The sequence below is a fragment of the Doryrhamphus excisus genome, chromosome 8 (assembly GCF_030265055.1).
Source record: "Doryrhamphus excisus isolate RoL2022-K1 chromosome 8, RoL_Dexc_1.0, whole genome shotgun sequence".
Lineage (NCBI taxonomy): Eukaryota > Metazoa > Chordata > Actinopteri > Syngnathiformes > Syngnathidae > Doryrhamphus > Doryrhamphus excisus.
Window position 1 is genome coordinate 7,838,286 of NC_080473.1, and position 56,033 is coordinate 7,894,318.

Genomic DNA, 56,033 nt, shown 5'->3' on the forward strand with positions numbered 1-56,033 from the left:
AAGATCTCTGCATATTTTGGCGATAGCTAGTTTCTCTTATGTTGACAACCACGATGTGTCGACTTAAACGCCTTCCACTGGATTGCGATGTAGGAAAGCGGTACACATGACTGCTCAGTACACTGAAAAACTTTAGTTTCATGGCGTAATGAAACAAAGACTCGCCTTACACACTTTCCTCTGTCACTCATCCCCCAAGCATCCTCACAGGTAAAGATAACTATTATATTTTCCGGACTATAAGTCACACTTTTTTTTCATAGGTTGGCTGTTCCTGCGACTTATACTCCAGAGCGACTTATAAATGAAAAAAACTGTTTATGTTACATAAACACTGGACATCTTTTCTGTTCATGTTTATTTTTTGTGTAGCTGAATAAGCATTGTGTTAGCATAGCTTACACCTATTCAGCCTGTTCTCTATCCTTTTATTAATGTTAGAACTTGCCTTCCAAGATGACGTAATGTCTGTTTTGGTCAAGTAGTTTGTAAAATAAATTATCCGCAAAAAATGCGACTTATACTCCAGTGTGACTTATGTATGTTTTTTTCTGCCTAATTATGCATTTTTGGCATTGTGCAACTTATACTCCAGTGCGACTTATGTATGTTTTTTTTCTGCCTAATTATGCATTTTTGGCATTGTGCGATTTATACTCCGGAGCGACTAATAGTCCAGAAAATACGGTACATGTCGAGTTGTTGAAGCATTTCCATCCATCCATTCATTCATTTTCTATGCTGCTTATTCTCACCAGGGTCGCGGGGGTTGCTTGAGCCTACGCCAGCTGACATGGGAAGAGAGGACGGGTACACCCCGGACCAGTCCAGCTTCATCTCGTGTGAGATGAGTTTGAGTCCTATTATACAGCGGTTAACTTGAGGAATGTGAAATTTGCTTCGCATATGGACACTTGCAACATTTTGATGTGGAAAGTGGGAGCAGATGCTTGAGTAAGTGTCTCCTATTGTGATGAATGACACCGTGCGAGCTGTATTCCGCTCCTTGTGTTTACATGGAAAACTGCCGCTAATGGATCGTGACCTTCAGAGACTGAAGTGTGTGCTCCTCTTTCTCGTGTACACACTTCTCAGTTGGGTTTTAAATATCTTCACTGAGTGCCGCTCTTCTACAACACACACATATCGTGTGTGTTATGTTGACATAAAATTCCAAAGAGATGGCATCCGCTGAAGGAAAAGCTCATGAAGTGAGTCCATGGTTACCACATTTTATTTTGTCAAGTGTTTGTGTGTCGGTTATCAACATGAAAACTGATGCTCTCATTTAGGAGATATTGGATGTGCTAGATCCAGGACTTGTGTACCAACATGTACACAGTGAGGTACTATGGGGTTATATTGGAAAATGGTAAATTTACGACGGCTATGACCTTTGGCCTTGGGTATGTGGAGGGGGCGGTGTTAGGGTTAATGCAGAACTGAGAAGAGCTAAACATGCTAATCCGTTTGTGCTCGACTATTCTGTTTTGCTGCCACGTTACAAATAAAAGCTTGGTTTCCTTCCTTCCTAAAGAGCTATGCTTTATTCTCCTTCTGACACGTAATTTTACGACTTTTTTCTGGAAATCTCAGAAATTTCATGTAGTTGGTTATCAGGGTTGTACGCATCTTGGAGATTTTGTTGCACTCCACTTTACAGATCTTCAAAACTGCAAAGTTTTGAGGCAGTCGCTCGGCAATTCCAAAGATTTTCTATGACACTCCAGCTTGTTTTTTAAGCCACTCCCTCATTGCTCATGAGGTTCTCATCCAAGATTCTACTCTAAATCTAGTGTGGAATATGTGCTATATTTTTATTTGTTGTCTTTTTTTAGCTAGCATTGTCCATAGTGTGAATGCTTGAATGTCTATATTTGCTCTGTGATTGGCTTTCAACCAGACAGCTGGGATAGGCTCCAGCATACCCGCGACCCTGATGAAGACAAATGGTACAGAAAATTGATGAATCGATGGATGAAGTTGCTGTTTAGAATGACTGGTTTTTTGTTAAAAAAAAAAAAAAAAGCGAGACCCCCCCCAGGCCAGACTTTGTACACCACGTCCCTGATGACTGACCTTTGAATTCTTCGAGTTTGGAAGCGGGGGGGGGCGATATTCCAGTAAATCAGCTTGCCTAGCCCCCCTCCTCATCTCTTGGCTAAGACACATAATACACACATGTGGGGGGTTAACTTCATGCAGGTTGTAAGTAGACAATGGGGGGGGGGGGGGCATACTTCTAATTTTGGTATCGATACCATTCCACATAATTACAGGGCCTGTATTGCTGAAACCGATACCAAGACTGAAATTTTATTAGAATCACTGACTGATTTAGGAATTTTGCGTTTTCTTTGTTAGTGATTATAACCTGGATAAAACATAGGACAAATATTTTATATATTCCTATTTTAATAATTTGTAACTTGCACTATGGTGCGTTGCAAATGCTGAATCGCAAATGATCAGGAATTAAATAGACATAGACAAGAACTACAAAGTATCATTCGATACTTCTACTACTCTTGGTGTCGATGCTAATGATATTTGGATCAATACACCCACCCCAGGGGTTCAGTCTTTTAGGACCAAAAACCAACCATCAGCAAATATTTGCAACCACCCCATTCTCCATTTGCAACCCCCCTCACTCTGACATTTCTCTTTGCATGCCTGCATGTGTGTGTGGTGTGCAACGCAATATATACCGCAGGGTGTAGTGGGGGTTATAATAAATATAAACGTGTGTCCAAGTATTCACACACGCTCGGGCTATCTGGTGTGTGGAATGTTTGCTCTGTTGGGGTCCAGTTACAAAGGGGGAGGGGTCACTTGTCTATCTGTCTCATCCCGACATCCAACATCACAATCATGGGAAAGACGAGACAATGAAAGAGAAATGTTGGTTACTTTAAACAAACAGAGTTATTTCAACCTTTTGTGTTGCAGTTGAAGACATTTTACATTCAATTCCACTGCACAGAAAGCATTTTGTGCTTGGAAAGTTGCAGTATTTATCTTGAAAAAACAATGATAAGAAAGAAGAGGCACAGAGGAGGAAGTCTAGTTTACAACAGAGTGTCCATAGTATGGCTCGAGGGCCACTTTCAGACAGAACTCGATTTATAGATATTACAATTGATTTCTCACTGACAACACAAACTAAGACGTGGATGTTTTGTTCAGTTAGCTTAGCAAATGCAGTGGCACCTCTGTTAGCATCAGTCTAGGTTAGCAATGTCATCTTATCAATACACTGAGTGATTAAGCTGTTTCTTCATGTATTGTTTAATTATCCTTGTTAGTATCTTATTTGCAAGCTTACAAAAACAAACCGGAACAAGCACTCAGAGAGTGCAGGCCTCTGCCAAGAGCCATAGTTCCCCCCCCATATTGTGATTTACGTCATAAATATTAGTTCTACATGTTGAGATTGCTCCTTTTAGCATGCTAGCAATGTTAACATGCATGATAATGTTAAGCATAATAGTGGTAAGTGTGTATATAAGTGTATAGCTATGAAAATGTCTAAAAATGCTACAATGCTTGTTAGCATACTAGCAATGCAGACATGCTAATGTTAGCACGCTAACATGTGGCATAATAGTGCTTATACAGTATATATGAAAACCGCTAAAAATGGCACTATGTTAACGTTAAACATTAGCATGCTAACACCTAGCATAACAGTGATGAGTCTTTATATAAGTGTCTCCCTATGAAAATGGATTAAAATGCTACTATGCTAATGTTAACAAGCTAGCAATGCTAACATGCTAAGACATAGCATGATTGTGCTAAGTGTATGTATGTGTCTACACATGAAAATAGCTAAAAATGCTAGTATGTTAATGTGAGCATGCTAGCAATGCTAACACTTAGCATGATAGCGCAATGTAGAGTTGAGAATTTCAACTTTGGAACTGAATCTAATGAACGTAGTTAGAAGTCTTTGGATCAAAGGGATTTTGCATTCTGAAAAATGGGAATGTTTTGATTTTTTGGAATTTGGAATTGTTTTGGAATTTTTTGGTGAATTGAATATAATATACATAAACATAATATAAAATTGAATATTTTAATGCTTTGGTGTAGGAATGGTCTGAAATGGAAGAGAATGTGGACGTGCCACATTGCACTGCGCTTGGTGGAGGTTATTAAGTTAAAAGTAGCTTAATGTATCGCCTTTATTGATCATTGATATGTATTTATATGCATTATGAATTGTTTATGCATGCAAAACTTTAAACATTTCTTTTGTGGCTTTCTGAAATGAATTAATAGGGTTGACATTGTTTCTTATGGGAAAGTTTAATTCAGTTTGTGTCCCTATCAGTTAGAGTTGGACCTTCTGGAACAAATTAATGACGCTAACCAATATTCCACCCTACCCCGTTGGTTTACACAGTGCTAAGGAATCAACCCGCCTCCATTAGCCCCCTCCCTTAAACTCCAGTTTCTTCACCTCAGCCTTCCTCGCTGCTCCCTCCCCTTCTGCTCCCTCTTCCAGACGAGGAGTGCTCAGCCTGAAAGTTTAAACAAACCCAAGCAGGCGGCACAGAGCTTACACACTCTCTCCCTCTCTCACACACACACACACACACTGTCATCCAGCTGTGATGTGTAAGGCAGAATGAGGCTGAGGTAAGTTGGCTGCAGCTGTTAGTCACCATGACCTCATCGCTGGGTTTTGTGAGACTTGCAAAACTCCTCATAAATGTAATCATGTGAGTCCATCTTTTTTGTTTCTCAGGTACTCTTACAGAGAACACATCCACACCTGAAGAGCAGAAGTGTCTGGAGTAGCGGTAGAACCGAATGAGACATTAAGCAGATCAGTCCTTCGGCCACCATCCTCACCTTCTGACCTCCAGACTGAAAGATCCTCACCAGAAGCGACAGCTGACCTGATGGAAGCAGCAACCCTGGCTGAGATGGGCGACTTGTGTCATGCTCGCTCTTCCACCCCAGACGGGGAGACAGTATGCGAGGCTCTATGCCGGCATGAGAACACCCTGAGGGATGCCATCAGGGAGATTCACATGGATGTCAGTGCCTTTAAGCTTGGTATGGAGCATCGCCTGGAGGAGGCGGTCAGCCTGAGCGGGACTCTCGGACGAGCCGTGGCTCAGCTCCAGCTGGAGAACCACGAGCTCAGGGCTCAACTGCAAGCTCTGACACGACAAGTGGAGCTCCTCGGTGGGATGAAGTGTGATCCCAGCAGCAGTAAGAATCGGCTCAATGACGTCCACACAAACCAGCGGGACATTAAGGAGGCCATCGTTCAGAGTCACACCAGCCCCGCGTCCACCCCTGTCACCTACACATCTTCACCCAGCTCAAGCAGTCCGCCCATCGGGTCAAGAGTTTCCTCCATGGTGACCAGTCCTGGTTCTAGTAGCAGCCCGTCCACTACCCGATTCTCCAGTCGAGCCACATTTGCTCTGTCCAGCAAAACCGTGAGTACTGCATCTGTACACAACATTCCTCCAGCGGTTTTTGGATGTTGCAATTAAGCAACCCCTCACATTCACACAGATTTGGTACAAAAATGTTTAATTTTTATCTCCAAAAATAGGCTGTTTTTTCCCCACTTTTAAACCTCATTCACCATAAGTCTGTAATAATTTTCAGGTAAGATGTACCAGCCCTTAATTTATACATGTTTATGTCTGTATGCTTCACTGTGCTATCACATTTTTCAGCAGTCCATGAACACACCATACTTGTTAAACAGCCAAACCTCGATTTTTGTATTACCCTGTTTATGTATTATTTGTTTTTTTTCCTCAGTTTTTGTATACTGTCTGTTTTTTTGTATGGAACATAACAAATTCCCAAAATCGAGCGCCCAAACAAATTCCCCTATACTTTAGTGACTCACTGTCCGTGCATTTCTTATTGAGTGTGGCCGCTAAATAACCCGCCATGGGGCCAAAGAAAGTTACGAGTGCCAGCGCTTTGATAAAGAAGCAACACCATTGAATTCAATCTCGCCAGGACATACAGGAAGTCCGTACCAACAATAAGCTCTATCCATCCGTTGTTTATAATTATTTTGTGTATGTAAAACGGTGCCTTGGCTGCCACAACTTATTAAATCCATCTCTCCATGGATCATCTTAAATTATCATTCATTGGTGGTGAGTACCAATACATTTTTATTATGCCAGACTTAATATGTAGAGCTTAAACCTGGAATAGGTTGCGAGTAAACAATGGCAATTGAAGAGAGAAGAGGATGGTTTTGTAGCTGAATCTAATCTAATTATGACAACAGTCACTTTTATTGAAAATGCTGATCTGAAATCAGACATGAACAGTACTGTAGTAGGCAAAAGAAAAGTGATTTTAATCATTTATAAGGTTATAAAGTTATTTATAAACTGTCAATAAGGTTACCCTTCTTGGAAGGTGCTAATTACATATCAAAATATAGTTTCTTCTGACACAGTTGCATTGTGTTGTATGTCTTACATTGAATTATATTTGTATTTTTAGCTCAGCTAGTCTTTTCTTGTCCATGGCTTTGTTGATCTACATTGTTGTCGTATTTGTGCTGACCACATTGCGGACAAAAAGTCTATGAAACATGGATGGGATTTTACATACAATAGCAGAGGAGGTTATCCTGTAATTGCAATGCAATTTTCCAGGTTAGGAAATGGCTGCTGTGGTAAAGGGGCAGACTGAGAGTGTATTTGGAGCTACAGTATGTTGTGTTGTAGCAGTCTGGATGACTGTGGTTGGACAGCACAGCTCCATGATGCTTTCAGGTTAATTGTTGCTGCTCCTAAATCTGCTGTTATCAGTCTGCACTGGAAGGCTCATGTGTTGCTTTTTCATTCTCCAATTCATCCGAAGTTCCAGTTTTTGTTTGCTTTTAGAGTATTTTCAAGTCTTCACACTCTTTATTTACTTTATTTACCCTTTATTGTGAATATTGTCAGTTCATTTCCTCCCCTGTTCACACTTGCTTTCATCCATCCATTTTCATTGGCTTATCTGGGTCCCGGTTGCAGGGTATGGAAGTCGAGACTTCCCAGTTTTCAGCCACCGACCTCAGTTCTATCTGGGGGGAACAGGAAGGTGTTCCCAGGCCAATTGTGAGACATTGTCTCTCGACATGTCTATTCCCAGATGAGCCACCTCCTTCTCCGACAGAGACGTGACATTCCAAAGGACCAGATATGGCAAACAAAGACTGTTACCCAGGCTCCCGCCCTCAACTCCCACCCAACATAAATAGCACTGGACCCTTCAGGTGGTGGGATCCGTGGGGGTATGATCCCCCATTTAGGCTTAGCCCACACCACGGGTGAAGCCCCAGCCACGAGGCGCCTAACTGCCTTGCTCCAGGGCATCTCTCACCATGATTTTACTTTTTGCCATCTTCTGTGTGTGCTCTCACGAAAGGCCAATTTGCCTTGGGAGAACCCTACCGGAGGTATATAGACCCCAACAACTTCTCCTAGGGTCACTTGGGTACTCGAACAACTCGGTTGTTGTTCAAGGATCACCATTCAGGTAGCAGTCTAGCGATTACATTTAAAACATTAAAACTGCAAGCAGTGATGAGCGGGCTCGAGCACCCCGACGCGGTCGGGGGTACGCGCGGGTCGGGGGTACGCGCGGGTCGGGGGCGCGCGCTTTTCCGGACGGGCGCGCGGACGCGCCGTACGAAAAACCGCGGCGATGGGATAAGCGGTAAGGGAGTTACGGCACTTGCAATTTTCCGCCAGGAGGGGGCGACGCCGGCGGCGAGGCGGGTGCGTGGTCACGTCCCGTCCGGCGCCCCGAACCGCCATAAAAAAATTTGCGACGATCGGACCGTGCGGTAGGTACTTGCGGCGGATATACGTTTCCGCCTGTGGGTGGCGCTATACAGTCTATGCGCTCACACGGTAACGGACCGGAGGGTACCCTGAACCACCAGAAAAAATTAGGTGCCGATCCAACCGTGCAGAAGGAAGTTACGGCAGATATACATTTTCACCAGTTGGTGGCGCTATAGAGTCTATGTATACACACAGTCATAGACCAGAGGGTACCCCGAACCACCAGAAAAAATTTGGGACTGAGCCGACCATGTGGAAGGAAGTTACAGCTGTTATACATTTCCACCAGTTGGAGGCGCTATAGCGTATGTACACACTGTCATAGACCAGAGGGTACCCCGAACCACCAGAAAAAATTTCGGGCAGATCCAACCATGTGGGAGAAAGTTACGGCAGATATACATTTCCCCCAGTTGGTGGCGCTATACAGTCTATGTACACACACAGTCATAGACCAGAGGGTACCCCAAACAACCAGAAAAATTTTGGGGCCGATGCGACCATGTGGAAGGAAGTTACAGCTGATATACATTTCCACCAGTTGGTGGCGCTATAGTGTATGCACACACACTGTCATAGAGCAGAGGGTACCCCAAACCACCAGAAAAAAATTAGGGCAGATCGGACCAAGTGGGATGAAGTTACGGCAGATATACATTTTCACCAGTTGGTGGCGCTATCGAGTCTATGTACACACACAGTCATAGACTGCAGGGTACCCTAAACCACCAGAAAAAAATTGGGGCAGATCCGACCATGTGGAAGGAAGTTACAGGTGATATACATTTCCACCAGTTGGTGGCGCTGTGTTTTGAACATGGTTTCTGGAGCGTTAGGTGCGTCCCGTCATGATAGACGTCTCCACCGAAAATCATAGTGATACGTGCAACGGGTGGCGAGGGATAATGAATTGAAACTTCTAGGTGGCGCTAGTGTGTCAATTTAGATTGGTGTCACATGGGAGCACCACCAGGGCGCTCAGGCCTGGATTATGACCTTACGTGTAAGATTTCAGCAGCCTGTGACCTTCTGCGGGCAAAATATGAGCCTTCGATGGTCAATGGCGAAGGCTGACCATTCGCCGTGGCCACGCCCACCAAATGTGCTTTACACACATCACAGTCCATCAAATGACATCATCAGTCTGTCAGTCAAACTGTGTATTGACTTTGATGTACATTGCTTCAAGGCAAGACCAGACACCAGGCAGGGCCAGATAAGGTAAAAGTTAAGGTTAAAGTAAAAGTTTGGTGGCGTGCCACGCCCACATCCTAAGTAGCAGCCCAAAATCCTTCGCAATTTAACGTGGGCCATCCGTCTAGTGTTCGTTGATGCTACAACGGACTCATTCGGTCAAACCCCCTAGGAGGAGTTCGTCGAGATACGACCCCTACATCCTCCCCCAAATGGCCGCCGCCACCTAAAATGGCGGACTTCCTGTTGGTTTTAGAACATGGGTTCTTGAGACTTTTTTGTGCGTCCTGTCACGAGTGATGTCTCCTCTGAAAATCATGGCCATACGTGCAACGGGAGGCGAGGGATAATTATTTTAAAACTTGTAGGTGGCGCTAGTGAGTCAATTTGGCTTGGTTTCAAATGGGGGCCCCACCAGGGCCCTCAGGCCTGGAATCTGCCCCCCCTTATGAGTTTTCAAGCACATGCGACCTTCTGCGGGCGAATGATGACCCTTTCTTTGTAAACGGCGAGGCCTGAGCATTCGCCGCCAGGCCACGCCCACCACGTGCGCTTTTCCTGCATCATGGTCCATCAACAGGCTTCACCAGGCTGTCAGGCAGTGACCTTGTGACCTCGGTGTTCATCTGATGAATCTCCTGCCAGAAAAGGCCTCATGTAGATGACACGCCTTTAGCCTGTCGCCAATAGGTGGCGCTGCGACGAAATCAGGAAGTGACCTACGGGGACCTTCGGGGCGGGGCCATGATCACATGTACCAAGTATGATGAAGATCTGACCATGTGGAGGCAAGTTATTCACGTCTACAGTTACGCTCAGCGTGCAAGGCCCGGGCAGATGAAAAAGGGCAAAATTTGGGGGCGTGCCACGCCCACATCGTATGGAATATCCCAAAATCCTTCGCAATTTAACGTCGGCCAGCCGTCTAGTGTCCGTTGATGCAACAACGGACTCATTCGGTCAAACCCCCTAGGAGGAGTTCGTCGAGATACGACCCCAACTTCTGGCCCGAAAAAGGCCGGCGCCATCCAAAATGGCCGACTTCCTGTTCGTTTTACAATATGGGTTCTTGAGACTTTTTGGTCCGTCCTGTCACGATAGACGTCTCCACAAAGTTTCGTGACGATAGGTGAAACTGGTGTCGGGGGCCAATTTTTTCAAAAATAAAAGGTGGCGCTAGAGAGTCAATTTTGGAACATTGTTTTCGGGACCCCCACCAGATCGAAATTTTCGGCAGACCTGACGCGCTTGCAAAATTTGGTGAGTTTTCGGGCATGTTCAGGCCCTCAAAATGGCCGTCGAATCGGCAGAATAATAATAATAATAATAATAATAATAATAATAATTAAAACTGCAAGCAGTGATGAGCGGGCTCGAGCACCCCGACGCGGTCGGGGGTACGTGCGGGTCGGGGGTACACGCGGGTCGGGGGCGCGCGCGTGTACGGACGGGCGCGCGGGCGCACCGTACGAAAAACCGCAACGATGGGATAAGCGGTAAGGGAGTTACGGCACTTGCAATTTTCCGCCCGGAGGGGGCGACGCCGGCGGCGAGGCTGGTGCGCGGTCACGTCCCGTCCGGCGCCCCGAACCGACATAAAAAAATTTGCGACGATCGGACCGTGCGGTAGGTACTTGCGACGGATATACGTTTCCGCCTGTGGGTGGCGCTATACAGTCTAAGCGCCCACACGGTAACGGACCGGAGAGTACCCCGAACCACCAGAAAAAATTAGGTGCCGATCCGACCGTGCGGAAAGAAGTTACGGCAGATATACATTTCCACCAGTTGGTGGCGCTATAGCGTATGTACACACACTGTCATAGACCAGAGGGTTCCCCGAACCACCAGAAAAAAATTCGGGCAGATCCGACCATGTGGGAGGAAGTTACGGCAGATATACATTTCCACCAGTTGGTGGCGCTATAGAGTCTATGGACACGCAGATTCAAAGAGTGGAGGGTGACCCGACCGACCAAAAAAAATTTAGAGACGATCCGACCATGTGGAAGGAAGTTACGGCTATATACATTTCCACCAGTTGGTGGCGCTATAGAGTCTATGTATACACACAGTCATAGACCAGAGGGTACCCCGAACCACCAGAAAAAATTTGGGACCGATCCGACCATGTGGAAGGAAGTTACAGCTGATATACATTTCCACCAGTTGGTGGCGCTATAGTGTATGTACACACACAGTCATAGACCAGAGGGTACCCCGAACCACCAGAAAAAAATTGGGGCAGATCCGACCATGTGGGAGAAAGTTATGGCAGATATAAATTTCCACCAGTTGGTGGTGCTATACAGTCTATGTACACACACAGTCATAGACCAGAGGGTACCCGAAACCACCAGAAAAAATTTGGGGCCGATGCGACCATGTGGAAGGAAGTTACAGCTGATATACATTTCCACCAGTTGGTGGCGCTATAGTGTATGTACACACACTGTCATAGACCAGAGGGTACCCCAAACCACCAGAAAAAAATTTGGGCAGATCGGACCAAGTGGGAGGAAGTGACGGCAGATATACATTTTCACCAGTTGGTGGCGCTATAGAGTCTATGTACACACCCAGTCATAGACTGGAGGGTATCCCAAACCACCAGAAAAAATTTGGGGCAGATCCGACCATGTGGAAGGAAGTTACAGCTAATATACATTGCCACCAATAGGTGGTGCTATACAGTCTATGTACACACAGTATAACAGACCAGAGATTGACCCAACACACCAAAAAAAATTTCAAGACAATCTGACCATGAATCAGGAAGTTATGGCAGATATACATTTCCACCAGTTGGTGGCGCTATAGAGTCCATATACACACACAGTCACAGACTGGAGGGTGACCGAACCCACCCAAAAAATTAGGAGACGATCCGACCATGCGTGAGGAAGTTACAGCAGATATACATTTCCACCAGTTGGTGGCGCTGTGTTTTGAACATGGGTTCTGGAGCGTTAGGTGCGTCCTGTCATGATAGACTTCTCCACCGAAAATCATAGTGATACGTGCAACGGGTGGCGAGGGATAATGATTTGAAACTTCTAGGTGGCGCTAGTGTGTCAATTTAGATTGGTGTCACATGGGAGCACCACCAGGGCGCTCAGGCCTGGATTCTGACCTTACGTGTAAGATTTCAGCAGCCTGTGACCTTCTGCGGGCAAAATATGAGCCTTCGATGGTCAATGGCGAAGGCTGACCATTCGCCGTGGCCACGCCCACCACATGTGCTTTACACACATCACAGTCCATCGACTGACATCATCAGTCTGTCAGTCAAACTGTTTATTGACTTTGATGTACATTGCTTCAAGGCAAGGCCAGACACCAGGCAGGGCCAGATAAGGTAAAAGTTAAGGATAAAGTAAAAGTTTGGTGGCGTGCCACGCCCACATCCTAAGTAGCAGCCCAAAATCCTTCGCAATTTAACGTGGGCCATCCGTCTAGTGTCCGTTGATGCTACAACGGACTCATTCGGTCAAACCCCCTAGGAGGAGTTCGTCGAGATACGACCCCTACATCCTCCCCCAAATGGCCGCCGCCACCTAAAATGGCCGACTTCCTGTTGGTTTTTGAACATGGGTTCTTGAGACTTTTTTGTGCGTCCTGTCATGAGTGATGTCTCCTCCGAAAATCATGCCCATACGTGCAACGGGAGGCGAGGGATAATTATTTTAAAACTTGTAGGTGGCGCTAGTGAGTCAATTTGGCTTGGTTTCAAATGGGGGCCCCACCAGGGCCCTCAGGCCTGGAATCTGCCCCCCCTTATGAGTTTTCAAGCACATGCGACCTTCTGCGGGCGAATGATGACCCTTTCTTTGTAAACGGCGAGGCCTGAGCATTCGCCGCCAGGCCACGCCCACCACGTGCGCTTTTCCTGCATCATGGTCCATCAACAGGCTTCACCAGGCTGTCAGGCAGTGACCTTGTGACCTCGGTGTTCATCTGATGAATCTCCTGCCAGAAAAGGCCTCATGTAGATGACACGCCTTTAGCCTGTCGCCAATAGGTGGCGCTGCGACGAAATCAGGAAGTGACCTACGGGGACCTTCGGGGCGGGGCCATGATCACATGTACCAAGTATGATGAAGATCTGACCATGTGGAGGCAAGTTATTCACGTCTACAGTTACGCTCAGCGTGCAAGGCCCGGGCAGATGAAAAAGGGCAAAATTTGGGGGCGTGCCACGCCCACATCGTATGGAATATCCCAAAATCCTTCGCAATTTAACGTCGGCCAGCCGTCTAGTGTCCGTTGATGCAACAACGGACTCATTCGGTCAAACCCCCTAGGAGGAGTTCGTCGAGATACGACCCCAACTTCTGGCCCGAAAAAGGCCGGCGCCATCCAAAATGGCCGACTTCCTGTTCGTTTTACAATATGGGTTCTTGAGACTTTTTGGTCCGTCCTGTCACGATAGACGTCTCCACAAAGTTTCGTGACGATAGGTGAAACTGGTGTCGGGGGCCAATTTTTTCAAAAATAAAAGGTGGCGCTAGAGAGTCAATTTTGGAACATTGTTTTCGGGACCCCCACCAGATCGAAATTTTCGGCAGACCTGACGCGCTTGCAAAATTTGGTGAGTTTTCGGGCATGTTCAGGCCCTCAAAATGGCCGTCGAATCGGCAGAATAATAATAATAATAATAATAATAATAATAATAATAATTAAAACTGCAAGCAGTGATGAGCGGGCTCGAGCACCCCGACGCGGTCGGGGGTACGCGCGGGTCGGGGGTACGCGCGGGTCGGGGGCGCGCGCGTGACCTGACGGGCGTGCGGACGCGCCGTACGAAAAACCGCGGCGATCGAATAAGCGGTAAGGGAGTTACACACACTGTCATAGACCAGAGGGTACCCCGAACCACCAGAAAAAAATTTGGGCAGATCCGACCATGTGGGAGGAAGTTACGGCAGATATACATTTCCACCAGTTGGTGGCGCTATAGAGTCTATGTACACACAGTATAACAGACCAGCGATTGACCCAACCCAGCCAAAAAAATGTGGAGACGATCCGACCATGCATAAGGAAGTTACGGCAGATATACATTTTCGCCAGTTGGTGGCGCTATACAGTCTATGTACACACACAGTCATAGACCAGAGGGTACCCCAAACCACCAGAAAAAATTTGGGGCCGATCCGACCATGTGGAAGGAAGTTACAGCTGATGTACATTTCCACCAGTTGGTGGCGCTATAGAGTCTATGTACACACTGTATAACAGACCAGAGATTGACCCAACACACCAATAAAAATTTCAAGACAATCTGACCATGAATCAGGAAGTTACGGCAGATATACATTTCCACCAGTTGGTGGCGCTATAGAGTCTATATACACACACAGTCACAGACTGGAGGATGACCGAACCCACCCAAAAAAAATTGGAGACGATCCGACCATGTATAAGGAAGTTACGGCAGATATACATTTCCACCAGTTGGTGGCGCTGTGTTTTGAACATGGTTTCTGGAGCGTTAGGTGCGTCTTGTCATGATAGACGTCTCCACCGAAAATCATAGTGATACGTGCAACGGGTGGCGAGGGATAATGAATTGAAACTTCTAGGTGGCGCTAGTGTGTCAATTTAGATTGGTGTCACATGGGAGCACCACCAGGGCGCTCAGGCCTGGATTCTGACCTTACCTGTAAGATTTCAGCAGCCTGCGACCTTCTGCGGGCGAAATATGAGCCTTCGATGGTCAATGGCGAAGGCTGACCATTCGCCGTGGCCACGCCCACCACATGTGCCTTACACACATCACAGTCCATCAACTGACATCATCAGTCTGTCAGTCAAACTGTGTATTGACTTTGATGTACATTGCTTCAAGGCAAGGCCAGACACCAGGCAGGGCCAGATAAGGTAAAAGTTAAGGTTAAAGTAAAAGTTTGGTGGCGTGCCACGCCCACATCCTAAGTAGCAGCCCAAAATCCTTCGCAATTTAACATGGGCCATCCGTCTAGTGTTCGTTGAACGGACTCATTCGGTCAAACCCCCTAGGAGGAGTTCGTCGAGATACGACCCCTACATCCTCCCCCAAATGGCCGCCGCCACCTAAAATGGCGGACTTCCTGTTGGTTTTTGAACATGGGTTCTTGAGACTTTTTTGTGCGTCCTGTCACGAGTGATGTCTCCTCCGAAAATCATGCCCATACGTGCAACAGGAGGCAAGGGATAATGATTTTAAAACTTGTAGGTGGCGCTAGTGAGTCAATTTGGCTTGGTTTCAAATGGGGGCCCCACCAGGGCCCTCAGGCCTGGAATCTGCCCCCCCTTATGAGTTTTCAAGCACATGCGACCTTCTGCGGGCGAATGATGACCCTTTCTTTGTAAACGGCGAGGCCTGAGCATTCGCCGCCAGGCCACGCCCACCACGTGCGCTTTTCCTGCATCATGGTCCATCAACAGGCTTCACCAGGCTGTCAGGAAGTGACCTTGTGACCTCGGTGTTCATCTGATGAATCTCCTGCCAGAAAAGGCCTCATGTAGATGACACGCCTTTAGCCTGTCGCCAATAGGTGGCGCTGCGACGAAATCAGGAAGTGACCTACGGGGACCTTCGGGGCGGGAACATGATCACATGTACCAAGTATGATGAAGATCTGACCACGTGGAGCCAAGTTATTCACGTCTACAGTTACGCTCAGCGTGCAAGGCCCGGACAGATGAAAAAGGGCAAAATTTGGGGGCGTGCCACGACCACATCGTATGGAATATCCCAAAATCCTTCGCAATTTAACGTGGGCCATCCGTCTAGTGTCCGTTGATGCAACAACGGACTCATTCGGTCAAACCCCCTAGGAGGAGTTCGTCGAGATACGACCCCAACTTCTGGCCCGAAAAAGGCCGGCGCCATCCAAAATGGCCGACTTCCTGTTCGTTTTACAATATGGGTTCTTGAGACTTTTTGGTCCGTCCTGTCACGATAGACGTCTCCACAAAGTTTCGTGACGATAGGTGAAACTGGTGTCGGGGGCCAATTTTTTCAAAAATAAAAGGTGGCGCTAGAGAGTCAATTTTGGAACATTGTTTTCGGGACCCCCACCAGATCGCAATTTTCGGCAGACCTGACGCGCTTGCAAAATTTGGTGAGTTTTCGGGCATGTTCAGGCCCTCAAAATGGCCGTCGAATCGGCAGAATAATAATAATAATAATAATTAAAACTGCAAGCAGTGATGAGCGGGCTCGAGCACCCCGACGCGGTCGGGGGTACGCGCGGGTCGGGGGTACGCGCGGGTCGGGGGCGCGCGCGTGTCCAGACGGGCGCGCGGACGCGCCGTACGAAAAACCGCGGCGATGGGATAAGCGGTAAGGGAGTTACGGCACTTGCAATTTTCCGCCAGGAGGGGGCGACGCCGGCGGCGAGGCGGGTGCGCGGTCACGTCCCGTCCGACGCCCCGAACCGCCATAAGAATATTCGCGACAATCGGACCGTGCGGTAGGTACTTGCGGCGGATATACGTTTCCGCCTGTGGGTGGCGCTATACAGTCTATGCGCCCACACGGTAACGGACCGGAGGGTACCCCGAACCACCAGAAAAAATTAGGTGCCGATCCGACCGTGCGGAAGGAAGTTACGGCTGATATACATTTCCACCAGTTGGTGGCGCTATAGCGTATGTACACACACTGTCATAGACCAGAGGGTACCCCGAACCACCGGAAAAAAATTCGGGCAGATCCGACCATGTGGGAGGAAGTTACGGCAGATATACATTTCCACCAGTTGGTGGCGCTATAGAGTCTATTGACACGCAGATTCAAAGAGTGGAGGGTGACCCGACTGACCAAAAAAAATTAGAGACGATCAGACCATGTGGAAGGAAGTTACAGCTATATACATTTCCACCAGTTGGTGGCGCTATAGAGTCTATGTACACACACAGTCATAGACCAGAGGGTACCCCAAACCACCACAAAAAATTAGGGGCCGATCCGACCATGTGGAAGGTAGTTACAGCTGATATACATTTCCACCAATTGGTGGCGCTATACAGTCTATGTACACACAGTATAACAGACCAGAGATTGACCCAACACACCAAAAAAAAATTCAAGACAATCTGACCATGAATCAGGAAGTTACAGCATATATACATTTCCACCAGTTGGTGGCGCTGTGTTTTGAACATGGGTTCTGAAGCGTTAGGTGCGTCCTGTCATGATAGACGTCTCCACCGAAAACCATAGTGATATGTGCAACGGGTGGCGAGGGATAATGAATTGAAACTTCTAGGTGGCGCTAGTGTGTCAATTTAGATTGGTGTCACATGGGAGCACCACCAGGGCGCTCAGGCCTGGATTATGACCTTACGTGTAAGATTTCAGCAGCCTGTGACCTTCTGCGGGCAAAATATGAGCCTTCGATGGTCAATGGCGAAGGCTGACCAATCGGCGTGGCCACGCCCACCACATGTGCTTTACACACATCACAGTCCATCAACTGACATCATCAGTCTGTCAGTCAAACTGTGTATTGACTTTGATGTACATTGCTTCAAGGCAAGGCCAGACACCAGGCAGGGCCAGATAAGGTAAAAGTTAAGGTTAAAGTAAAGGTTTGGTGGCGTGCCACGCCCACATCCTAAGTAGCAGCCCAAAATCCTTCGCAATTTAACGTGGGCCATCCGTCTAGTGTCCGTTGATGCTACAACGGACTCATTCGGTCAAACCCCCTAGGAGGAGTTCGTCGAGATACGACCCCTACATCCTCCCCCTAATGGCCGCCGCCACCTAAAATGGCGGACTTCCTGTTGGTTTTTGAACATGGGTTCTTGAGACTTTTTTGTGCGTCCTGTCACGAGTGATGTCTCCTCCGAAAATCATGCCCATATGTGCAACGGGAGGCGAGGGATAATTATTTTAAAACTTGTAGGTGGCGCTAGTGAGTCAATTTGGCTTGCTTTCAAATGGGGGCCCCACCAGGGCCCTCAGGCCTGGAATCTGCCCCCCCTTATGAGTTTTCAAGCACATGCGACCTTCTGCGGGCGAATGATGACCCTTTCTTTGTAAACGGCGAGGCCTGAGCATTCGCCGCCAGGCCACGCCCACCACGTGCGCTTTTCCTGCATCATGGTCCATCAACAGGCTTCACCAGGCTGTCAGGCAGTGACCTTGTGACCTCGGTGTTCATCTGATGAATCTCCTGCCAGAAAAGGCCTCATGTAGATGACACGCCTTTAGCCTGTCGCCAATAGGTGGCGCTGCGACGAAATCAGGAAGTGACCTACGGGGACCTTCGGGGCGGGGCCATGATCACATGTACCAAGTATGATGAAGATCTGACCACGTGGAGCCAAGTTATTCACGTCTACAGTTACGCTCAGCGTGCTAGGCCTGGACAGATGAAAAAGGGCAAAATTTGGGGGCGTGCCACGCCCACATCGTATGGAATATTTCAAAATCCTTCGCAATTTAACGTGGGCCATCCGTCTAGTGTCCGTTGATGCAACAACGGACTCATTCGGTCAAACCCCCTAGGAGGAGTTCGTCGAGATACGACCCCAACTTCTGGCCCGAAAAAGGCCGGCGCCATCCAAAATGGCCGACTTCCTGTTCGTTTTCCAATATGGGTTCTTGAGACTTTTTGGTCCGTCCTGTCACGATAGACGTCTCCACCAAGTTTCGTGACGATCGGTGAAAGTGGTGGCGGGGGCTAATTTTTTTTAAAATTCAAGGTGGCGCTAGAGAGGCAATTTTGGAACATTATATTTGAAACCCATAAAATATCAAATTTTTCGCCAGACCTGATGCGCTCGCCAAATTTGGTGAGTTTTCGGGCATGTTCAGGCCCTCAAAAAGGCCGTCATTTCGTCAGAATAATAATAATAATAATAATTAAAACTGCAAGCAGTGATGAGCGGGCTCGAGCACCCCGACGCGGTCGGGGGTACGCGCGGGTCGTACATCACATGGTAACGGACCGGAGGGTACCCCGAACCACCAGAAAAAATTAGGTGCGGATCCGACCGTGCGGAAGGACGTTACGGCTGATATTCATTTCCACCAGTTGGTGGTGCTATAGCGTATGTACACACACTGTCATAGACCAGAGGGTACCCCGAACCACCAGAAAAAAATTCGGGCAGATCCGACCATGTGGGAGGAAGTTACGGCAGATATACATTTCCTCCAGTTGGTGGCGCTATAGAGTCTATGGACACGCAGATCCAAAGAGTGGAGGGTGACCCGACCGACCAAAAAAATTGTAGAGACAATCCGACCATGTGGAAGGAAGTTACGGCTATATACATTTCCACCAGTTGGTGGCGCTATAGCGTATGTACACACACTGTCATAGACCAGAGGATACCTTGAACCACCAGAAAAAAATTCGGGCAGATCCGACCATGTGGGAGAAAGTTACGGCAGATATAAATTTCCACCAGTTGGTGGCGCTATACAGTCTATGTACACACACAGTCATAGACCAGAGGGTACCCCAAACCGCCAGAAAAAATTTGGTGCCGATCCGACCATGTGGAAGGAAGTTACGGCAGATATACATTTCCACCAGTTGGTGGCGCTATAGCGTATGTACACACACTGTCATAGACCAGAGGGTACCCCGAAACACTAGAAAAAAATTCGGGCAGATCCGACCATGTGGGAGGAAGTTACGGCAGATATACATTTCCACCAGTTGGTGGCGCTATACAGTCTATGTACACACACAGTCATAGACCAGAGGGTACCCCAGACCACCAGAAAAAATTTGGGCCTGATCCGACCATGTGGAAGGAAGTTACGGCTATATACATTTCCACCAGTTGGTGGCGCTATAGAGTGTATGTACACACACAGTCATAGACCAGAGGGTACCCCAAACCACCAGAAAAAATTTGGGACCGATCCGACCATGTGGAAGGAAGTTACGGCAGATATACATTTTCACCAGTTGGTGGCGCTATAGAGTCTATGTACACACACAGTCACAGAGTGGAGGGTGACCCAACCCAGCAAAAAAAATTTGGGACCGATCCGACCATGTGGAAGGAAGATACGGCTGATATACATTTCCACCAGTTGGTGGCGCTATAGAGTCTATGTACACACAGTATAACAGACCAGAGATTGACCCAACACACCAAAAAAAATTTCAAGACAATCTGACCATGAATCAGGAAGTTACGGCAGATATACATTTCCACCAGTTGGTGGCGCTGTGTTTTGAACATGGGTTCTGGAGCGTTAGTTGCGTCCTGTCATGATAGACGTCTCCACCGAAAATCATAGTGATACGTGCAACGGGTGGCGAGGGATAATGAATTGAAACTTCTAGGTGGCGCTAGTGTGTCAATTTAGATTGGTGTCACATGGGAGCACCACCAGGGCGCTCAGGCCTGGATTCTGACCTTACGTGTAAGATTTCAGCAGCCTGTGACCTTCTGCGGGCAAAATATGAGCCTTCGATGGTCAATGGCGAACGCTGACCATTCGCCGTGGCCACGCCCACCACATGTGCTTTACACACATCATAGTCCATCGACTGACATCATCAGTCTGTCAGTCAAACTGTGTATTGACTTTGATGTACATTGCTTCAAGGCAAGGCCAGACACCAGGCAGGGCCAGATAAGGTAAAAGTTAAGGTTAAAGTAAAAGTTTGGTGGCGTGCCACGCCCACATCCTAAGTAGCAGCCCAAAATCCTTCGCAATTTAACGTGGGCCATCCGTCTAGTGTCCGTTGATGCTACAACGGACTCATTCGGTCAAACCCCCTAGGAGGAGTTCGTCGAGATACGACCCCTACATCCTCCCCCAAATGGCCGCCGCCACCTAAAATGGCCGACTTCCTGTTGGTATTTGAACATGGGTTCTTGAGACTTTTTTTGTGCGTCCTGTCACGAGTGATGTCTCCTCCGAAAATCATGCCCATACGTGCAACGGGAGGCGAGGGATAATTATTTTAAAACTTGTAGGTGGCGCTAGTGAGTCAATTTGGCTTGGTTTAAAATGGGGGCCCCACCAGGGCCCTCAGGCCTGGAATCTGCCCCCCCTTATGAGTTTTCAAGCACATGCGACCTTCTGCCGGCGAATGATGACCCTTTCTTTGTAAACGGCGAGGCCTGAGCATTCGCCGCCAGGCCACGCCCACCACGTGCGCTTTTCCTGCATCATGGTCCATCAACAGGCTTCACCAGGCTGTCAGGCAGTGACTTTGTGACCTCGGTGTTCATCTGATGAATCTACTGGCAGAAAAGGCCTCATGTAGATCACACGCCTTTAGCCTGTCGCCAATAGGTGGCGCTGCGACGAAATCAGGAAGTGACCTACGGGGACCTTCGGGGCGGGGCCATGATCACATGTACCAAGTATGATGAAGATCTGACCACGTGGAGCCAAGTTATTCACGTCTACAGTTACGCTCAGCGTGCAAGGCCCGGGCAGATGAAAAAGGGCAAATTTTGGGGGCGTGCCACGCCCACATCGTACGGAATATCCCAAAATCCTTCGCAATTTAACGTCGGCCATCCGTCTAGTGTCCGTTGATGCAACAACGGACTCATTCGGTCAAACCCCCTAGGAGGAGTTCGTCGAGATACGACCCCTACTCCTGGCCCGAAAAAGGCCGCCGCCATCCAAAATGGCCGACTTCCTGTTCGTTTTGCAATATGGGTTTTTGAGACTTTTTGGTCCGTCCTGTCACGATAGACGTCTCCACCAAGTTTCGTGACGATCGATGAAACTGATGGCGGGGGCCAATTTTTTTTAAATTTCAAGGTGGCGCTAGAGAGCCAATTTTGGAACATTATATTTGTAACCCATAAAATATCAAATTTTTCGCCAGACCTGATGCGCTGGGCAAATTTGGTGAGTTTTCGGGCATGTTAAGGCCCTCAAAATGGCGCTCAAAGGCGCGGAAGAATAATAATAATAATAATAATAATAAGAAAAAGAAACGGAACGATTACAATAGGGCTTTCGCACTGGTCAGTGCTCGAGCCCTAATTAAAACTGCAAGCAGTGATGAGCGGGCTCGAGCACCCCGACGCGGTCGGGGCTACGCGCGAGTCGGGGGTACGCGCGGGTCGGGGGCGCGTGCGTGTTCGGACCAGTTGGTGGCGCTATAGAGTCTATGTACACACACAGTCATAGACCAGAGGGTACCCCAAACCACCAGAAAAAATTTGGGACCGATCCGACTATGTGGAAGGAAGTCACGGAAGATATACATTTTCACCAGTTGGTGGCGCTATTGAGTCTATGTACACACCCAGTCACAGAGTGGAGGGTGACCTAACCCAGCAAAAAAAATTTGGGACCGATCCGACCATGTGGAAGGAAGTTACAGCTGATATACATTTCCACCAGTTGGTGGCGCTATAGAGTCTATGGAGATGCAGATTCAAAGAGTGGAGGGTGACCCGACCGACCCAAAAAAATTTTAGAGACGATCCGACCATGTGGAAGGAAGTTACGGCTATATACATTTCCACCAGTTGATGGCGCTATAGAGTCGATGTAAACAAAGAGTCATAGACCAGAGGGTACCCCAAACCACCAGAAAAAATTTGGGACCGATCCGACCATGTGGAAGGAAGTTACGGCAGATATACATTTTCACCAGTTGGTGGCGCTATAGAGTCTACGTACACACACAGTCATAGACCAGAGGGTACCCCAAACCACCAGAAAAAATTTGGGGCCGATCCGACCATGTGGAAGGAAGTTACAGCTGTTATACATTTCTACCAGTTGGTGGCGCTATAGCGTATGTACACACACTGTCATAGACCAGAGGGTACCCTGAACCACTGGAAAAAAATTCGGGCAGATCCGACCATGTGGGAGGAAGTTACGGCAGATATACATTTCCACCAGTTGGTGGCGCTATACAGTCTATGGACACGCAGATTCAAAGTGTGGAGGGTGACCCGACCGACCAAAAAAAATTTAGAGACGATCGGACCATGTGGAAGGAAGTTACAGCTATATACATTTCCACCAGTTGGTGGCGCTATAGAGTCTATGTACACAAAGAGTCATAGACCAGAGGGTACCCCAAACCACCAGAAAAAATTTGGGACCGATCCGACCATGTGGAAGGAAGTTACGGCAGATATACATTTTCACCAGTTGGTGGCGCTATAGAGTCTACGTACACACACAGTCATAGACCAGAGGGTACCCCAAACCACCAGAAAAAATTTGGGGCCGATCCGACCATGTGGAAGGAAGTTACAGCTGATATACATTTCCACCAGTTGGTGGCGCTATAGTGTATGTACACACACAGTCATAGACCAGAGGGTACCCCAAACCACCAGAAAAAAATTTGGGCAGATCGGACCAAGTGGGAGGAAGTGACGGCAGATATACATTTTCACCAGTTGGTGGCGCTATAGAGTCTATGTACACACCCAGTCATAGACTGGAGGGTATCCCAAACCACCAGAAAAAATTGGGGGCAGATCCGACCATGTGGAAGGAAGTTACAGCTGATATACATTGCCACCAATAGGTGGTGCTATACAGTCTATGTACACACAGTATAACAGACCAGAGATTGACCCAACACACCAAAAAAAATTTCAAGACAATCTGACCATGAATCAGGAAGTTAATGCAGATATACATTTCCACCAGTTGGTGGCGCTGTAGAATCTATATACACACACAGTCACAGACTGGAGGGTGACCGAACCCACCCAAAAAAATTTGGAGACGATCCGACCATGTGGAAGGAAGTTACAGGTGATAAACATTTCCACCAGTTGGTGGCGCTATACAATCTATGTACACACAGTATAACAGACCAGAGATTGACCCAACACACCAAAAAAATTTCAAGACAATTTGACCCTGAATCAGGAAGTTACAGCAGATATACATTTCCACCAGTTGGTGGCGCTATAGAATCTATATACACACACAGTCACAGACTGGAGGGTGACCGAACCCACCCAAAAAAATTTGGAGACGATCCGACCATGTGGAAGGAAGTTACAGGTGATATACATTTCCACCAATAGGTGGTGCTATACAGTCTATGTACACACAGTATAACAGACCAGAGATTGACCCAACACACCAAAAACAATTTCAAGACAATCTGACCATGAATCAGGAAGTTATGGCAGATATACATTTCCACCAGTTGGTGGCGCTATAGAGTCCATATACACACACAGTCACAGACTGGAGGGTGACCGAACCCACCCAAAAAAATTAGGAGACGATCCGACCATGCGTGAGGAAGTTACAGCAGATATACATTTCCACCAGTTGGTGGCGCTGTGTTTTGAACATGGGTTCTGGAGCGTTAGGTGCGTCCTGTCATGATAGACGTCTCCACCGAAAATCATAGTGATACGTGCCACGGGTGGCGAGGGATAATGAATTGAAACTTCTAGGTGGCGCTAGTGTGTCAATTTAGATTGGTGTCACATGGGAGCACCACCAGGGCGCTCAGGCCTGGATTCTGACCTTACGTGTAAGATTTTAGCAGCCTGTGACCTTCTGCGGGCAAAATATGAGCCTTCGATGGTCAATGGCGAAGGCTGACCATTCGCCGTGGCCACGCCCACCACATGTGCTTTACACACATCACAGTCCATCAACTGACATCATCAGTCTGTCAGTCAAACTGTGTATTGACTTTGATGTACATTGCTTCAAGGCAAGGCCAGACACCAGGCAGGGCCAGATAAGGTAAAAGTTAAGGTTAAAGTAAAAGTTTGGTGGCGTGCCACGCCCACATCCTAAGTAGCAGCCCAAAATCCTTCGCAATTTAACGTGGGCCATCCGTCTAGTGTCCGTTGATGCTACAACGGACTCATTCGGTCAAACCCTCTAGGAGGAGTTCGTCGAGATACGACCCCTACATCCTCCCCCAAATGGCCGCCGCCACCTAAAATGGCGGACTTCCTGTTGGTTTTAGAACATGGGTTCTTGAGACTTTTTTGTGCGTCCTGTCACGAGTGATGTCTCCTCCGAAAATCATGCCCATACGTGCAACGGGAGGCGAGGGATAATTATTTTAAAACTTGTAGGTGGCGCTAGTGAGTCAATTTGGCTTGGTTTCAAATGGGGGCCCCACCAGGGCCCTCAGGCCTGGAATCTGACCCCCCTTATGAGTTTTCAAGCACATGCGACCTTCTGCGGGCGAATGATGACCCTTTCTTTGTAAACGGCGAGGCCTGAGCATTCGCCGCCAGGCCACGCCCACCACGTGCGCTTTTCCTGCATCATGGTCCATCAACAGGCTTCACCAGGCTGTCAGGCAGTGACCTTGTGACCTCGGTGTTCATCTGATGAATCTCCTGCCAGAAAAGGCCTCATGTAGATGACACGCCTTTAACCTGTCGCCAATAGGTGGCACTGCGACGAAATCAGGAAGTGACCTACGGGGACCTTCGGGGCGGGGCCATGATCACATGTACCAAGTATGATGAAGATCTGGCCACGTGAAGCCAAGTTATTCACGTCTACAGTTACGCTCAGCGTGCAAGGCCCGGACAGATGAAAAAGGGCAAAATTTGGGGGCGTGCCACGCCCCCATCGTATGGAATATCCCAAAATCCTTCGCAATTTAACGTCGGCCATCCGTCTAGTGTCCGTTGATGCAACAACGGACTCATTCGGTCAAACCCCCTAGGAGGAGTTCGTCGAGATACGACCCCAACTTCTGGCCCGAAAAAGGCCGGCGCCATCCAAAATGGCCGACTTCCTGTTCGTTTTCCAATATGGGTTCTTGAGACTTTTTGGTCCGTCCTGTCACGATAGACGTCTCCACCAAGTTTCGTGACGATCGGTGAAAGTGGTGGCGGGGGCTAATTTTTTTTAAAATTCAAGGTGGCGCTAGAGAGCCAATTTTGGGACATTATATTTGAAACCCATAAAATATCAAATTTTTCGCCAGACCTGATGCGCTCGCCAAATTTGGTGAGTTTTCGGGCATGTTCAGGCCCTCAAAAAGGCCGTCATTTCGTCAGAATAATAATAATAATAATAATTAAAACTGCAAGCAGTGATGAGCGGGCTCGAGCACCCCGACGCGGTCGGGGGTACGCGCGGGTCGGGGGTACGCGCGGGTCGGGGGCGGGCGCGTGTCCGGACCGGCGCGCGGACGCGCCGTACGAAAAACCGCGGCGATGGGATAAGCGGTAAGGGAGTTACGGCACTTGCAATTTTCCGCCAGGAGGGGGCGACGCCGGCGGCGAGGCGGGTGCGCGGTCACGTCCCGTCCGACGCTCCGAACAGCCATAAAAAAATTAGCGACGATCGGACCGTGCGGTAGGTACTTGTGGCGGATATACGTTTCCGCCTGTGGGTGGCGCTATACAGTCTATGCGCCCACATGTTAACGGACCGGAGGGTACCCCGTACCACCAGAAAAAATTAGGTGCCGATCCGACCGTGCAGAAGGAAGTTACGGCAGATATACATTTCCACCAGTTGGTGGCGCTATAGCGTATGTCCACACACTGTCATAGACCAGAGGGTACCCCGAACCACCGGAAAAAAATTCGGGCAGATCCGACCATGTGGGAGGAAGTTACGGCAAATATACATTTCCACCAGTTGGTGGCGCTATAGAGTCTATGGACACGCAGATTCAAAGAGTGGAGGGTTACCCGACCGACCAAAAAAAATTTAGAGACGATCCGACCATGTGGAAGGAAGCTATGGTTGTATACATTTCCGCCAGTTGGTGACGCTATAAAGTCTATGTACACACACAGTCATAGACCAGAGGGTACCCCAGACCACCAGAAAAAATTTGGGACCGATCCGACCATGTGGAAGGAAGTTACGGCAGATATACATTTTCACCCGTTGGTGGCGCTATAGAGTGTATGTACACACCCAGTCACCGAGTGGAGGGTGACCCAACCCAGCAAAAAAAATTTGGGACCGATCCGACCATGTGGAAGGAAGTTACGGCTGATATACATTTCCACCAGTTGGTGGCGCTATAGCGTATGTACACACACTGTCATAGACCAGAGGATACCTTGAACCACCAGAAAAAAATTCGGGCAGATCCGACCATGTGGGAGAAAGTTACGGCAGATATACATTTCCACCAGTTGGTGGCGCTATACAGTCTATGTACACACACAGTCATAGACCAGAGGGTACCCCAAACCACCAGAAAAAATTTGGGGCCGATGCGACCATGTGGAAGGAAGTTACGGCAGATATACATTTCCACCAGTTGGTGGCGCTATAGTGTATGTACACACACTGTCATAGACCAGAGGGTACCCCAAACCACCAGAAAAAAATTAGGGCAGATCGGACCAAATGGGAGGAAGTGACGGCAGATATACATTTTCACCAGTTGGTGGCGCTATAGAATCTATATACACACACAGTCACAGACTGTAGGGTGACCGAACCCACCCAAAAAAATTTGGAGACGATCCGACCATGTGGAAGGAAGTTACAGGTGATATACATTTCCACCAGTTGGTGGCGCTATACAGTCTATGTACACACAGTATAACAGACCAGAGATTGACCCGACACACCAAAAAAAATTTCAAGACAATCTGACCATGAATCAGGAAGTTACGGCAGGTATACATTTCCACCAGTTGGTGGCGCTATAGAGTCCATATACACACACAGTCACAGACTAGAGGGTGACCGAACCCACCCAAAAAAATTTGGAGACGATCCGACCATGTGGAAGGAAGTTTAGGCAGATATACATTTCCACCAGTTGGTGGCGCTGTGTTTTGAACATGGGTTCTGGAGCGTTAGGTGCGTCCTGTCATGATAGACTTCTCCACCGAAAATCATAGTGATACGTGCAACGGGTGGCGAGGGATAATGAATTGAAACTTCTAGGTGGCGCTAGTGTGTCAATTTAGATTGGTGTCACATGGGAGCACCACCAGGGCGCTCAGGCCTGGATTCTGACCTTACGTGTAAGATTTCAGCAGCCTGTGACCTTCTGCGGGCGAAATATGAGCCTTCGATGGTCAATGGCGAAGGCTGACCATTCGCCGTGGCCACGCCCACCACATGTGCTTTACACACATCACTGTCCATCAACTGACATCATCAGTCTGTCAGTCAAACTGTGTATTGACTTTGATGTACATTGCTTCAAGGCAAGGCCAGACACCAGGCAGGGCCAGATAAGGTAAAAGTTAAGGTTAAAGTAAAAGTTTGGTGGCGTGCCACGCCCACATCCTAAATAGCAGCCCAAAATCCTTCGCAATTTAACGTGGGCCATCCGTCTAGTGTCCGTTGATGCTACAACGGACTCATTCGGTCAAACCCCCTAGGAGGAGTTCGTCGAGATACGACCCCTACATCCTCCCCCAAATGGCCGCCGCCACCTAAAATGGCCGACTTCCTGTTGGTTTTTGAACATGGGTTCTTGAGACTTTTTTGTGCGTCCTGTCACGAGTGATGTCTCCTCCGAAAATCATGCCCATACGTGCAACGGGAGGCGAGGGATAATTATTTTAAAACTTGTAGGTGGCGCTAGTGAGTCAATTTGGCTTGGTTTCAAATGGGGGCCCCACCAGGGCCTTCAGGCCTGGAATCTGCCCCCCCTTATGAGTTTTCAAGCACATGCGACCTTCTGCGGGCGAATGATGACCCTTTCTTTGTAAACGGCGAGGCCTGAGCATTCGCCACCAGGCCACGCCCACCACGTGCGCTTTTCCTGCATCATGGTCCATCAACAGGCTTCACCAGGCTGTCAGGCAGTGACCTTGTGACCTCGGTGTTCATCTGATGAATCTCCTGCCAGAAAAGGCCTCATGTAGATGACACGCCTTTAGCCTGTCGCCAATAGGTGGCGCTGCGACGAAATCAGGAAGTGACCTACGGGGACCTTCGGGGCGGGGCCATGATCACATGTACCAAGTATGATGAAGATCTGACCATGTGGAGGCAAGTTATTCACGTCTACAGTTACGCTCAGCGTGCAAGGCCCGGGCAGATGAAAAAGGGCAAAATTTGGGGGCGTGCCACGCCCACATCGTATGGAATATCCCAAAATCCTTCGCAATTTAACGTCGGCCAGCCGTCTAGTGTCCGTTGATGCAACAACGGACTCATTCGGTCAAACCCCCTAGGAGGAGTTCGTCGAGATACGACCCCAACTTCTGGCCCGAAAAAGGCCGGCGCCATCCAAAATGGCCGACTTCCTGTTCGTTTTACAATATGGGTTCTTGAGACTTTTTGGTCCGTCCTGTCACGATAGACGTCTCCACAAAGTTTCGTGACGATAGGTGAAACTGGTGTCGGGGGCCAATTTTTTCAAAAATAAAAGGTGGCGCTAGAGAGTCAATTTTGGAACATTGTTTTCGGGACCCCCACCAGATCGAAATTTTCGGCAGACCTGACGCGCTTGCAAAATTTGGTGAGTTTTCGGGCATGTTCAGGCCCTCAAAATGGCCGTCGAATCGGCAGAATAATAATAATAATAATAATAATAATAATAATAAACATTACGATTACAATAGGGCTTTCGCACTGGTCAGTGCTCGAGCCCTAATAAACATTATGATTACAATAGGGCTTTCGCACTGGTCAGTGCTCGAGCCCTAATAATAATAATAAACATTACGATTACAATAGGGCTTTCGCACTGGTCAGTGCTCGAGCCCTAATTAAAACTGCAAGCAGTGATGAGCGGGCTCGAGCACCCCGACGCGGTCGGGGGTACGCGCGGGTCGGGGGTACGCGCGGGTCGGGGGCGGGCGCGTGTCCGGACCGGCACGCGGACGCGCCGTACGAAAAACCGCGGCGATGGGATAAGCGGTAAGGGAGTTACGGCACTTGCAATTTTCCGCCAGGAGGGGGCGACGCCGGCGGCGAGGCGGGTGCGCGGTCACGTCCCGTCCGACGCTCCGAACAGCCATAAAAAAATTAGCGACGATCGGACCGTGCGGTAGGTACTTGTGGCGGATATACGTTTCCGCCTGTGGGTGGCGCTATACAGTCTATGCGCCCACATGTTAACGGACCGGAGGGTACCCCGTACCACCAGAAAAAATTAGGTGCCGATCCGACCGTGCAGAAGGAAGTTACGGCAGATATACATTTCCACCAGTTGGTGGCGCTATAGCGTATGTCCACACACTGTCATAGACCAGAGGGTACCCCGAACCACCGGAAAAAAATTCGGGCAGATCCGACCATGTGGGAGGAAGTTACGGCAAATATACATTTCCACCAGTTGGTGGCGCTATAGAGTCTATGGACACGCAGATTCAAAGAGTGGAGGGTTACCCGACCGACCAAAAAAAATTTAGAGACGATCCGACCATGTGGAAGGAAGCTATGGTTGTATACATTTCCGCCAGTTGGTGACGCTATAAAGTCTATGTACACACACAGTCATAGACCAGAGGGTACCCCAGACCACCGGAAAAAATTTGGGACCGATCCGACCATGTGGAAGGAAGTTACGGCAGATATACATTTTCACCCGTTGGTGGCGCTATAGAGTGTATGTACACACCCAGTCACCGAGTGGAGGGTGACCCAACCCAGCAAAAAAAATTTGGGACCGATCCGACCATGTGGAAGGAAGTTACGGCTGATATACATTTCCACCAGTTGGTGGCGCTATAGCGTATGTACACACACTGTCATAGACCAGAGGATACCTTGAACCACCAGAAAAAAATTCGGGCAGATCCGACCATGTGGGAGAAAGTTACGGCAGATATACATTTCCACCAGTTGGTGGCGCTATACAGTCTATGTACACACACAGTCATAGACCAGAGGGTACCCCAAACCACCAGAAAAAATTTGGGGCCGATGCGACCATGTGGAAGGAAGTTACGGCAGATATACATTTCCACCAGTTGGTGGCGCTATAGTGTATGTACACACACTGTCATAGACCAGAGGGTACCCCAAACCACCAGAAAAAAATTAGGGCAGATCGGACCAAGTGGGAGGAAGTGACGGCAGATATACATTTTCACCAGTTGGTGGCGCTATAGAATCTATATACACACACAGTCACAGACTGTAGGGTGACCGAACCCACCCAAAAAAATTTGGAGACGATCCGACCATGTGGAAGGAAGTTACAGGTGATATACATTTCCACCAGTTGGTGGCGCTATACAGTCTATGTACACACAGTATAACAGACCAGAGATTGACCCGACACACCAAAAAAAATTTCAAGACAATCTGACCATGAATCAGGAAGTTACGGCAGGTATACATTTCCACCAGTTGGTGGCGCTATAGAGTCCATATACACACACAGTCACAGACTAGAGGGTGACCGAACCCACCCAAAAAAATTTGGAGACGATCCGACCATGTGGAAGGAAGTTTAGGCAGATATACATTTCCACCAGTTGGTGGCGCTGTGTTTTGAACATGGGTTCTGGAGCGTTAGGTGCGTCCTGTCATGATAGACTTCTCCACCGAAAATCATAGTGATACGTGCAACGGGTGGCGAGGGATAATGAATTGAAACTTCTAGGTGGCGCTAGTGTGTCAATTTAGATTGGTGTCACATGGGAGCACCACCAGGGCGCTCAGGCCTGGATTCTGACCTTACGTGTAAGATTTCAGCAGCCTGTGACCTTCTGCGGGCGAAATATGAGCCTTCGATGGTCAATGGCGAAGGCTGACCATTCGCCGTGGCCACGCCCACCACATGTGCTTTACACACATCACTGTCCATCAACTGACATCATCAGTCTGTCAGTCAAACTGTGTATTGACTTTGATGTACATTGCTTCAAGGCAAGGCCAGACACCAGGCAGGGCCAGATAAGGTAAAAGTTAAGGTTAAAGTAAAAGTTTGGTGGCGTGCCACGCCCACATCCTAAATAGCAGCCCAAAATCCTTCGCAATTTAACGTGGGCCATCCGTCTAGTGTCCGTTGATGCTACAACGGACTCATTCGGTCAAACCCCCTAGGAGGAGTTCGTCGAGATACGACCCCTACATCCTCCCCCAAATGGCCGCCGCCACCTAAAATGGCCGACTTCCTGTTGGTTTTTGAACATGGGTTCTTGAGACTTTTTTGTGCGTCCTGTCACGAGTGATGTCTCCTCCGAAAATCATGCCCATACGTGCAACGGGAGGCGAGGGATAATTATTTTAAAACTTGTAGGTGGCGCTAGTGAGTCAATTTGGCTTGGTTTCAAATGGGGGCCCCACCAGGGCCTTCAGGCCTGGAATCTGCCCCCCCTTATGAGTTTTCAAGCACATGCGACCTTCTGCGGGCGAATGATGACCCTTTCTTTGTAAACGGCGAGGCCTGAGCATTCGCCACCAGGCCACGCCCACCACGTGCGCTTTTCCTGCATCATGGTCCATCAACAGGCTTCACCAGGCTGTCAGGCAGTGACCTTGTGACCTCGGTGTTCATCTGATGAATCTCCTGCCAGAAAAGGCCTCATGTAGATGACACGCCTTTAGCCTGTCGCCAATAGGTGGCGCTGCGACGAAATCAGGAAGTGACCTACGGGGACCTTCGGGGCGGGGCCATGATCACATGTACCAAGTATGATGAAGATCTGACCATGTGGAGGCAAGTTATTCACGTCTACAGTTACGCTCAGCGTGCAAGGCCCGGGCAGATGAAAAAGGGCAAAATTTGGGGGCGTGCCACGCCCACATCGTATGGAATATCCCAAAATCCTTCGCAATTTAACGTCGGCCAGCCGTCTAGTGTCCGTTGATGCAACAACGGACTCATTCGGTCAAACCCCCTAGGAGGAGTTCGTCGAGATACGACCCCAACTTCTGGCCCGAAAAAGGCCGGCGCCATCCAAAATGGCCGACTTCCTGTTCGTTTTACAATATGGGTTCTTGAGACTTTTTGGTCCGTCCTGTCACGATAGACGTCTCCACAAAGTTTCGTGACGATAGGTGAAACTGGTGTCGGGGGCCAATTTTTTCAAAAATAAAAGGTGGCGCTAGAGAGTCAATTTTGGAACATTGTTTTCGGGACCCCCACCAGATCGAAATTTTCGGCAGACCTGACGCGCTTGCAAAATTTGGTGAGTTTTCGGGCATGTTCAGGCCCTCAAAATGGCCGTCGAATCGGCAGAATAATAATAATAATAATAATTAAAACTGCAAGCAGTGATGAGCGGGCTCGAGCACCCCGACGCGGTCGGGGGTACGTGCGGGTCGGGGGTACGCGCGGGTCGGGGGCGTGCGTGTCCGGACGGGCACGCGGACGCGCCGTACCAAAAACCGCGGCGATGGGATAAGCGGTAAGGGAGTTACGGCACTTGCAATTTTCCGCCAGGAGGGGGCGACGCCGGCGGCGAGGCGGGTGCGCGGTCACGTCCCGTCCGGCGCCCCGAACCGCCATAAAAAAATTCGTGACGATCGGACCGTGCGGTAGGTACTTGCCGCGGATATACGTTTCCGCCTGTGGGTGGCGCTATACAGTCTATGCGCCCACACGGTAACGGACCGGAGGGTACCCCGAACCACCAGAAAAATTAGGTGCCGATCCGACCGTGCGGAAGGAAGTTACGGCTGATATACATTTCCACCAGTTGGTGGCGCTATAGCGTATGTACACACACTGTCATAGACCAGAGGGTACCCCGAACCGCCGGAAAAAAATTCGGGCAGATCCGACCATGTGGGAGGAAGTTACGGCAGATATACATTTCCACCAGTTGGTGGCGCTATACAGTCTATGTACACACACAGTCATAGACCAGAGGGTACCCCAAACCACCAGAAAAAAATTTGGGCAGATCGGACCAAGTGGGAGGAAGTTACGGCAGATATACATTTCCACCAGTTGTGGCGCTATTGAGTCTATATACACACACAGTCACAGACTGGAGGGTGACCGAACCCACCAAAAAAAATTTGGAGACGATCCGACCATGTGGAAGGAAGTTACAGCTGATATACATTTCCACCAGTTGGTGGCGTTATAGAGTCTATGGACACGCTGATTCAAAGAGTGGTGGGTGACCCGACCGACCAAAAAAAATTTAGAGACAATCCGACCATGTGGAAGGAAGCTATGGCTATATACATTTCCGCCAGTTGGTGGCGCTATAGAGTCTATGTATACACACAGTCATAGACCAGAGGGTACCCCAAACCACCAGAAAAAATTTGGGACCGATCCGACCATGTGGAAGGAAGTTACGGCAGATATACATTTTCACCAGTTGGTGGCGCTATAGAGTCTATGTACACACACAGAGTGGAGGGTGACCCAACCAAGCAAAAAAAATTTGGGACTGATCCGACCATGTGGAAGGAAGATACGGCTGATATACATGTCCACCAGTTGGTGGCGCTATAGAGTCTATGTACACACAGTATAACAGACCAGAGATTGACCCAACCCAGCCAAAAAAATGTGGAGACGATCCGACTATGCATAAGGAAGTTACGGCACATATACATTTTCACCAGTTGGTGGCGCTATACAGTCTATGTACACACACAGTCATAGACCAGAGGGTACCCCAAACCACCAGAAAAAATTTGGGGCCGATCCGACCATGTGGAAGGAAGTTACAGCTGATGTACATTTCCACCAGTTGGTGGCGCTATACGGTCTATGTACACACAGTATAACAGACCAGAGATTGACCCAACACACCAAAAAAAATTTCAAGACAATCTGACCATGAATCAGGAAGTTACAGCAGATATACATTTCCACCAGTTGGTGGCGCTGTGTTTTGAACATGGGTTCTGCAGGGTTAGGTGCGTCCTGTCATGATAGACGTCTCCACCGAAAATCATAGTGATACGTGCAACGGGTGGCGAGGGATAATGAATTGAAACTTCTAGGTGGCGCTAGTGTGTCAATTTAGATTGGTGTGACATGGGAGCACCACCAGGGCGCTCAGGCCTGGATTCTGACCTTATGTGTAAGATTTCAGCAGCCTGTGACCTTCTGCGGGCAAAATATGAGCCTTCGATGGTCAATGGCGAAGGCTGACCATTCGCCGTGGCCACGCCCACCACATGTGCTTTACACACATCACAGTCCATCAACTGACATCATCAGTCTGTCAGTCAAACTGTGTATTGACTTTGATGTACATTGCTTCAAGGCAAGGCCAGACACCAGGCAAGGCCAGATAAGGTAAAAGTTAAGGTTAAAGTAAAAGTTTGGTGGCGTGCCACGCCCACATCCTAAGTAGCAGCCCAAAATCCTTCGCAATTTAACGTGGACCATCCGTCTAGTGTCCGTTGATGCTACAACGGACTCATTCGGTCAAACCCCCTAGGAGGAGTTCGTCGAGATACGACCCCTACATCCTCCCCCAAATGGCCGCCGCCACCTAAAATGGCCGACTTCCTGTTGGTTTTTGAACATGGGTTCTTGAGACTTTTTTGTGCGTCCTGTCACGAGTGATGTCTCCTCCGAAAATCATGCCCATACGTGCAACGGGAGGCGAGGGATAATTATTTTAAAACTTGTAGGTGGCGCTAGTGAGTCAATTTGGCTTGGTTTCAAATGGGGGCCCCACCGGGGCCCTCAGGCCTGGAATCTGCCCCCCCTTATGAGTTTTCAAGCACATGCGACCTTCTGCGGGCGAATGATGACCCTTTCTTTGTAAACGGCGAGGCCTGAGCATTCGCCGCCAGGCCACGCCCACCACGTGCGCTTTTCCTGCATCATGCTCCATCAACAGGCTTCACCAGGCTGTCAGGCAGTGACCTTGTGACCTCGGTGTTCATCTGATGAATCTCCTGCCAGAAAAGGCCTCATGTAGATGACACGCCTTTAGCCTGTCGCCAATAGGTGGCGCTGCGACGAAATCAGGAAGTGACCTACGGGGACCTTCGGGGCGGGGCCATGATCACATGTACCAAGTATGATGAAGATCTGACCACGTGGAGCCAAGTTATTCACGTCTACAGTTACGCTCAGCGTGCAAGGCCCGGACAGATGAAAAAGGGCTAAATTTGGGGGCGTGCCACGCCCACATCGTATGGAATATCCCAAAATCCTTCGCAATTTAACGTCGGCCATCCGTCTAGTGTCCGTTGATGCAACAACGGACTCATTCGGTCAAACCCCCTAGGAGGAGTTCGTCGAGATACGACCCCAACTTCTGGCCCGAAAAAGGCCGGCGCCATCCAAAATGGCCGACTTCCTGTTCGTTTTCCAATATGGGTTCTTGAGACTTTTTGGTCCGTCCTGTCACGATAGACGTCTCCACCAAGTTTCGTGACGATCGGTGAAAGTGGTGGCGGGGGCTAATTTTTTTTAAAATTCAAGGTGGCGCTAGAGAGCCAATTTTGGGACATTATATTTGAAACCCATAAAATATCAAATTTTTCGCCAGACCTGATGCGCTCGCCAAATTTGGTGAGTTTTCGGGCATGTTCAGGCCCTCAAAAAGGCCGTCATTTCGTCAGAATAATAATAATAATAATAAACATTACGATAACAATAGGGCTTTCGCACTGGTCAGTGCTCGAGCCCTAATAATAATAAACATTACGATTACAATAGGGCTTTCGCACTGGTCAGTGCTCGAGCCCTAATTACATGGCACTATTTAGTGGTAAATTACTGACCTCATTACTCCACCAGACCAATAACAAAATTTCACTTTATCAGTCTGTCACATGTGACCACATACTTTCTTTTTGAAATCTTCTACAATATTTTAGGTCAACTATGTTTGGATTGAAAGCGGATTTATCCTCCACCACATTATTTTATTTGGACAACCTTAGAATAGCCTTGGAATATAAAGTCGATTTTTTTTTAATATAAAACCACAGTGAGGGCTATCAGTTGAAATACTGCACAAAGAAAGACGCATATAAGACCCTTGACTTTTGGCTATGTCTTGTGTCTTTGGAAACCTAAGGATTCTCGCTGAGACATCCAGCCGGGTCTTTTTTTTTCCACTAGAGATAATCCCTGGAAGAATAAGGAAATTAGATTGAAAATTTGGACGGGTAGAATCCAAAGTAACAACAAGATTATGTGACATATTAGTTTGTTCTGGTCCATGTCCCGGTGGTTTGGGATGGTTGGCAACCTTGCATGGTTGGCAATAAAAGCAATCTTCACTGGCTTAATGTACTGCAAAAAAGCTCAGTAAGGATAATTCATAATGCCACCTACAGAGAACATACTAACTCCTTATTTCTAAAATCACAAATATTTAAACTTGCTGATATAGTTAATCTTCAAACAGCTAAAATAATGCATAAGGCTAAAAATAACCAATTAGCTAAAAATGTCATCCAATACTTCTCTACAAGAGAGGAGAAATATGATCTCAGGGAAGAACTACATTTGAAACACTTATATGCTAGGACTACGTTAAAAAGCCATAGCATTTCAGTATGTGGAATCAAACTATGGAATGGATTGAGTAAGGAACTCAAACAATGCACAACGATGAGCCAATTCAAGAAACAATACAAGCAGTTGATGTTTGCTAAATACAAGGATGAAGAGTCTTGAACCAGTCATGATGTGCTATATATATCACTATATTGACACTTACTATGGTACCCATTATGTCATTATATGGTCATATCATCTTGTACTTCAGTACGTGACAAAAAAAAACTTAAACTATATTAGGAAAGCAGGAAGTGAACAAATGTAACAGTTACAGATTGTAAAAGTACCAAATAGAGGGGTAGGATTTAATAAGCTTTGCTTCTTCCTACTCCTTTTGAACATGTGGAACTGTGATGCATTCAATTGTAGTCTGATGCATGTTCAAATGAAATAAAACCATTACCATTATCATGGGGCCCCGGTTTTATTTTATTATTACGCTTGGTCAGTAGTGTCATAATAAGATACAACAGTTTTCTAGTTTTGAGTGTCTCCAGTACTGTAGCTTCTGTGTTGCTACAGTATCTATCCAAATAACTACAGGTGCACAAACCATCATGTACAAACAAGTTTCCACAGAGTGCATTTTGCCTCTTGTAGCGACTGTTTGGTGGCTACATCAGAGGAATGTTATCCGCTGTGAAATAATGTGGCCAAAGCAAAACAAAACAAGGGCACCTTTGTTGTTGACTCTGTGGGAGATCCCCCCACTGTCGGTCAAAAGTTTCACTGGGAGTGTTCTCCTCTGCACTTGCCATAATGATTTGTTTCTTTGGGGGTTTTCTCATCCATGTTCTCAAACCTCAGCGTGATTGCAGCTTTCACTCTTCCTGCTGTGGATAACATGCGGTACAACTGGCTGTTCGGGCAGGTCGGTTAGGTTTGACACACACACACACACACACATACACACACACAAACTTCAGGAATTTTTCATATCTTGAATCCAAGCTAAAGGTTTTTGTGCCAAAGTGGTGTGTACGGGCCTGTTTGCCTCCAGCTCACACACACAGAGGTGGAAATCACAAATCGTATTCCTGACATGTCTGACTTGTTTCAGTTGTCAGTCAGTTAGAGTGTTAGGCCAATTGGTTCCCTGTGAGTCTTAATTCTACTGCATGACTGTGCTGAATGTATAGAACAAGGTCTACACAGAGATGGTTAGATCTAGGGAAGTCTTAGAATATTCGACTATTCAATTCGGAGGAGTCTGAGTAGTCTGACTATCAATCCAGCTACCCTTAGATTGATGCTCTAGCTGTCTAGATCTCATCGTTCTTCAAGGGTTGATCAAACTTGATAAACGTTCACTGTTCATCAGGTATGTCCCAGGTATGCCCCAATCAACATAAGTAGGTTGGTTTAGGAGTTATTTAAAGTGCTCAACCCATCTCTCCTTGATATCCTCTGGAGTTCAAAGAGGAACACCACTCTTTGATCTCACGGGATTAAGGTCTGGTGTTGTGCCATAGACCACATTGGTCATTGCATAAAACTCTCTCAGACTTAATTCCTTTGTGTACTGTTCTTGCCTCATCAGCAGTCTGCTGGAACCACTTGTTCTTAAGATTTTCTGATCTTATCAAAGGTTGTCGCTGCACTAGCCATTGGGTAAAATCTTGGAGGCAATGAACGGTCTCACCCAAAGACAGAACAGCAGTGATTCGGATGGAGGGGAAGAGAATTCCAACCAGGAAATCTTTCGTTACTGGACAATATAGGATATGCCTCCTGAACAACACCATCCAAAGACCGAAAGAGGGGGGCTCGTCCGGGATTTGAACCCGGGACCTCTCACACCCGAAGCGAGAATCATACCCCTAGACCAACGAGCCACATTTCTCTGGCCAACATTTATGTTGTACCATGACAAAATGCATACAGAAGATGCAACTACCATCCTGTCCAGGCAGAGATCTGACCCCTCGATGTTCTGATGCTTGGTGCGTTTCATGTAATGCATATTGTCAATCAACATAGATTATGGATGAGCTACATTTCGGGACATGACTTGGCAGCACATGTTATATAAAAGACCATACCTTGATACCTTATCCATTCTCCCACTCCCACTATCGCTTACTTAACCCTCCAGTCTTATCCCTGAGCCTTATCTGCAAACATGCAGCAGACCCTGCAGCCATGAAGCTTAGCCAGTCAGGAAGATGGATTGATTGTGTTCACGGAACTTTCATGTAGTGATCCCGGTCAAAGAAAATGACCTATTTGGTGCTGGAGGCTGTTTGTTTAGTGAGTGGATTTAATTTTATGTTTAAAATGTTGAAAGAAGAAACAAGTAAAGATAATACTCCCAGAACGTTGACATAAAACGATGGCCGATTTTTCATAGAAACAACCCCTTTGGCACTTTTTAGTCGAAAACTAGGAAACAGACTTGATGACAGTTCCACGATATAAAAAAATATATATTGCAATTATTTTATTCTCACAATACACCGAGGGCCAATAAAAACATGCTGTGGGTAGAAAATGGCCTCAGGGCCACACTTTGGACGCCTCTGGTATAGGGTTTCATGGCCCTGCTCTCTTTGCAGTTTTTCCCAAGGCAAAAACTATAATTATTCTCAATAAAAGGTATCATCGGTAATAAAAAAGTATATAATAATTCCATCTACATTATTTCTTATGGGAAAAATTGTTTAGTTTTTTGTACATTTCGGGTTTGGTCTGACATTTTCGACCGGATTAACACTGAAAACTGAGGTGCTTTTTATTTTTTAACCAAACCAAAAGATTGTATTACGAAACAAACCCCCTTCTGTTGATCTGTCGAGTTGTACCAACAAAAAAAAGAACAAATGGATGTCTTTGGGGTGTTTTTAGAGATTGTACAGATCCCTCAGGTCACTTTTTGAATGAATGAGTGCTTGCTTGGTGTTTTAGTCATGGAAGGCTTTCACACGCTGTGCTGATAGTGAGCAGTAAAGCTGTTTATCTCCATAAAAAAAGAGATCTGACATTTACAAACTGTCTGCAGAGACTCCCCATATAACTCCTGACCTGTGCCAGAACCCATCCATCCTGTCTTTAAGGCCAACCTTCCCCTCGCTATCTCTGAGCTTGGCTCCATTGTAAGGCTGGATGCAAAACCACACCCTCTGTGGCTACGAACGTAGCGATGTATGATTTAAAACATATTTGAGTCCTGTTTTGTTTATGCATTCACATGCAATGGTGCCAATAGTTAGACGGGTGGTGCTGTTTGATATCAGTAAAGGGTCAAATTGAGGGAACAGCTGAGACGAGAGCGAGCGTGGCTGTGTGTGTGAACACATGCATGGGGGTTTAACAGAGGTATGTGGCCACTCCCTGGCTACCCTCGGAGCTCTTAATGATTTCCAGACAAAAGACAGTGTTCCCGTCATCATCTCTGTGGAAGTTAATAACTGACCCACGGGTAGGACTCCCTCGCTGCCCTCTGGGAGAAACTTTCAACGTGAAGGTGGTCTCTCCACTTGCACAATAATATAATGTGTCTCTGTGTGCATGCAGTCACCAGGCACAAAATTAGGTACACCATCACAATCTAATGGTAGGAAGCGGGTCCAGCAGATATGGAAGGGTGACCTTATGACTGACCTTTAAAGTCTGGTATGCTGTATAGTATTGGGAGTCGATTCTGGTCATGAGCCGGCCTGCAGAGGTCAGGAAGAGCTGCATTTATTGGAGGGATGTAACAGCTAGAAAAGAGGCACAAACAAAACGCTAAATTACTATCAAATTAGAAAACAACTGGCCATTATTCCCAATTGCAATGAAACTAGCATGGAAGTGTGCATTTCAACTTGTTGAATGGTGATTGTGGTTGCTTCTTTATCATGACGTAATGGAGGACATGTTGCTGTGTGACAGAGCTGCCAGGAACAAAGTTATCTCCTGCTGTGTGCTGAAAAATGGCCCTGAGGTTGTGGAGGAGATTTAGTCAAACTTAGCATGAAAACAAATGTGTTGATTAGTGCAGTGGTTCCCATATGTATACTTACATATTCTACTCTACTCTACTACTCATATATATACATATTATACAGTGGAAACCACTTGAGTCAGCCAACTCATCAAAAGTGTCCATCTAAGTTGATGTTCACATAACATTTCATAACATAACAGAAAAATGGATCTGCTGATGTCAACATGTGTTGTAGTATTGTTGACTTCATCATTATTGCTAATCAGTGTGAGGCAGCATTAAAATGTACACACAGCTAGCTAAAAAGCATGGCAGTATTAACCTGGATAGCACAGCAACTTTCCAACAAAACACACCCATTTATTGTTTTATTGCTGCTATTTGACAGGAGCCAATCATGAGCTATGCGAAAGCTCCCAATAAGCTTGTCAACACATTGGAAATTGCAGGAGGTAGTTACTTAATATAACTGTCTGATTCACAGTGTCATCTTACAAGGAACGCTAAAATCATCACACAGTAACTTAACACTGAAAAGCTAGGTCAGTAGTATACAAGAGTGGCACCAATATGAGTTTAAAATTAAAAAAAACACAGCTATTTTAATTTCAATCTATCATGCATTTTGTCGCAGGAAAGCATTTCATTGGTAATTGCTGCCAGGGTGCTGCAATGATGTCAGCCTCCCTTTGGACTTCTCAGTGATAAAAGTAAGGAGTTGTTCTCTTTTTATTACCATCTCATTAAATTCTTATACTTGATGGTGGCTTTGATAGGTATTTGTTTGTTTTGCACTAGTTATTTTCACCCCCCATGCGGCTGACCCCACACTTTGATAACATCTTGATTAATGCTCTCACCTGCTGTGGTTTTTGGCAAGCGTCAAGATATCACAAACATGTGGCAGGAAATCTGCTCAAAATAGCTCGTAGTATTTTGTTGTGGACCAGAGAACTGACTTATATTTAACACAATAACATAAAGATGCATAAACACTCAATAACAATATCAACACAGCACTGTCTAAGGCTGTTAGTGAGCGTTCATAATTCCTCCACCTCACAGGTGTGGCATATGAAGATGCTGAGCAGACAGCATAATTATTGCACAGGTGTGCCTTAGGTTGGCCACAACAAAAGGCCACTCCATGGGGGATCCAAAAATAGTACCGTATAAGTACCGTATATATGTACATTCATTCATTCATTTTCTTATCCTTACGAGGGTCGCAGGGGTGCTGGAGCCTATCCCAGCTGTTTTCGGCCGAGAGGCGGGGCACACCCTGGACTGGTAGCCAGCCAATCACAGGGCACATGTAGACAAACATATATGTACATATGGCTAATTGGTTTCAGACCCGACTGCAATATTTGAAAGTAGGATTTCTTCTTTATAAATGAAATAGTTTCATACTTAGAGCATAGAAAACCTGCTTACAACCTAAATCTAAATACGCGTTTTAGACTCGCATGTTAGCATTGACAGCGTACTTCCTGCAGTGGCTATTGTCTCATCAACTTAACATTACTGACACCTAGTGACCAATGTAGAATACTGTTTGGTGGTTAAGGAGTGACTAAAAACACACCTTTATTTACATTTTTATTATATTCTTTGTTAATTTTCATCTCATTTTAGGCAATTTTACGCTTCAAAATGCTTGATTTTAGTGACAAATACTGACTATGGACCACAATGTACATACTAGCGACCACAGTCTTAAATAGCATCTGTGCTGAATTACCAACAACAGTGAAAGCTCTGATGTGCATAAACCATCAAATAGGGAAAACAATGGCCGACAGCCAGTGTGCTAAGTGTACCTGCCTTTTCAGCCTTTGAGTCATTCTCTGTACAATGAGCTCAACCTCATCTGGGGCCAATTATGTTTGTTTATATTGTCGCTGCCTGTTGTCGGCACTTCTGGCCTGTAGTTATTTACTCACATGTGGGTTGTTTCAGTGTCTGATATTGGTTTATTCAACACACTGTACATGTAAATACACACTTGAAACAATAGGATACAGGACAAACATAATATAAGACAATGTAGCAATATATAAGAAATAATGCCATTATTCCCTTTTACTGCAATCAACTGATTTGTTTTTAAACAAATATGCACACCACAACAAAAAAACACAGTAGCTAACATTAATATATATATAACTTGACACTGATACTCCCCTTGGTATTGTTACTATCAATATTTACACTGATCCACCCCACCCAGGATGAATTTGTTGTTGTACGTCTTCATACAAGAAGGAAATAACCCTGCCAGTAAATTTGATATTGTTTCTAGATTACATTTCCCGTATCCAGCAGAGTCCGCTTTTTGTCATACGTTCCCGACCTCTCACCCAGCACGTCAGAGCCCCCCCCATCCCACCCTCAGCGTACTGCATCACTGCCAGGAACCGGGTAGCGCAGGAGTGGAGGCTGGGGGGAGGGAGGGAGTTCGATGGATGGGAGTCTATTGTTGCCATATGTTGGAGATTGAGTGTACATAGTGGGGACAGCGGGAGGGAAAAATGAACCCAGCAAGCCTTACCTTTCACGCTTGCTTGGGTTGAAAAGACACAGAGAACAGATTGTCTGTACAAGATTTGTACAACTCTCTGATGCACATCTTGAACTGACCTACAGCAAAGTAAGACTGCAGGAGCACAGCATTGACATACAGGACACACTATGGGAATGAATGACAGAATTATTTTGCTTCCCTGATCATTCATTTGGCTGGAGCCTATCCCAGCTGTCTTCGGGCGAGAGGCGGGGTGCAAACTGGACTGGTCGCCAGCCAATCACAGGGCACATATAGACAAACAACCATTCACACTCACATTCAATTTGGAGTCGCTAATTAACCTAGCATGTTTTTGGAATGTGGGAGGAAACCGGAGTATACACAGAAAATGCACGCATGCACAGGGAGAACATGCAAACGCCACACAGAGATGGGATTGAACTCTGGTCTCCAAGCCGTGAGGTCTGCGTGCTAACCACTTGACTGCTGTGCAGCTATAGGAAAATTTTCCATTTTAAACTTGTGTTGGTACATGTTTGTATATTTATTAGGTTATACCTTCTGAGTGTGACTCGTTTAGTGTTCTATATAAAATTACCCAGCGAGTCAGTTAAACTGTGTCTGTTTAAGATACTGATACAGAGATGGCCGGGGGTGGAATTGAACCCTGGTCTCCTAGCTCTGAGGTCTGTAGCAAAAGTTACGGAGAAGTATTTAAAACACCACATCTGTCACCACTATTTTTGATCTACCATGGGTCTTGAACCAGTGAGAAAAAATAGAGTTCCCAATGTGGGATCCAACATTTTGAGGTTATAAAATGTCAAGTAGATGTTCCGCAGTAATATAATCATACCATCCCTAGAGGTCCGCCTCATTGACCTGAGGTGTCCTGTCAGTGTGTGCAGTGCAGTGTTCCGCCAGCAAACCAGAGGTGGAGATAGTGGAGCGTTTACAGGAACCACAGCAAGTCAGCTATCAGGTTTCCCCCGCTGACCCACATAGGATATCAGGAGAAGCTCCCCTTCCCACAGCACAGACGTGCAACCATTTGCTTCCCTCCTCCTGTTCAATAGCCAGCTGTTTCCACTTGACAGCCTTGTCCCTCTGCCTCATTTCCTACTACTATTCCACCTTTTTAATACTGTCATTTTCTACTAAACCTCCACAGTGTTGTATAATGTACTGCAATGTAGTATATTTCTAATAAGGCCATTTAAGAATATCCTGTACAGTGGGAAGCCGACTTCAAAACATTTCCCGCTGACACTAATGCTTGGCTTGTACACAGGGTATCATTATAAACACAGTGATGAAATGGCCCAGTGTTCTCAGGCCGGCATTTTCATTTCCACTTTGACAGGTTGAAACACAAGCAGCAGTTCAGGTGTTTCTACCACGGCTACTTCAAGGTATACATCCCGGAAGCCTCTTAAACATTGGCACTGACCCCGTTTTGGGGGCTTTAAAGATGGGAAAGTACCATTTAAATGTGTTTACTGCTTCAAGGTTTTTGGGTTTGGAAATAACCTAAACAAAATCATAAATCAGACTGCACGGTGGACAAGTGGTTAGCGTGCAGGCCTCACAGCTAGGAGACCCCAGTTCAATTCCACCCTCGGTCATCTCTGTGTGGAGTTTGCATGTCCGGGGACTCCGGTTTCAGAAACATGCTAGGTTAATTGGCGACTCCAAATTGTCCATAGGTATGAATGTGAGTGTGAATGGTTGTTTGTCTATATGTGCCCTGTGATTGGCCGGCGACCCCGCCTCTCGTTTGAAGACAGCTGGGATAGGCTCCAGCACCCCCCCACGACTCTCATGCGGATAAGCGGTAGAAAATGAATGAAAAATCCTAAATCATATTCTGACTGAAAAGACCATCCATAAGTATAGACATGAAAGGCATGCACGGGCCAGCTCATTTTAGGGTGCGGGTTCGCACTCGTAGTCCGCTACTCTGTTCCATAACTAAAAACAGATCTGCTTTGCAGTCAAGCTTATATTTTTGTCATCGGACAAAATAATGCCCACAGTTACAGCTCTCATGTACATGACGCAAAACAACATGACGTCTTTACCAGCTGAAATATAAATAAAAGAATATAAATGATATAAATCTTTTTGAAAGTGAAAGTCACAGATGATTTCATGCTCCCTTCAAATAATAACTATGACACTACACGAATGTGTGTTCCAGAGCACTGAACGAGAGGAGCCAATCGACGTGGATCCAGCCCCAACCCACGTTGGACTTGAGAACGGACACACCACATCAACAGGTACCCACAAGTGTTTCACATCATGGCAGTACAACATGTCCTCACATTCGGAACTCTAGCACAAAAGTGACGTCAACCAGTTTGAGTGATTTGACTCCTGGGGATCACTTTACTTGGGCATGGTGAGCGATAGGCTGTAAAAAGAGTTGAGTAATGTTTTGGGTGGTTGTGTGGGGAGATTTGTCAAGTCAGGCAGATTAATGCCAGACTCTCAATCTCGCAGTGATGTCATCACAGTATTATTACCAGTAAACACGCACTTTAGTCCAGAAATGTTAAAAACACCAGACTGTTACTGGGATGCATGATGTAATACTTACGTTTGAGTAAAACCAGTGCTTGATTAATGACGGCAGCTTCTTTATTTGCTGTTAAACTCCATTTTCAGTATTGTAGTCCAGGGACAGAAGGACGACAATGGATTTGACTTCACTCTTTATACTGTGTCCTGATATGAGGGATTATTGTCCAGTATAAAAGCGATCACGTGACTATGAAGCCGATCCGCAAATCAAATGTCTTACTACTGTATTTTCCGTACTATAAGTCGCACTTTTTTTCATAGGTTGGCTGTTCCTGCGACTTATAAATGAAAAAACTGTTTATGTTGCATAAACACTGGACGCCTTTTCTGTTTATGTTTATTTTTGTGTAGCTGAATAAGCATTGTGTTAGCATATCTTACATCTATTCAGCCTGTTCTCTATTATTTTATCGTTAGAACTTGCCCTCAAACAATGTACAACAATGAGCCAATTCAAGAAACAATACAAGCAGTTGATGTTTGCTAAATACAAGGATGAAGAGTCTTGAACCAGTCATGATGTGCTATATATATCACTATATTGACACTTACTATGGTACCCATTATGTCATTGTATGGTCATATCACCTTGTACTTCGGTACGTGACAAAAAAAAAACTATATTATGAAAGCAGGAAGTGAACAAATGTAACAGTTACTGATTGTAAAAGTACCAGATGGAGGGATAGGATTTAATAAGATTTGCTTCTTCCTACTCCTTTTGGACATGTGGAACTGTGAACTGATTATGTGATGCATTCAATTGTAATCTGATGCATGTTCAAATGAAATTAAACCATTACCATTACCTTCCAAGAGGACGTAATGTCTGTTTTGGTCACGTAGTTTGTAAAATAAATTACCCGCAAAAATGCTTCTTATAAAAATGTGACTTTTTTCTACCTAATTATGCATTTTTGGCCTTGTGCGACTGTACTCCGGAGTGACTTATAGTCCACAAAATACAGTATTTACCTGTACCTACCTGTTACTGTTACACAGTTATCATTTTACTGCTCACTGCCAAATGTTCTCGACCTGAAACACATGAAAGAGCGGGAACAGTTGGTCGTCTCACCAACACAGCAGTTTATTTATTTCTTCTTATACGCAACTACAACCATCAAGCCATTCAAGCATGCTCTGCTACTTGACAGGAAATAGCCATATCAAGATTATATATATATATATATATATATATATATATATATATATATATATATATATATATATATATATATATATATATATATATATATATATATATATATATACACACACACATTGAAATATACATCCATTTTGTTCCCATTTCCCACCCATCTAATTCACTTGCACCTAAAATGGGTGCTAATGGCAGCCAGGCTTCGGTTCTCACTGCTAGCCCTGTTAGCATTAGCGAATATAAACATGTATATACACAGACGTTCTTTTAATATAAATTACAGAGGCATCTAAATTCACTCTACGTGACTATACTACATATCGTAGTGTACTTAAAAACACTTATTTTTCACCAACCTGAAACACATGAAAGAGCGGGAACAGTTGGTTGTCTCTCCAACACGGCAGTTTTTTTATTTCTTCTTCGCGGCTGTGTGTGGCCTTCCAAACAACCAAGCCGCAACGCCCCCCTGTGGCGCCACCGTGCAACAGCACCGAGCAGCGAAAGTGCCCTACTTTCAACCAGCAATTATAGGAAGATTAAATGAAAACCCCTTTGTTTTTGTTTTTTTTCATACCTTTACACAAGAACAGGTGTTGATACCGTATTATCTCAACATGTTTCTCCAATTAGAACATTCCTTGTTGGTACCTGGAAAGAGGTCTCCACACGGTGACTTCCCACTTGAACACACAGCCCCGGTTGCCATGCGGATGGCCCACTTCCCCATCACTGCTACCACCAAGACAGCTGAAGCCAAGAGCTCCTCCGAGTCTCCCGGCAGCCCCGTTGCATCGCACGCTTCTCCGGTCTCAGAAGCCTTCCCTCTTTGCCAATCATCTGCCGGTACAATCCAGCCTCAACCAAGTGCAGAGTCCCCAATTCAACCAGGTGGTTATGACAACCAGGAAGTACCTCGGTTCTAAAATGTGCTTAATATTTGGTTTGACTTCCTTTTTGTTAGTGTCTTCTGTGAAGACATGGACCCCGATCAGAGCTGTGGGAACCTCACATCATCAAGGTGAGCCTTCACTAGCAGAACACGGTCATGTGATAGTGATGACTGTTATTATCTTTGCAGAGAAGGCGGGTTTGACTCCTGTAAAAACTGTCACATACGCAGGGCTACCTCACCATGACAGGTCAGTAATGAATGACGTGTTTGAATGCAAGTAAGGTATGACTGGCTCATTATGTGTGTCCATGCTGCAGAAATGGTGGTGATGAAGGCAAAGACATACCCTTTGGGCTGGGGGGAGAAAGGAGGCGAGAGCTGGTGAGGTCACAGACTTTGCCAAGAAACATTGGAGGCCAGGCGCGGCGTTCCGTCCTCGAGAGGTTGGGTTCAGAAGTCAGTAACAGGTGAATACACTGCACCACTCAGGATCAGTTTGTTTGGGAATACTGGATTCACAAATATTTTCCCTCTGTACAGTCACCCCAAAGCGGTGGAGTCCAAACCCAAACTGAAGCGTTCCCAAAGTTTTGGAGTTTCCAGTGCGAGCAGCATCAAGCAAATCCTACTTGAGTGGTGTCGCTCAAAGACAGTCGGCTACCAGGTCCGATTATGTTGACTATAACTCTGCTTTACCGTGTCTTATTTTTATTTGTGATGAAAGTGTTTTATCACTTTCGAGTGACTGCGGTCGAGTGGTTAGCGCGCAGACCTCACAGCTGGGAGACCAGGGTTCAGTTCCACCCTCGGCCATCTCTGTGTGGAGTTTGCATGTTCTCCCCGTGCATGCGTGGGTTTTCTCCAGGTACTCCGGTTTCCTCCCACATTCCAAAAACATGCTAGGTTAATTGGTGACTCCAAATTGTCCAGAGGTATGAATGTGAGTGTGAATGGTTGTTTGTCTATATGTGCCCTGTGATTGGCTGGCCACCAGTCCAGGGTGTACCCTGCCTCTCGCCCAAAGAGAGCTGGGATAGGCCCGTGACCCTCGTGAGGAAAAAGCGGTAGAAAATGAATGAATGAATGAAAGTGTTTTAATATCATGTATTGTCTGTGTGTTATGTTCCAGTCACCTTTGACCCTGAAGGTGAATTGTTACACGATATCCTGATTGAGCTTTCTTTATCGCCCTTTCTCTGCAGAACATAGACATTCAGAACTTCTCATCCAGTTGGAGTGATGGGATGGCTTTCTGCGCTCTGGTCCACTCCTTCTTTCCCAGCGAGTTTGACTACGAGTCCCTGTCACCGGCCAACCGCAAGCATAACTTCGAATTGGCTTTCGGAACTGCAGAGTGAGTGGCAGTAAATATGTGTAATGTCCCCAAGAAACCATGAAGCTTTGGCAAACGGGTTAGCAATTGGGGTTACGGTTTTGGGGTTTGGGTTGGGGGGATGGGAAGATAAGGCCTCCTCCCCCCAAGAATAAGGAAGGAAGCGCAGTCCCTTTCCCTGGTTCAGACCCGTCCCCTGTCACCACTACCTCTTGAGTCCATACCCTATTTTGACCTATTCCTTATCCCTATGGCTTATCTTCATTTCTAAGGTTTATGGCCTCAATGTGTGGGCTTTGGGTTAAGGTTAAGGATTTCCCACAGGAGGCGCAAGCTGGTCAGGAAATAAGAGTTCGGGTGTTAGAGTTAGCGGTTTTAGGGTTATTGGTTGTTCACGTTGGGGTCATGGTTAGGATTATGGTGTTGGAGTTAGCGGTTAGGGTTTGGATTGGGGTTAGGTTTGGGTTAAGGGGTTTGGGTTAGCTGTAGAGCAGGGGTGGGTAAACTACAACCCGGGGGTCACATCCGGCACATTCAAGTGTTTGAATATAGTCTGGCCACCCATAAATTTCGTTAAAGCAATGCGGGCCGCGAGTCAAAACATATGCCCACCCCTGCCGTATAGCTAATACAAACGTCACTTAGAATGAAGACGACTGCTTTCCAAAGCGTTGTAATCCACTCGCGGTTCAGTACTTAGCAGAGCTAGCAGTTGCATCTGCTGTGTGGGGAACAACTGACAAAGGATTGCAACGCAAATAATCTAATAATCTCTTCTACTTTATAACTCATTGCATTGTTTACAGTGTGTTTATGCATGAAAACATAGCCATGCAACCACAGAACATCAGCCAATTACTGTGTGTATTACATCAGCCTAAAAACCCAAGACCGTAAAAACAATAATCGTGTGTGTCAGTTGTGAAAACCACCACTTGATGTAAGAATATATTATTTTCTGTATGTTAACACCATTCTCGATTTAAGCTGATTTGACTGACAAAATAATATTCTCCTACAGGATGCACAGAGTCAATCCTCTAGAAGTGTGTTGCCTTTACCTTGACCTCATAATAATATGAAAGCGGAGAGACTTGGTGGATTTATTATTATTATTTTTTATTCATCACCCTTTCATTTAAAATCACGACTTAGCGCCTACACCATGTGACATTTGCATTTATCATATTCTATGCCATGTATTACAACATAGTCAATACCCATGTGACTGTCGTGTCAAATCTGGGCATATATAAAATACATATATTAGCAGTTTTCTATTCATGAATAATTAATTAATTCAAAAGAAATCATTAACTTCTTAATAATTTGACACAATATTTAAAATTTAGTAAATAATTGTAGTAAATAAAAATTGTCTGACCACATTACAATATCCTTTTTTTATTAAATATTTCAAAATATTAAAATGTGACTAATTTTAATAAAAAATGTAGTAATATCAATAAAAATATATTTATATAAAAATATATAGTATCAATAAAATGTATGATATTAAAAAGAAAAAATAATTTATTTATATATGTCCATCCATCCATTTTCTATACCGCTTATCCTGTTATAGTATATGTCAAATGTAATATTTAAAAACAGATTATCCTTATTTTGTTTCCAGGGTGAAGGCAAGCTGTGACCGGCTTATCGAAGTGGATGACATGATGATCATGGGTCGCAAACCAGACCCCATGTGTGTCTTCACCTACGTCCAGTCCCTCTACAACCACCTGCGCAAGTTTGAATGAACGCTCTTCTTTTTAAGTCAGGCGCTAGATTAGACTGCCCTCTTGTGGTGAATTGGAGAACGGTATAACGTGTGCACGTGTGTGTAAACCCATTCAATGGAGACAATTGTCAGACAGTGTGTTTTGTTTTAAAGTGTCATTTCCCAACAATTGTTGTTATGATTATCATATTTCGATGACGTTGAACTCAAGCCGTTTGTGCTTGGGTTGGCATTTGTGACAAATACATCACATCAGGGTTTTCCATAAAGATAAGAATTTGTGATATTTTCCTAGCTTGTGTTATATGAATTTATTGAAGAAATATAGTATAAAAAGTTGAATTTTAATATCCGACATACCATTAAAGCGCTTGAAATGTTAAACAGCTTTAAAACCACCTTATAATGGCAGAAATGAGCTTTTAGAAATAAGCTAGTTTACCGGAAACAAAGCCATTTTGGGGAAGCAAAAGCCTAGCTTGGATGGTCACATGACTACTATGTCACATGACTACGTATGTCTTTTAACAAGCTTTTGTGGTTGGAAAAGGATACGTCTGAAAAAGTAGTTTGCCTATGAATCATCTTAAAATAAGGCACAAAGAATGAGAAATGTTGTAGTGTTTGTCAAGTGAAACAGAATGATGATTTATTTACACTGTATGCTGTGATGTTGTTGTGGTCAATTAAAAAATATATTATTGCTTTTCATCTTTCTTTTTGGTCAAAATAAATAATCGGAAAGTGACTGTTTTAAGACATATTTGTTACAAAAACATTTGTGTTTGTTAGTGTCACGAGGCGGCTGGGGTCACGTGACAGAGCATCAGAGATTTAAGATTAAATAAAGATTGAATTTGCCATGGTGATGATCAAACGAGGAATTTCTCTACTCATCTGAACAATATGTGTAAGATGATTGTTTATCATCTTTCTGAAAAAGGTATGCATCATCTAATATATTGATTTGCACAGGAAATTTCACTTTCTGATTTTAAAGTTATCCAAAAAAATATTTTATTATGGTAAAATTTACTTGGAATTAATGTTACCAAAAGTATTTTTGGGGTGTGGGGGAAGGGGTTGTTTATTTGTATTAATTATTAATACATAATTAATATTTATTTGTATAAATTATTTGTATTGTATTATTATTTTTATCATTATTATTTATTTTATTTTATTTATATTATTGCTAGTAATTAAGATCACTTATTTAATTTTTTAATTTTTTTTCTTGTAATTTAGATTACCACAAATATTTTATGTATTAATAATATGTTGTAATATTATGTATAAATAATAGCTGTTGTTAAATGATACAAATGTATTTTCATATATCAAATGTAAAAAAATTTGTAAAAGCAATGTTAATTAAATAACCCCCCGCCTCTCATCCAAAGACAGCTGGGATAGGTTCCGGCACCCCCCTCACCCCCCACCTTAGTGAGGATAAGCGGCATAGAAAATGAATGGATGGATGAGCTGGATTGGTGTGTGTGTGTGTGTTGGTGGGCGGGGGTGTCCTACAAGTATAAGAGTCTCCCAACTCTCAAAGCATCAGTGTGGGTGCGAATCCTGGTGTGTGTGTCAGCGATCATGGCATTGTTTGTGGAAGACGATTTGACTTCACTCAAGCAGAAGCAGCAGGCGGCCATGGTGGATCTAAACATGCTTTTCGGGGAACACGAGGAGCCTTGTAAAGGTGAGTTAGTATCACTAAACACATGTTTACATGATGTGGACATACATACATGACACCATTCAAAGTAGATCACACCTAATTGTTGCAATCTTGTAAAATGGAAAAGATGTCCGCAGTGAGAGCGTCCTATCCTCCCTGGATCCAGACCGGGATTCTACCACAGTAACGGAGGCTCCCAGAAAAAGGAAGAGGACAATTTTTAGCCGAGCTCAGTTGTCCGAGCTGGAGCAGGCCTTCGCCGTGACCCCTTACCCTGATATCACCTTGAGGGAGCGGCTGGCTGCGCACACACACCTGCCTGAGAGCAAGATACAGGTAGGATACTACCTCCGTATTATAGTACAGTACGAATGCTTTGGTTTTCATACTACATTTTTCTTCCATGTAAACTGTAATTTTTCTCTATAAAATACTTTTGGGTGTCTAGAAGGGATTTCCAACAGGGGAGAATTCCTCTGTTTTTGTACTTTTCAGTTTTTGTTTGTGTACTGATAACCAAGGTACAGCTGTATTAATACTGTGTATTAGTATGTTAGTATCGATGGATATAGATTGAAGTAAAATAGGCAAATTGTCCATAGGTGTGAATGTAAGTGTGAATGGTTGTTTGTCGAAATGTGTCCTGTAATTGGTTGGTTGGTTACCGGTCCAAGTCAGCTGGGTTAGGTTCAGTCATTGATTCATTTTCTACCGCTTATCCTCACAAGGGTCGCGAGGGGTGCTGGAGCCTAACCCAGCTGTCTGGACTGGTGGCCAGCCAATCACAGGGCACATATAGACAAACAACCATTCACACTCACATTCATACCTATGGACAATTAACTTAGCATGTTTTTGGAATGTGGGAGGAAACCGGAGTACCTGGAGAAAACCCACGCATGCACAGGGAAAACATGCAAATTCCACACAGAGATGGCCAAGGGTGGAATTGAACCCTGGTCTCCTAGCTGTGAGGTCTGCACGCTAACCACTCGAACACTGTGCAGCCCCTGGATTAGGTTATTCAATAAAAATGTTGTCCATTGAGATTGCATTGTTGTAAGGCAAGCGGAATTTGTCTTTCATGGAGTTACATTTTGGGAAAGTGTCCCCCAGAATCATGTTAGGAGCACGTTTCAGACCATTCTGGGTCGATTGGTTAGACTTAGGTTTAGGGTATAGGAGTGAAGGATGGTTTGATAGCTGCTATTAAAACAAAATAACTCAAGAAGTGTCCTACTCCCCCAAAAGCAACCACAAGCTTTTGGTTGACATTTTTGGATCTCAGTTGTGGACTCTGGTTAGGATTAGGAGACTCGGGGTAGGGTAGGGTTAGTTTAGGGTATCAGGGTGAATAAGGTGTGTAAGTCAAGAACGGTAAGTTCTATCGAGATTAAACCAAGTCCGATGCTAAGGGCTTAAACTTGGATTGTGCTTTTAGATTCTGTGGATGGTGAACAACTGCAATTAAAGAGAGAAGGGGAGAGTTCTGCTACTACAATCCAATGTAATCATTACAACAGTCACTTTTATTGAAAATGTAAATCCAAAATCGGAAGTGTACATTAACATCAAGCTAGCAGGAGTCACTTTTGCATACATTCGTCATCATGGCGAAGCCTACGAAAATGAGCACTAATCCGAAATGACAAATCTCGCCGTGGTCCACAGGTGTGGTTTCAAAACCGAAGAGCCAGAAGTATCAAGACCGGGAGACTGCCCATGTCCACCAAACATGTTCTGGGGGGTAGAGGACTTCCAGAACACGGCTCCGGACTGGTGACCTCAGCCTTCCCCGCCCCGGCATCTCTGGCAGACATGTTCAGACCAGATCAAGGCCAACCTTGTGAAGATATCCCACAATTCTACTCTGACTGGATCCAGATCTACAACAACCAAACCCCGACTCAATCGTCCCTCCACCAGCAGCCCATCCTCAGCACACCCAAGCGTTCCGAGTCCCGTGTCTGGGAGGCGGAGCGCCAACAGAGGCAGCAACTTGGATCCACCCTCTCCACTTTCCTACCTACTTCTTTTTCTCAGCCCATCGCCAGGCAACCTCAGGTGTCCGGCCACTCCTACCAGGCCCACAGGAACCTGAAGAACCAGAGTCTGGCTCAATGTGGGGCCTCTGTGGACCAGGTGGTCCCTTCTCACTCTCAGTCCATGTACTGGGAAGTGAATCAGGGCCAGGGACATCACCACCTCCATCATCATCATCATCATCAAATGGGTCCACAGACCTCCATGGGCTACATCTCAGACCTGATCTATAACGCTGCTATTGTGACCAACTTCCTGGAGTTCTGATGAAAAGAACAATTCAAATATTCATTCATGGACTTTCACACAAAATATACTAACTCTTACTTCTTATGCAACTGTCAGGAAGGCAGGGAGTACCTTCAGTGTTACCGCAGACCTGCCGATGTGTACAGAGTCATTGAACTCAACATGCAATTTGACTTGTATGCTTCACAGCTCTCTATTTTGTTGCATTTGTTGCATTGTTCAGTCTGTACAGATGAATAAATCCATATTTCAAGCATAACTTTCACATTTGTTCTGCTTGAGTGACAGCTCAAATATCCAAACAACTATACCACAATAGAAAAAAAATGTTATTTTACATCACAATAACAATTTATTTACAAATATAACACCTTGAACTATTTACAACTTTCACATTTGGATGTGCATTATTAATATTTCCCTAAAAAGCATCACTTCGTCCACTTTGTGGTCGCTTTTACAGCTTAAAACTGCAGGAAACATTGTGCACTTACATCATCACCTCTTTTTCCATAGAAATACATCTTTGGTATTGAATGAGTAAATGTTTTT

The 56,033-nt window shown here is 46.0% G+C and overlaps 2 protein-coding genes and 1 non-coding gene across 4 annotated transcripts; 2 read left to right on the forward strand and 1 right to left on the reverse strand.

Moving 5' to 3' along the window:
• The first annotated feature begins 674 nt into the window (after positions 1–674).
• Positions 675–52,253, forward strand: smtnl (smoothelin, like). 2 transcript variants are annotated; one of them, XM_058079385.1, is made up of 10 exons: positions 675–842; positions 4,757–5,462; positions 45,983–46,064; positions 48,167–48,424; positions 48,498–48,554; positions 48,615–48,675; positions 48,746–48,895; positions 48,969–49,092; positions 49,631–49,782; positions 51,398–52,253. In XM_058079385.1, the coding sequence occupies exons 2-10, from the start codon at positions 4,914–4,916 to the stop codon at positions 51,522–51,524; spliced, it is 1,560 nt and encodes a 519-aa protein (XP_057935368.1). In that variant the 5' UTR covers positions 675–842; positions 4,757–4,913; the 3' UTR covers positions 51,525–52,253. The 2 variants fall into 2 exon arrangements, with proteins under 2 accessions (XP_057935368.1, XP_057935367.1); XM_058079384.1 differs by lacking the exon at positions 675–842 and adding an exon at positions 4,500–4,647.
• On the reverse strand, positions 39,088–39,159 carry trnap-cgg (transfer RNA proline (anticodon CGG)). The gene has a single exon. It is a non-coding gene; the product is annotated as a tRNA-Pro (tRNA).
• Positions 52,254–52,420: 167 nt separating the features above from the next.
• sebox (SEBOX homeobox) lies at positions 52,421–55,717 on the forward strand. Its single transcript, XM_058080516.1, has 4 exons — positions 52,421–52,448; positions 53,070–53,210; positions 53,317–53,525; positions 54,861–55,717. Exons 1-4 carry the CDS (start codon positions 52,421–52,423, stop codon positions 55,497–55,499), a joined length of 1,017 nt encoding a protein of 338 aa, XP_057936499.1. The 3' UTR covers positions 55,500–55,717.
• The last annotated feature ends 316 nt before the right edge of the window (positions 55,718–56,033 follow it).

Bases quoted from the DNA above. Each gene is read 5' to 3' on its own strand.
- smtnl (XM_058079385.1), top strand. From the start codon at position 4,914: ATGGAAGCAGCAACCCTGGCTGAGATGGGCGACTTGTGTCATGCTCGC. The intron at 5,463-45,982 runs GTGAGTACTGCA...TGTGTGTTCCAG, and splicing joins TTGCTCTGTCCAGCAAAACC to AGCACTGAACGAGAGGAGCC. The intron at 48,555-48,614 runs GTGAGCCTTCAC...TTATCTTTGCAG, and splicing joins GGGAACCTCACATCATCAAG to AGAAGGCGGGTTTGACTCCT.
- sebox (XM_058080516.1), top strand. From the start codon at position 52,421: ATGATTGTTTATCATCTTTCTGAAAAAG. The intron at 52,449-53,069 runs GTATGCATCATC...TCAAAGCATCAG, and splicing joins TTATCATCTTTCTGAAAAAG to TGTGGGTGCGAATCCTGGTG. The intron at 53,211-53,316 runs GTGAGTTAGTAT...AAAATGGAAAAG, and splicing joins ACACGAGGAGCCTTGTAAAG to ATGTCCGCAGTGAGAGCGTC.